At 36.1% G+C, this 69,506-nt stretch overlaps 5 protein-coding genes, 1 long non-coding RNA gene and 2 pseudogenes across 22 annotated transcripts; 6 read left to right on the top strand and 2 right to left on the bottom strand.

Annotated features, from left to right (window-relative positions):
- Nucleotides 1–22,542: 22,542 nt before the first annotated feature.
- LOC136236001 (uncharacterized) lies at nucleotides 22,543–27,892 on the bottom strand (annotated as a pseudogene).
- Nucleotides 27,893–33,775: 5,883 nt separating this feature from the next.
- Nucleotides 33,776–34,334, top strand: LOC136235334 (kiwellin-1-like). Its single transcript, XM_066024954.1, has one exon. It carries the CDS (start codon nucleotides 33,783–33,785, stop codon nucleotides 34,332–34,334), a length of 552 nt encoding a protein of 183 aa, XP_065881026.1. The 5' UTR covers nucleotides 33,776–33,782.
- On the bottom strand, nucleotides 34,156–61,615 carry LOC136235332 (disease resistance protein RPV1-like). 17 transcript variants are annotated; one of them, XM_066024939.1, is made up of 16 exons: nucleotides 60,452–61,615; nucleotides 59,285–60,362; nucleotides 58,871–59,209; nucleotides 58,036–58,785; nucleotides 57,315–57,853; nucleotides 57,040–57,186; nucleotides 53,548–54,214; nucleotides 53,145–53,453; nucleotides 52,981–53,060; nucleotides 47,966–48,556; nucleotides 47,246–47,783; nucleotides 47,002–47,081; nucleotides 39,546–39,855; nucleotides 37,660–39,454; nucleotides 34,941–37,553; nucleotides 34,156–34,290 (listed from the first exon to the last, which is right to left on the bottom strand). In XM_066024939.1, the coding sequence occupies exons 1-5, from the start codon at nucleotides 60,928–60,930 to the stop codon at nucleotides 57,389–57,391; spliced, it is 3,111 nt and encodes a 1,036-aa protein (XP_065881011.1). In that variant the 5' UTR covers nucleotides 60,931–61,615; the 3' UTR covers nucleotides 34,156–34,290; nucleotides 34,941–37,553; nucleotides 37,660–39,454; nucleotides 39,546–39,855; nucleotides 47,002–47,081; nucleotides 47,246–47,783; nucleotides 47,966–48,556; nucleotides 52,981–53,060; nucleotides 53,145–53,453; nucleotides 53,548–54,214; nucleotides 57,040–57,186; nucleotides 57,315–57,388. The 17 variants fall into 17 exon arrangements, with proteins under 17 accessions (XP_065881011.1, XP_065881012.1, XP_065881010.1 ...); XM_066024940.1 differs by lacking the exon at nucleotides 34,156–34,290 and having other exon boundaries at nucleotides 34,377–35,073; nucleotides 35,139–37,553; XM_066024938.1 differs by lacking the exon at nucleotides 34,156–34,290 and having other exon boundaries at nucleotides 34,377–35,069; nucleotides 35,139–37,553.
- Nucleotides 37,489–38,040, top strand: LOC136235335 (kiwellin-1-like). Its single transcript, XM_066024955.1, has one exon. The coding sequence runs from the start codon at nucleotides 37,489–37,491 to the stop codon at nucleotides 38,038–38,040; it is 552 nt and encodes a 183-aa protein (XP_065881027.1).
- On the top strand, nucleotides 45,392–45,987 carry LOC136201290 (putative ripening-related protein 1). Its single transcript, XM_065991922.1, has one exon. It carries the CDS (start codon nucleotides 45,392–45,394, stop codon nucleotides 45,941–45,943), a length of 552 nt encoding a protein of 183 aa, XP_065847994.1. The 3' UTR covers nucleotides 45,944–45,987.
- Nucleotides 51,150–51,704, top strand: LOC136235333 (kiwellin-1-like). Its single transcript, XM_066024953.1, has one exon. The coding sequence runs from the start codon at nucleotides 51,150–51,152 to the stop codon at nucleotides 51,702–51,704; it is 555 nt and encodes a 184-aa protein (XP_065881025.1).
- LOC136235336 (kiwellin-1-like) lies at nucleotides 55,430–56,314 on the top strand (annotated as a pseudogene).
- Nucleotides 61,616–62,114: 499 nt separating the features above from the next.
- Nucleotides 62,115–69,161, top strand: LOC136235035 (uncharacterized). The gene is made up of 3 exons (XR_010691622.1): nucleotides 62,115–62,529; nucleotides 62,610–62,681; nucleotides 69,046–69,161. It is a non-coding gene; the product is annotated as an uncharacterized lncRNA (long non-coding RNA).
- The last annotated feature ends 345 nt before the right edge of the window (nucleotides 69,162–69,506 follow it).

The following is a 69,506-nucleotide window of genomic DNA, read 5'->3' as shown; positions in this document are numbered from 1 at the left end:
AAGAAAATGCAAGACCACCCGCGGGATATCAAAGAAATCCTAGAAGTGTTGATCAAATATGGCCTCAAATTGAACCCAGAGAAATGCACATTCGGAGCAAGAGCGGGAAAGTTCCTGGGTTTCATTGTTAGCGGCAAAGGGGTTGAGGCGAATCCTGAGAAGGTTAAAGCAGTAATGGAGATGAAGACCCTAAGAAACATAAGGGAAGTACAGAGACTGAACGGGCGGTTGGTGGCATTAGGGCGATTCATATCATGCTCAGCTAGGCGATGTCTACCTTTCTACAATGCCATCAAAAAATCCAAGTCCTTTGAATGGACACCGGATTGTCAAGAAGCATTTGAGGGGATAAAGCGATTACTATGTTATCCGCCCTTAATGAGCAGGCCGGAAGACGGAGAAGATTTGTTTCTTTATGTATCCGTCACCAGCATGGCGATATGCACTGTGATGGTGCGAGAAGAAGAAGGGCAACAATATCCAGTGTACTACGTGAGCAAAGTCCTGAAGGATGCAGAACTCCGGTATTCGAGGTTGGACAAAATGGCCCTCGCAGTGATAACCACGGCGGCTAGATTGAAACCATACTTTCAGGCGCATACTATCATTGTGAGAACTGGCATCCCAATGCGAAAGGTACTGCAGAAACCTGACGCATCCGGCCGGTTGATGGAATGGTCAATTCGCCTGGGCAAATTCGATATCCGCTATGAAGGAAGACCAGCGCTAAAGAGCCAAGTGCTCGCCGACTTCGTGAACGAATTCACCTGGGATGATGATGAATGTCCAAAGACACAAAAAGAAGAGTGGAGCATGTACACAGATGGAGCCTTATCTGCAGACGGAGCTGGGCTAGGAGTCGTCATCAAGGGCCCGGAGGTTATTCGCCTGTGCTATGCAGCAAAATTAACTTTCAAAACTACCAATAATGCCGCAGAGTATGAAGCAATGATATGCGGATTGAAGTTGCTCAATAAACTCACCCCAGAAAGAGTGGTAATCTACAGCGATTCCAAACTCATGATAAACCAGATCACAAAAAATTATCTGGTGAAACAGGAGGAGCTCGTAAAATACCATCAGATAGTCGGCCGATTGACACAAGAGTTAACGCACAAGGGAGTCGTTTGGGAGATGGTGCATGTTCCACGAGGCCAAAATGCAAAAGCTGACGAATTGGCAAAAGCAGCGGCAAGTAGAGAACCATGGAGTCAAAAAGCATGCAGCTTGGAAATAAAATCGGCACCAGCATTCGAGGTTGATCAGATTATGATCATCGAGGAACTGGAAGACGATGAAGATTGGCGGATACCAATCCGTCAGTATCTGGAGCAGGGAGATTTGCCGGTTGATAAGAGCTTAGCCAGAAAAATAATTGGGCAGTCGGCACGATACTCAATGCGGGATGGAACTTTGTATCGGAGATCATACACATGTCCATGGTTGAAATGCGTTAGTCGCAATGAAGGAGACTATGTGCTGCGAGAACTACACGAAGGAATTTGTGGCGCGCACGAAGCTTCGGCGGCATTGGCAAGAAAGGTCAAACTGCTGGGATACTACTGGCCCAAGGTGGTGGAAGATTCCCAGAAGATGGTTGCGGAATGTCACAACTGTCAAATCCATGCGAATGAAAAGCATGTTCCTGGAGCTGAACAAATCACTATAATGACGGCGTGGCCATTCGCAACATGGGGAATTGATATAGTGGGTCCATTCCCAGAAACAACAAAGAAAAGGAAGTATTTGATAGTCGCAGTAGACCACTTCAGCAAATGGGTAGAAGCGGAGGCAGTAACCGCACAAACACCTGAGCGAATGATCGAGTGCTTACGAGAGAACATTATCATGCGATTTGGGATCCCGTAGAAGCTTATAATCGACAATGGCACCCAGTTCAACTGTGCCAAGTTCAAAACATACTGCGAAAGCATGGGAATCAAGAATCATTTTTCTTTTGTAAACCATCCCCAATCAAATGGTATGACAGAAGTTACCAACAGGGCCATGGTTCAAGGCATCAAGAAGCGGCTAGGTGACAAAAAAGCAGGTTGGGCGGATGAGATACCCCATATGTTGTGGGCATACAGAACCTCTGTAAAGGCAGCAACAGGCGAAACACCTTTCTCGCTAGTTTATGGAGCCGAAGCAGTCCTACCTGTTGAAATCAAGTCGCCCACAGATCAGACAATTTATTATTGCGACACACAAAATCCTATCAACATCAGAGATGCTTTGGATTCTGTGGAGGAACGAAGAGAGAAAGCTTACATGCGAATGGCAATGTACCGCAATAGAATCAAGAAATACAATGACAGAAGAATGCGAAAAGTAATAATCAACGAAAACGACTTGGTCTTGAAAAAAGCAGATAAAATACAATCCAGAGATGGCAAAGGCAAGCTGGGCGTCAACTGGATCAGACCATACAAAGTATCCAAGAAGCTGGGACCAACCACTTTTGAAATAGAAGAAATGAGCGGAAAGAAGCTCCCGCACACCTGGAATCTAGAGAATCTACGCCTATATAGAAAGGCCGAGTAGTTCGAGGAAATGACGAGTACTCTTTTTCCTTTTATGAGTTTTTCCCACTGGGTTTTCTGATAAAAGGTTTTAATGAGGCTTCGATCCCGCACAATTGGTGTACATATGTAATAAACTTTTTCTCGTCATCAATAAAAGTTATTACATTCACTCAGTATGTTACAACAAAATGCGGATTCTTTACAAAAAACACATAAATGTGTTGCCTCTAAAAGAAAGACGGATGCATGATTACGCATCACTCGCAAAAAACCTTAGGGTTAAAATCAATAACACATAAATGTGTTGCCTCTTAAAGAAAGGCGGATGCATGATTACGCATCACTCGCAAAAAACCTTAGGGTTAAAATAAAAAACACATAAACGTGTTGCCTGTTAAAGAAAGGCGGATGCATGATTACCAATCACTCGCAAAACCTTATGATCAAAACTTATGATTACTTTCGAAAGAAGAATTATAAGTTAAGGCATAAAATTAAGCGGATAAACGAGTACTCAAAATTGCAAAAAGGGTCTGGCCACCCTAGCTATGAAGAAACACAAATATGGAGTCGGCAAAAAGACAAAGGGCACATATAAAGGGCAAAAAAGTGACAATCACACACATATGAAAACCAACAACCGAAAGAAAATATATATATCAGAGCGGTTTGTTACATGGTTTTTACATACAAATATAAGTTAAGCTATGCTACAGCTTCCTCTCCTTCGCCCCTAATGCCCTCCTGGACTGCAGCGACTCCCTCATCTCCTCCGGTAGGAGGATCTACTTCAAGCGAATCCTCAACCCTTGAATCGGTAACCGCTTCAGTAACCTCTTCGGTGAGAGGTACCTCTTGCACAGGTTGAGAAACGGCTTGGGGTGCCTCTCCTTCCGCGGGCTGAATAGGGAACTCGCAGCTAATTGGAGGATCCTGAAGACTCTTCCAATCTAAGAAGAGTACCTCATCCATATCAGCATCCTCGGCTTCTAGCTTATCCCACTCCCCAGTTAAATCCTTTTCAGGGATGGGAACTTTGGGGCGGTTAAGTACTAGACCCTGATGCCCGTGCTCATAAGCCGTATGAATCCGCTCCCCATACCAGTAGATGCGGGCGCCATCTTCAGCCAAAATCTCCTCAACCCTCTTCTTTTGGGCCTCCTTGAAAGCAGCTAGGTCGTCGAGGGCTTTTTGCAGTTCATCGGACTTGGCCTGAAGGGATTTAAGGGCCTCCTCCTTCTCGCCCACGGCCTTCTGACAGGTGCCCTCTAGGACCTTCACCTTCCCTTGGACATCATCATAAAGCGACTTCTGAGTCGCCAATTCCGTACCAAGACTTTCCAACTCCTTGGCTGGCTCTGCATCCCTTCGGAGAATGCCCTCAGCAAAATTGATAATCTGCATATAACACGTCTCATAAATAAAAATGGGCGAATAGAAATATGCGGTTACAATGAACACAAGATATTTGAAAGCGAAAGGACAAAGCAATAATATACCTCTACAGAACGCTTCTCGATCCCTTCCACAGCAGTAGGGAGCGATACTTGCTCGCGCACATGGGAGGCAGAGGGAAGTCGCCCGAGGACATTGCATATGGAAGATACAATATCCTTGCAAGAGAAGTTCACGGCCAGACCGAAAGTCCTAGTCCACCATCCGCTAATATCGGGGATTGGCTGCAAAAGCATAAAGAAAAATATCAAGAGAACGGCAGATAGCTCCCGAGGAAAAAGTAGCAATACAAGAGGGAGTAGATCAAGATACCTCGTGAATGGGGGTACTGCTCTTTCCTTTAGACGAGGCGGATACAGGTGCGCCGCCAACAGTAAGGGACACAGAAGTGTTCTTCTTTTTAGAACGAGAAGACTCTGTATCCGCACTTATCTTCCGCTTCCTGGTTAAAGGAAGATCCTCGGAGGCAGAAGCGGGACCTTGTGAAGCGGAAGCCCTAATCGGGGAAGCCGCCCCAATAGAAGGAATCGTCCCTCCAGAAGGATCCGCCCCTACAACGGAAGCGGTTTCCGTCATCCGCTTCTTTCTTCTCGCCAGGGCTTTAGCCTCCCGATCTGCAGCGATTTGAGATAAAGGATCACCCCTGCAAAGGGTTAAAAGAAACCATCAACTTGGAAATAAAAAGTACCTTGCACAAAAACGCGGTAAGGAATATAGACAACGCGATCCCCCTCGCAGTACGCAATCGCTACTCGGCTCCTTAGCATATGAAAGGCCTGATCGTATGTCCATACAAAAGGAGGAGTGCTCTTCAGGAACTTGATAACGGTGGATTCTTCCTTACTGGGATACCCGAAGTTCAAACTCTTTACGTTGGGTCGGCTCCAGCAACGAAGGAAGTTCAGGTTTTCCTCATTAAACTTGATAAAAAAGTAAGATCGATCCCACTCACGGATCTTGTTCAGCTTCTCGTCAAAACCATAGTATCCGCTCTGGCGGATGAAAGTGAAATACCCCGCCGAGCTTTTGAAATGGTGGAGCTTGGAGAAGATTTTGAGCGAAAAGGGAACCTCCAAACAATCCGCCAAGAATTTGTCCAGAGTCAAATCGGCCCAGCCGTTAGGATGCAATTCCCCGGGCGCGATTCCGTAACCGCCTAAGACGGAAGCAATCTCATCCGCCAGCGGATAAGTGAAGCCGCAGATAATCTGGGCCACGAAAATAGTGAAGTACCCCTTTGGGTAATCGCCCGGTCCCCTATCCTCCCCAGGAATGATAGTCTCGAGACCTCGGAGCCAGGGATAATGCTCCCGCAAATCATCGATTGTCTCTTGACAAACCAGACTTCCCGACCTGTCCTTCTTTGGTAACAAACGAGGGGTTGGGACAGGTGGCGGAATCAACTTTTTGGGGTCAAAACCTAAACCCTCGTCGGTTGTATTCGCCAGATGAAGGAAGTCGGCGGGATGAGAATTACACCCAGGAGAGCTGGTTGAAGCTTCCTCAACCATCTCTTCGACCTCGTTAGAAACCTCACGGACATAATCGTCGTCAAACGGCGGGAAGTCGAGGTCTGACATGATCGATAAAAGGAAAACAGAAGCAAAAAGCCGAACAAGCAACAAATGTGAAAAGAAAAACTTACATGAAAAAGACAACACAGTGAAGTGACGGGATTAAGAGGTTAACGCCGGAAAAGAAGTAACGGAATTAAAAGGTCGATGCCGGAGAAAACGAAAGAAGGGAAATGCACAAATTCAAAACTTTGAAATAATCGGACAAAGACGAAGCGTCCCCTATAAAAAGACCCTAAAAGGGCTCTTGCTAGACCAAGGGGGAGGCATGTGATAACCCGCGAAGCCCAAAACGGGTTATATTCATTTCGCAAGCCCAGCCCATATTAAAGCCCCATGGGCTAAGATTGGACGGGACCCGAATGAAGGAAGCGGGCGCAGAGAGTAAACCGCCCCGAATTTCTAAACGGAGCATCAAGGCTCCCACTAAAAACCACGTTCGCCACGAAAGGGACATGGCCTAAAAAGGGGTAACCGCCCTCAGAACGTGGCCCACTAAGGAGTAACCGCCCTCGGCGGTTACCCCAAAAAACACCTATAAAAGGCCTTAAGAATAAGGGGGGAGGTACGTACACATTTTTTCCCACAAAGCTATTGCTAAATTATAGACTCATCCTTACAAAAACTGACTTGATCGTCGGAGTGTTTTCCCGGAGATCCTGTCTCCGGTTTTGTTTTGCAGGTAACTCCGGCAAAGGATATCAAAGCGGATCCAGCAAGTTATCAAGGTGTATAACACGTCCGAGAGAACTAGATTGAAGTTGTCTGAGCTTCATTTTTATTTATTTCAACAACTTATAATTCATGAGTCTAACATGTTAAGGCTAGACATGGATCCTAAAGATATTATATTAGATCGAATATCCGAGGAAAAGAATACAAAATCTGACCAAACTGCTGACTTTTTTTTGACCGAACTGGTTAATTTGACTCAAACTCTCAATCCAATTCTAGATTTTTTCCTCAACTATTCAGTACAATCTAGTATCTGTGCCCAACCCTATAACATGTATAGAGTATTTAATGATTGAATTGATTGAACTATTACTTTATGAGCTTAATTAATTGATGTTGATGGTTGATTTAGTCGTTATTAGTTGGTTTAGAATGATTGGGTTGTTACTCAAATAAAGTTAATAACATCAATCAAATCAAGATACATCAATCAAATCAAGATACATCAATCAAACAAGTTTTACGTAAAACCTTTGAACTTTATATAAACCCTCTATTTTTAGCCATAATTTATATAAAGTTTGACTAAATTCACGCAAAGTTGTTATTTTATTAGAACAAATACACAAACTTTGTGAACCATAGAATTTTACGTAAAACCTTTGAACTTTTATGTAAATATTTAATTTACATAAAGTTTGACTAAATTTATGTAAATTTTTACTTTTCCAAAACAAAATCAATAACTTTGCAAAAAAAAATGAGTTTTACGTAAAACCTTTAAACTTACATAAATCCTTAAAGATAATATATTAAATCGAATATCCGAGGAAAAGAATACAAAATCAGACCAAACTATTGACTTTTTTTAACCGAACATGTCAAATTTGGTCACACTTTCAATCTAATTCTGGATTTTTTTTTTCAAATATTCGGTACCAGTGGCGGAACTCCGGTAATTCTCCTTTTTACTCATCCTAATTTCTTGAGTTTGTGGCATACTAATAAAATGTTAAAGGTATAATGTACTTCCCATATTGACATACAATGACTTCTTCATCAATTCTTAACAGCGTTAGGAACCAAATAGAAGTTTCTTCAATCCTTACATCCTTGGCCAACCGTTTCGATTAGATTTCATAACTCGCATAGCATATGAACATAACTTTTTAAATTAATTTAGTATATGGAGGAACTATAGTATTAATTTAATGAATTTAAACTTTATGCTTGAATTGAAGAGTGTAAATATTCATTTTAATCTGTTTTTTCTCTCGATCGATTATTACTTAAGTTCAGTGATTAACCTCCATCCAAGTTTATACCCATTAATATGATACTCGTGATCTTTATTCAAGTAACTTAAAACCTATAATATTAAATATAAACTTCATCTCTGACTTGATGCACTTAACATACATGATAACTTTTAGATGTTATTTTTATGATTGAGTTGTTGAACAAAATGAGATGGACTAAATGGATGATTTAAACTCACCCTTACCCTTACCCTTTATATATATACACACTTAAACATTGATTCAAAAAGTATCTCAAACTTAATATAATCAAGAAATTTGGCAGTAAATGGCCTCGATTTTTATCGCATCAACGATGTCACTAATTGTCCTTTTGATCGAAAATTCGTCTAAGTTTTTTGATGCACTTCCTTAATATTTTCTCGAAGCAATTTCTTCAAATGGATTACACATTCCGATCCAGACACCTGGTGGATTCTTTTCCCTGGTACTTCTCAAGAAGACTGATGGTGTTTCAAGATATTGCATCGTTAAAAAAACTTGGGATGAGGTTCTTCATGGAGCTCAATTTAAAAAAAGGCCTGGAAATTGAATGTTGGGCAGCATTTGATGGTGTAGGGCTATCCTTAATCATGCAAGAGGTAATTAGTTACGTTATTAATTATTCAGTTTCCATTTACTTATTTACATGTATTTTATTTGTTATTTGTTCGTTTTTAATAAATAGGTTTAGGTGGGAGGTCGAGGTGGAGGTCGAGGTAGATCAGCCTCTAGAGATGGAGGTCGAGGTGTATAACGAGTCCGAGAGAACAAGATTGAAGTTGCCTGAGCTTGATTTTTATTTATTTTAACAACTCATAATTCATGAGTCTAACCTGTTAAGACTAGGCATGGATCCTAAAGATATTATATTAGATCGAATATCCGAGGAAAAGAATACAAAATCTGATCAAACTGCTGACTTTTTTTGACCGAACTGGTCAATTTGGCTCAAACTCTCAATCCAATTCTGGATTTTTTCCTAAACTATTCGGTACAATCTAGTATCTGTGCCCAACCCTATAAGATGTATAGAGTATTCAATGATTGAATTGATTGAAGTATTACTTTATGAGCTTAATTAATTGATGTTGATGGTTGATTTAGTCGTTATTAGTTGGTTTAGAATGATTGGGTTGTTACTCAAATAAAGTTAATAACATCAATCAAATCAAGATACATCAATCAAACAAGTTTTACGTAAAACCTTTGAACTTTATATAAACCCTCTATTTTTAGCCATAATTTTTGTAAAGTTTGACTAAATTTACGCAAAGTTGTTATTTTATTAGAACAAATACACAAACTTTATGAAACATAGAATTTTACGTAAAACCTTTGAACTTTTATGTAAATATTTAATTTACATAAAGTTGGACTAAATTTATGTAAATTTTTACTTTTCCAAAACAAAATCAATAATTTTGCAAAAAAAATGAGTTTTACGTAAAACCTTTAAACTTACACAAATCCTTAAAGATAATATATTAAATCGAATATCCGAGGAAAAGAATACAAAATCAGACCAAACTATTGACTTTTTTTTAACCGAACACGTCAAATTTGGTCACACTTTCAATCTAATTCTGGATTTTTTTTTTCAAATATTTGGTACCAGTGGCGGAACTCCGGTAATTCTCCTTTTTACTCATCCTAATTTCTTGAGTGTGTGGCATACTAATAAAATGTTAAAGGTATAATGCACTTCCCATATTGACATACAATGACTTCTTCATCAATTCTTAACAGCGTTAGGAACCCAATAGAAGTTTCTTCAATCATTACGTCCTTGGCCAACCGTTTCGATTAGATTTCATAACTCGCATAGCATATGAACATAACTGTTTAAATTAATTTAGTATACGGAGGAACTATAGTATTAATTTAATGAATTTAAACTTTATGCTCGATCCAAGTTTATACCCATTAATATGATACTCGTGATCTTTATTCAAGTAGCTATGTAATCTTCAAGTAACTTAAACCTACAATATTAAATATAAACTTTATTTCTGACTTGATGCACTTAACATACATGATAACTTTTAGATGTTATTTTTATGATTGAGTTGTTGAACAAAATGAGATGGACTAAATGGATGATTTAAACTCACCCTCACCCTTACCCTTTATATATATACACACTAAAACATTGATTCAAAAAGTATCTCAAACTTAATATAATCAAGAAATTTGGCAGTAAATGATCTCGATTTTTATCGCATCAACGATGTCGCTAATGGTCATTTTGATCGAAAATTCGTCTAAGATTTTTGATGCACTTCCTCAATATTTTCTCGAAGCAATTTCTTCAAATGGATTACACATTCCGATCCAGACACCTGGTGGATTCTTTTCCCTTGTACTTCTCAAGAAGATAGATGGTGTTTCAAGATATTGCATCGTTAAAAAAACTTGGGATGAGGTTCTTCATGGAGCTCAATTCAAAAAAAGGCCTGCAAATTGAATGTTGGGCAACATTTGATGGTGTAGCGCTATCCTTAATCATGCAATAGGTAATTAGTTACGTTGTTAATTATTAAATTTCCATTTACTTGTTTACATATATTTTATTTGTTATTTGTTCGTTTTTAATAAATAGGTTTAGGTGGAGGTCGAGGTGGATCGGCCTCTGGAGATGGAGGTCGAGGTGTATAACGAGTCCGAGAGAACTAGATTGAAGTTGCTTGAGCTTCATTTTTATTTATTTCAACAACTAATAATTCATGAGTCTAACCTGTTAAGACTAGGCGTGGATCCTAAAGATATTATATTAGATCGAATATCCGAGGAAAAGAATACAAAATCTGACCAAACTGCTGACTTTTTTGACCGAACTGGTCAAATTGGCTCAAACTCTCAATCCAATTCTGGATTTTTTCCTCAACTATTCGGTACAATCTAGTATCTGTGCCCAACCCTATAACATGTATAGAGTATTCAATGATTGAATTGATTGAAGTATTACTTTATGAGCTTAATTAATTGATGTTGATGGTTGATTTAGTCATTATTAGTTGGTTTAGAATGATTGGGTTGTTACTCAAATAAAGTTAATAACATCAATCAAATCAAGATACATCAATCAAACAAGTTTTACGTAAAACCTTTCAACTTTATATAAACCCTCTATTTTTAGCCATAATTTATGTAAAGTTTGACTAAATTTACGCAAAGTTGTTATTTTATTAGAACAAATACACAAACTTTGTGAAACATAGAATTTTACGTAAAACCTTTGAACTTTTATGTAAATATTTAAGTTACATAAAGTTGGACTAAATTTATGTAAATTTTTACTTTTCCAAAACAAAATCAATAACTTTGCAAAAAAACGTAAAACCTTTAAACTTACGCAAATTCTTAAAGATAATATATTAAATCGAATATCCGAGGAAAAGAATACAAAATCAGACCAAACTATTGAATTTTTTTAACCGAACACGTCAAATTTGGTCACACTTTCAATCTAATTCTGGATTTTTTTTTCAAATATTTGGTACCAGTGGCGGAACTCCGGTAATTCTCCTTTTTACTCATGCTAATTTCTTGAGTTTGTGGCATACTAATAAAATGTTAAAGGTATAATGCACTTCCCATATTGACATACAATGACTTCTTTATCAATTCTTAACAGCGTTAGGAACCCAATAGAAGTTTCTTCAATCATTACGTCATTGGCCAACCGTTTCGATTAGATTTCATAACTCGCATAGCATATGAACATAACTGTTTAAATTAATTTAGTATACAGAGGAACTATAGTATTAATTTAATGAATTTAAACTTTATGCTTGAATTGAAGAGTGTAAATATTTCATTTTAATCTGTTTTTTCTCTTGATCGATTATTACTTAAGTTCGGTGATGAGCCTCGATCCAAGTTTATACCCATTAATATGGTACTCGTGATCTTTATTCAAGTAACTATGTAATCTTCAAGTAACTTAAAACCTACAATATTAAATATAAACTTTATCGCTGACTTGATGCACTTAACATACATGATAACTTTTAGATGTTATTTTTATAATTGAGTTGTTGAACAAAATGAGATGGACTAAATGGATGATTTAAACTCACCCTCACCTTTACCCTATATATATATACACACTTAAACATTGATTCAAAAAGTATATCAAACTTAATATAATCAAGAAATTTGGCAGTAAATGGTCTCGATTTTTATCGCATCAACGATGTCGCTAATGGTCCTTTTGATCGAAAATTCGTCTAAGTTTTTTGATGCACTTCCTCAATATTTTCTCGAAGCAATTTCTTCAAATGGATTACACATTCCGATCCAGACACCTGGTGGATTCTTTTCCCTTGTACTTTTCAAGAAGACTGATGGTATTTCAAGATATTGCATCGTTAAAAAAACTTAGGATGAGGTTCTTCATGGAGCTCAATTTAAAAAAAGGCCTGCAAATTGAATGTTGGGCAGAATTTGATGGTGTAGCGCTATCCTTAATCATGCAAGAGGTAATTAGTTACGTTATTAATTATTCAGTTTCCACTTACTTGTTTACATATATTTTATTTGTTATTTGTTCGTTTTTAATAAATATGTTTAGGCGGGAGGTCGAGGTGGATCGGCCTCTGGAGATGGAGGTCGAGGTGTATAACGAGTCCGAGAGAACTAGATTGAAATTGCCTGAGCTTCATTTTTATTTATTTCAACAACTCATAATTCATGAGTCTAACCTGTTAAGACTAGGCGTGGATCCTTAAGATATTATATTAGATCGAATATCCGAGGAAAAGAATACAAAATCTGACCAAACTGCTGACTTTTTTTGACCGAACTGGTTAATTTGGCTCAAACTCTCAATCCAATTCTGGATTTTTTCCTCAACTATTTGGTACAATCTAGTATATGTGCCCAACCCTATAACATGTATAGAGTATTCAATGATTGAATTGATTGAAGTATTACTTTATGAGCTTAATTAATTGATGTTGATGGTTGATTTAGTCGTTATTAGTTGGTTTAGAATGATTGGGTTGTTACTTAAATAAAGTTAATAACATCAATCAAATCAAGATACATCAATCAAACAAGTTTTATGTAAAACCTTTGAACTTTATATAAACCCTCTATTTTTAGCCATAATTTATGTAAAGTTTGACTAAATTTACGCAAAGTTGTTATTTTATTAGAACAAATACTCAAACTTTGTGAAACATAGAATTTTACGTAAAACCTTTGAACTTTTATGTAAATATTTAATTTACATAAAGTTTGACTAAATTTCTGTAAATTTTTACTTTTCCAAAACAAAATCAATAACTTTGCAAAAATGAGATGGACTAAATGGATGATTTAAACTCACCTTCACCCTTCCCTTTATATATATACACACTTAAACATTGATTCAAAAAGTATATCAAACTTAATATAATCAAGAAATTTGGCAGTAAATGTTCTCGATTTTTATCGCATCAACGATGTCGCTAATGGTCCTTTTGATCGAAAATTCGTCTAAGTTTTTTGATGCACTTCCTCAATATTTTCTCGAAGCAATTTCTTCAAATAAATTACACATTCCGATCCAGACACCTGGTGGATTCTTTTCCCTTGTACTTCTCAAGAAGACTGATGGTGTTTCAAGATATTGCATCGTTAAAAAAACTTGGGATGAGGTTCTTCATGGAGCTCAATTTAAAAAAAGGCATGCAAATTGAATGTTGGGCATCATTTGATGGTGTAGCGTTATCCTTAATCATGCAAGAGGTAATTAGTTACGTTATTAATTATTCAGTTTCCATTTACTTGTTTACATATATTTTATTTGTTATTTGTTCGTTTTTAATAAATAGGTTTAGGTGGGAGGTGGAGGTCGAGGTGGAGGTCGAGGTGGATCGGCCTCTGGAGATGGAGGTCGATGTGTATAACGAGTCCGAGAGAACTAGATTGAAGTTGCCTGAGCTTCATTTTTATTTATTTCAACAACTCATAATTCATGAGTCTAACCTATTAAGACTAGGCGTGGATCCTAAAGATATTATATTAGATCGAATATCCGAGGAAAAGAATACAAAATCTGACCAAACTGCTGACTTTTTTTAACCGAACTGGCCAAATTGTCTCAAACTCTCAATCCAATTCTGGATTTTTTCCTCAACTATTCGATACAATCTAGTATCTCTAGGATCTGTGCCCAACCCTATAACATGTATAGAGTATTCAACGATTGAATTGATTGAAGTATTACTTTATGAGCGTAATTAATTGATGTTGATGGTTGATTTAGTCGTTATTAGTTGGTTTAGAATGATTAGGTTGTTACTCAAATAAAGTTAATAACATCAATCAAATCAAGATAAATCAGTCAAACAAGTTTTACGTAAAACCTTTGAACTTTATATAAACCCTCTATTTTTAGATATAATTTATGTAAAGTTTGACTAAATTTACGCAAACTTGTTATTTATTAGAACAAATCCACAAACTTTATGAAACACAGAATTTTACGTAAAACCTTTGAAATTTTATGTAAATATTTAATTTACATAAAGTTGGACTAAATTTATGTAAAGTTTCACTTTTACAAAATAAAATCAATAACTTTGCAAAAAAAATGAGTTTTACATAAAACCTTTGAAGTTACACAAATCCTAAAAGATAATATATTATATCGAATATCGACCTTCATCTCCAGAGGTCGATCCACCTTGGCCTCCACATCGACCTCCCACCTAAACCTATTTATTAAAAACGAACAAATAACAAATAAAATACATGTAAACAAGTAAAATGGAAACTGAATAATTAATAATGTAACTAATTACCTCTTGCATGATTAAGGATATCGCTACACCATCAAATGCTGCCAAACATTCAATTTGCTGGCCTTTTTTAAATTGAGCTCCATGAAGAACCTCATCCCAAGTTTCTTAGCGATGCAATATCTTGAAACACCATTAGTCTTCTTGAGAAGTACAAGGGAAAAGAATCCACCAGGTGTCTGGACCGGAATGTGTAATCCATTTGAAGAAATTGCTTCGAGAAAATATTGAGGAAGTGCATCAAAAAACTTAGACGAATTTTCGATCAAAAGGACCATTAGCGATATCGTTGATGCGATAAAAATCGAGAACATTTACTGCCAAATTTCTTGATTATATTAAGTTTGAGATACTTTTTGAATCAATGTTTAAGTGTGTGTATATATATACATGGTAAGGGTGAGGGTGAGTTTAAATCATCCATTTAGTCCATCTCATTTTGTTCAACAACTCAATCATAAAAATCACATCTAAAAGTTATCATGTATGTTAAGTGCATCAAGTCAGAGATGTGTCAAAGCCAATTGATATTTCATACTAAAGTTTAAATTTAATATTGTAGGTTTTAAGTTACTTGAAGATTACATAGTTACTTGAATAAAGATCACAAGCATCATACTATTGGGTATAAACTTGGATCGAGGCTAATCACCAAACTTAAGTAATAATCGATCGAGAGAAAAAAACAGATTAAAATGAAATATTTACACTACTCAATTCAAGCATAAAGTTTAAATTCATTAAATTAATACTATAGTTCCCCCATATACTAAATTAATTTAAACAGTTATGTTCATATGTTATGTGAGTTATGAAATCTAATCGAAATGGTTGGCAAAGGATGTAAGGATTGAAAAAACTTCTATTGGGTTCCTAACGCTATTAAGAATTGATGAAGAAGTCATTGTATGTCAATTTGGGAAGTGCATTATACCTTTAACATTTTATTAGTATGTCGCATACTCAAGAAATTAGGAGTAAAAAGGAGAATTACCGGAGTTCCGCCACTGGTACCGAATATTTGAGAAAAAATCCAGAATTAGATTGAAAGTGTGACCAAATTTGACGAGTTCGGTTAAAAATAGTCAATAGTTTGGTCTGATTTTGTATAACGAGTCCGAGAGAACTAGATTGAAGTTCATGAGCTTCATTTTTATTAGAATAAAGTTTTATTATCTAGACTAACAATGTGGAATTAATGCATTAAAAAGTAAAATACGTAAGAAGAAATCATACCTTTTTTAAATAGAGAGGGGTTGCTCCAACAATTTTTTGTGGCAAAGAATACACTTTATTAAACAATGGTGACGTAGTTTTTCCAAATCCATTACTGTTTAAAAAAACACTAATTCTTTCTCTTGCTTTGCAAACATCTTTGTAAGGCATTTTTTGAAGTTCCGTATCTCTTCCCATACATGATTGTGAATAGTCCTTATGGATGACTCATGCTGTAAAACCCCAAACAGTATAACACTAGAACACAAATAAAAATGATGAACAGTCTAAAATAATAGAAAGCTCAATCATACATTACTTCCTAGATATCAAAATGTTTTAATTTAAGAAGTGATATGGATTTCCTACTCTCCATTAAAGTTGCAGAATGTGTCACATATTAAGGTTGAGCTAACTTGCGTTGAAACACATTTCCACAATGATTTTGATTTGACAAAATTATTCAAATTAGAATTAAATACCCATGATAAAATATTCCAACATATTAAATTTAAATGCTTTGATTTAGTTGTTACTAATGTGTTTGTTCAAGTGTTGAGTATTTAAATTCACAATTATTAAAAGACATTAAGACCAAGGCCCAAAGCCCATGAGAAAGTGTCAAAGCCCAAGTCAACAGATCCAAGCTTATGGATCAACTCAGCTCAGCAAGAAGAAGGATCCAGAAGCTTTGCTAATTGCGTCACGATGAAGCTGCTGAGTCGAACGGATAGAAGACCAGGCAGAAGTTGACCTAAACAACTTGGACACAAAGCCAATCCATTTTGGGAAAAGGCCAGACCCACAGAAAGCTGTCAAGAAAACTTTACCATAAATGGAGAGACAACCTGACGATTACTGACCAAAAGCACTTGATCTCTGATCAAGATAGAAAAGGCAACGTTCTTATTGGCCGAAGACACTGAGCACTGACGAGTGAAAGCGACAGTGTGGTGCCGTTTCCCTCCAAGGATTATTTCAAAATTCAAAATCATCGGAGGCTCAGATATCACTATAAATAGGCCTTTCATTTGCTTCATTCCATGCAGATCTTCATCAAGTCAAAACGCTGACCAAATTGCTATCTGAAGTTCTATGCCAAAGCAAAGCAAAGAAATCTTACACTCACTCTCATTTTGTGTAAAAGACTAGATTGTAGATCATCTATAGAGTTCTATGTATTTAGAACAAAACCTTTATCACTTAAAGACTGTAAGGAGATACTGAGTTGCTCGGTTATAGCACTCAATGGTAGAATAGTGTTGCGTATAGGATATAAAGGAAGGTACTTTGTATACTCGTTGACTATTGTAAGAGGTTTGTGCTCTACCTGAAAGAGCTCAGTAATGGATTAAAGCTTGGAAGGATTCTGGGGACTGGACGTAGGCAAAGAATACACTTTCTCTTGCTTTGCAAACATCTTTGTAAGGCATTTTTTTGAAGTTCTGAATCTCTTCCCATACATGATTGTGAACATTCCTTGTGGATGCCTCATGCTGTAAAACCCCAGACAGTATAACACTAGAACACAAATAAAAATGATGAACATTCTAAAATAATAGAAAGCTCAACCATACATTACTTCCTAGATAGCAAAATGTTTTAATTTAAGAAGTGATATGGATTTCCTACTCTCCATTAAAGTTGCAGAATGTGTCACATATTAAGGTTGAGCTAACTTGCGTTGAAACACATTTCCACAATGATTTTGATTTGACAAAATTATTCAAATTAGAATTAAATACCCATGATAAAATATTCCAACATATTAAATTTAAATGCTTTGATTTAGTTGTTACTAATGTGTTTGTTCAAGTGTTGAGTATTTAAATTCACAACTATTAAAAGACATTAAGACCAAGGCCCAAAGCCCATGAGAAAGTGTCAAAGCCCAAGTCAACAGATCCACTCTTATGGATCAACTCAGCTCAGCAAGAAGAAGGATCCAGAAGCTTTGCTAATTGCGTCACGATGAAGCTGCTGAGTCGAACGGATAGAAGACAATGCAGAAGTTGACCTAAACAACTTGGACACAAAGCCAATCCATTTTGGGAAAAGGCCATGATAAAATATCCCAACATATTAAATTTAAATGCTTTGATTTAGTTGTTACTAATGTGTTTGTTCAAGTGTTGAGTATTTAAATTCACAAGTATTAAAAGACATTAAGACCAAGGCTCAAAGCCCATGAGAAAGTGTCAAAGCCCAAGTCAACAGATCCAAGCTTATAGATCAACTCAGCTCAGCAAGAAGAATGATCCAGAAGCCCTGCTAATTGCTTCACGATGAAGCTGCTGAGTCGAAAGGATAGAAGACAAGGCAGAAGTTGACCTAAACAACTTGGAGACAAAGCCAATCCATTTTGGGAAAGGGCCAGACCCACAGAAAGCTGTCAAAAAAACTTTACCATAAATGGAGAGACAACCTGACGCTTACTGACCAAAAGCACTTGATCTCTGATCAAGATAGAAAAGGCAACGTTCTTATTGGCCGAAGACACTGAGCACTGACGAGCAAAATCGACAAAGGTGCCGTTTCCCTCTAACGATTATTTTAAAATTCAGACTAGGAAGGAAGGAAGGCTGGTTACTTTACTTTTACTCTCCTCTAAAAAGCTAATCGTTTTTTTAGTTCTAAATAATTTTAATTCTTTCGTAAAAAAATAATTTTAGTTCTTGAACTTTCTTATTTGATATCGTCATCATGTTAAATTACTCAACCATAAAAAAAGGTTATTATATTAATAAAATGTAAAACTACAATCATTTTTAGAATTGAAACAATTCTACAAGTGAAAGAGGTCTTAAGTCAAGATATTGTTGTGGTTAAATTAAGGGCCTTTGCAAAAGAGAATTGGGAATTGTTTTTACCTTTTTGATAAATCATGCATATTTTAGTTTTACTCATACCCATTTTCATGTGAAAATAATGTGCAATCAGATATATACATAATGTTAATTACATTACATCCCCTCGAAGGTGTTGTAGAAAATAATTGAAATGGTAAAGTTATATACATAAAAAAAATTGGGGGAAAAACATGGCCACATCTGAAGGGTTAACATGGCTATATACATCAGTTATGAAACTCAGAATTAGTTAATCGAGCTGTTTAGTCCAATCAAAAGGTTCCCAATCTCGTGCGAAATTTAGTATAGCCCGTTTTTTTGCCTGTACTGACTCTTGTGTTCGGCGATGGTACATGTATTTCTCAGGGAACTCTAGCATGCCTCTTATCACATTAACACCAAGGCTATTTTTGAATCGATGCTCATCATCGGTCAATGTACAAACCCCTTGTTCAAACCAAACTCAACATGGAAATAAGGGAAGTCCTTAGGAATTGAATCTCGCAACCCCTTTTCACTTGTATCGATCAGCTTCTTTGCATTGTGCTGGCTCCACTCATCTCCAGCTTCATCGATTGCCTAAAAATGTATGAATATTCATAATTCTAGAATCATATATAACTACACCAAATGAATTCTCCACAAGACTAACAATGCTGAATTAATGCATCAAAAAGTAAAATACGTAAGAAGAAATCATACCTTTTTTAAATAGAGAGGGGTTGCTCTAACAATTTTTTTGTGGCAAAGAATACACTTTATTAAACAATGGTGATGTAGTTTTTCCAAATCAATTACTGTTTAAAAAAACACTAATTCTTTCTCTTGCTTTGCAAACATCTTTGTAAGGCATTTTTTTGAAGTTCCGAATCTCTTCCCATACATGATTGTGAACATTCCTTGTGGATGCCTCATGCTGTAAAACCCCAGACAGTATAACACTAGAACACAAATAAAAATGATGAACATTCTAAAATAATAGAAAGCTCAACCATACATTACTTCCTAGATAGCAAAATGTTTTAATTTAAGAAGTGATATGGATTTCCTACTCTCCATTAAAGTTGCAGAATGTGTCACATATTAAGGTTGAGCTAACTTGCGTTGAAACACATTTCCACAATGATTTTGATTTGACAAAATTATTCAAATTAGAATTAAATACCCATGATAAAATATTCCAACATATTAAATTTAAATGCTTTGATTTAGTTGTTACTAATGTGTTTGTTCAAGTGTTGAGTATTTAAATTCACAAGTATTAAAAGACATTAAGACCAAGGCTCAAAGCCCATGAGAAAGTGTCAAAGCCCAAGTCAACAGATCCAAGCTTATAGATCAACTCCGCTCAGCAAGAAGAAGGATCCAGAAGCCCTGCTAATTGCTTCACGATGAAGCTGCTGAGTCGAAAGGATAGAAGACAAGGCAAAAGTTGACCTAAACAACTTGGAGACAAAGCCAATCCATTTTGGGAAAGGGCCAGACCCGCAGAAAGCTGTCAAAAAAACTTTACCATAAATGGAGAGACAACCTGACGCTTACTGACCAAAAGCACTTGATCTCTGATCAAGATAGAAAAGGCAACGTTCTTATTGGCCGAAGACACTGAGCACTGACGAGCAAAATCGACAAAGGTGCCGTTTCCCTCCAACGATTATTTTAAAATTCAGACTAGGAAGGAAGGAAGGCTGGTTACTTTACTTTTACTCTCCTCTAAAAAGCTAATCGTTTTTTTAGTTCTAAATAATTTTAATTCTTTCGTAAAAAAATAATTTTAGTTCTTGAACTTTCTTATTTGATATCGTCATCATGTTAAATTACTCAACCATAAAAAAAGGTTATTATATTAATAAAATGTAAAACTACAATCATTTTTAGAATTGAAACAATTCTACAAGTGAAAGAGGTCTTAAGTCAAGATATTGTTGTGGTTAAATTAAGGGCCTTTGCAAAAGAGAATTGGGAATTGTTTTTACCTTTTTGATAAATCATGCATATTTTAGTTTTACTCATACCCATTTTCATGTGAAAATAATGTGCAATCAGATATATACATAATGTTAATTACATTACATCCCCTCGAAGGTGTTGTAGAAAATAATTGAAATGGTAAAGTTATATACATAAAAAAAATTGGGGGAAAAACATGGCCACATCTGAAGGGTTAACATGGCTATATACATCAGTTATGAAACTCAGAATTAGTTAATCGAGCTGTTTAGTCCAATCAAAAGGTTCCCAATCTCGTGCGAAATTTAGTATAGCCCGTTTTTTTGCCTGTACTGACTCTTGTGTTCGGCGATGGTACATGTATTTCTCAGGGAACTCTAGCATGCCTCTTATCACATTAACACCAAGGCTATTTTTGAATCGATGCTCATCATCGGTCAATGTACAAACCCCTTGTTCAAACCAAACTCAACATGGAAATAAGGGAAGTCCTTAGGAATTGAATCTCGCAACCCCTTTTCACTTGTATCGATCAGCTTCTTTGCATTGTGCTGGCTCCACTCATCTCCAGCTTCATCGATTGCCTAAAAATGTATGAATATTCATAATTCTAGAATCATATATAACTACACCAAATGAATTCTCCACAAGACTAACAATGCTGAATTAATGCATCAAAAAGTAAAATACGTAAGAAGAAATCATACCTTTTTTAAATAGAGAGGGGTTGCTCCAACAATTTTTTTGTGGCAAAGAATACACTTTATTAAACAATGGTGATGTAGTTTTTCCAAATCAATTACTGTTTAAAAAAACACTAATTCTTTCTCTTGCTTTGCAAACATCTTTGTAAGGCATTTTTTTGAAGTTCCGAATCTCTTCCCATACATGATTGTGAACATTCCTTGTGGATGCCTCATGCTGTAAAACCCCAGACAGTATAACACTAGAACACAAATAAAAATGATGAACATTCTAAAATAATAGAAAGCTCAACCATACATTACTTCCTAGATAGCAAAATGTTTTAATTTAAGAAGTGATATGGATTTCCTACTCTCCATTAAAGTTGCAGAATGTGTCACATATTAAGGTTGAGCTAACTTGCGTTGAAACACAGTTCCACAATGATTTTGATTTGACAAAATTATTCAAATTAGAATTAAATACCCATGATAAAATATTCCAACATATTAAATTTAAATGCTTTGATTTAGTTGTTACTAATGTGTTTGTTCAAGTGTTGAGTATTTAAATTCACAAGTATTAAAAGACATTAAGACCAAGGCTCAAAGCCCATGAGAAAGTGTCAAAGCCCAAGTCAACAGATCCAAGCTTATAGATCAACTCAGCTCAGCAAGAAGAAGGATCCAGAAGCCCTGCTAAATGCTTCACGATGAAGCTGCTGAGTCGAAAGGATAGAAGACAAGGAAAAAGTTGACCTAAACAACTTGGAGACAAAGCCAATCCATTTTGGGAAAGGGCCAGACCCGCAGAAAGCTGTCAAAAAAACTTTACCATAAATGGAGAGACAACCTGACGCTTACTGACCAAAAGCACTTGATCTCTGATCAAGATAGAAAAGGCAACGTTCTTATTGGCCGAAGACACTGAGCACTGATGAGCAAAATCGACAAAGGTGCCGTTTCCCTCCAACGATTATTTTAAAATTCAGACTAGGAAGGAAGGAAGGCTGGTTACTTTACTTTTACTCTCCTCTAAAAAGCTAATCGTTTTTTTAGTTCTAAATAATTTTAATTCTTTCGTAAAAAAATAATTTTAGTTCTTGAACTTTCTTATTTGATATCGTCATCATGTTAAATTACTCAACCATAAAAAAAGGTTATTATATTAATAAAATGTAAAACTACAATCACTTTTAGAATTGAAACAATTCTACAAGTGAAAGAGGTCTTAAGTCAAGATATTGTTGTGGTTAAATTAAGGGCCTTTGCAAAAGAGAATTGGGAATTGTTTTTACCTTTTTAATAAATCATGCATATTTTAGTTTTACTCATACCCATTTTCATGTGAAAATAATGTGCAATCAGATATATACATAATGTTAATTACATTACATCCCCTCGAAGGTGTTGTAGAAAATAATTGAAATGGTAAAGTTATATACATAAAAAAAATTAGGGGAAAAACATGGCCACATCTGAAGGGTTAACATGGCTATATACATCAGTTATGAAACTCAGAATTAGTTAATCGAGCTGTTTAGTCCAATCAAAAGGTTCCCAATCTCGTGCGAAATTTAGTATCGCCCGTTTTTGTGCCTGTACTGACTCTTGTGTTCGGCGATGGTACATGTATTTCTCAGGGAACTCTAGCATGCCTCTTATCACATTAAGACCAAGGCTATTTTTGAATCGATGCTCATCATCGGTCAATGTACAAACCCCTTGTTCAAACCAAACTCAACATGGAAATAAGGGAAGTCCTTAGGAATTGAATCTCGCAACCCCTTTTCACTTGTATCGATCAGCTTCTTTGCATTGTGCTGGCTCCACTCATCTCCAGCTTCATCGATTGCCTAAAAATGTATGAATATTCATGATTCTAGAATCATATATAACTACACCAAATGAATTCTCCACAAGACTAACAATGCTGAATTAATGCATCAAAAAGTAAAATACGTAAGAAGAAATCATACCTTTTTTAAATAGAGAGGGGTTGCTCCAACAATTTTTTTTGTGGCAAAGAATACACTTTATTAAACAATGGTGATGTAGTTTTTCCAAATCAATTACTGTTTAAAAAAACACTAATTCTTTCTCTTGCTTTGCAAACATCTTTGTAAGGCATTTTTTTGAAGTTCTGAATCTCTTCCCATACATGATTGTGAACATTCCTTGTGGATGCCTCATGCTGTAAAACCCCAGACAGTATAACACTAGAACACAAATAAAAATGATGAACATTCTAAAATAATAGAAAGCTCAACCATACATTACTTCCTAGATAGCAAAATGTTTTAATTTAAGAAGTGATATGGATTTCCTACTCTCCATTAAAGTTGCAGAATGTGTCACATATTAAGGTTGAGCTAACTTGCGTTGAAACACATTTCCACAATGATTTTGATTTGACAAAATTATTCAAATTAGAATTAAATACCCATGATAAAATATTCCAACATATTAAATTTAAATGCTTTGATTTAGTTGTTACTAATGTGTTTGTTCAAGTGTTGAGTATTTAAATTCACAAGTATTAAAAGACATTAAGACCAAGGCCCAAATCCCATGAGAAAGTATCAAAGCCCAAGTCAACAGATCCACTCTTATGGATCAACTCAACTCAGCAAGAAGAAGGATCCAGAAGCTTTGCTAATTGCGTCACGATGAAGCTGCTGAGTCGAACGGATAGAAGACAATGCAGAAGTTGACCTAAACAACTTGGACACAAAGCCAATCCATTTTGGGAAAAGGCCAAACCCGCAAAAAGCTGTCAAGAAAACTTTACCATAAATGGAGAGACAACCTGACGATTACTGACCAAAAACACTTGATCTCTGATCAAGATAGAAAAGGCAACGTTCTTATTGGCCGAAGACACTGAGCACTGACGAGCGAAAGCGACAGTGATGCCGTTTCCCTCCAAGGATTATTTTAAAATTCAAAATCATCGGAGGCTCAGATATCACTATAAATAGGCCTTTCATTTGCTTCATTCCATGCAGATCTTCATAAAGTCAAAACGCTAACCAAATTACTATCTGAAGTTTTGTGCCAAAGCAAAGGAAAGAAATCTTACACTCACTCACATTTTGTGTAAAAGACTAGATTGTAGATCATCTAAAGTGTTCTATGTATTTAGAACAAAACCTTTATCACTTCTAAAGACTGTAAGGAGATACTGAGTTGCTCGGTTATAGCACTCTGTGGTAGAATAGTGTTGCGTATAGGATATAAAGGAAGGTACTTTGTATACTCGCTGACTATTGTAAGAGGTTTGTGCTCTACCTGAAAGAGCTCAGTATTGGATTAAAGCTTGAAAGGATTCTAGGGACTAGACGTAGGCAAAGAATACACTTTATTAAACAATGCTGACGTAGTTTTTCCAAATCCATTACTGTTTCAAGAAACACTAATTCTTTCTCTTGCTTTGCAAACATCTTTGTAAGGCATTTTTTGAAGTTCTGAATCTCTTCCCATACATGATTGTGAACAGTCCTTGTGGATGACTCATACTGTAAAACCCCAAACAGTATAACACTAGAACACAAATAAAAATGATGAACAATCTAAAATAATAGAAAGCTCAACCATACATTACTTCTTAGATAGCAAAATGTTTTAATTTAAGAAGTGATATGGATTTCCTACTCTCCATTAAAGTTGCAGAATGTGTCACATATTAAGGTTGAGCTAACTTGCGTTGAAACACATTTCCACAATGATTTTGATTTGACAAAATTATTCAAATTAGAATTAAATACCCATGATAAAATATTCCAACATATTAAATTTAAATGCTTTGATTTAGTTGTTACTAATGTGTTTGTTCAAGTGTTGAGTATTTAAATTCACAACTATTAAAAGACATTAAGACCAAGGCCCAAAGCCCAAAGCCCATGAGAAAGTGTCAAAGCCCAAGTCAACAGATCCACGCTTATGGATCAACTCAGCTCAGCAAGAAGAAGGATCCAGAAGCTTTGCTAATTGCATCACGATGAAGCTGCTGAGTCGAACGGATAGAAGACAATACAGAAGTTGACCTAAACAACTTGGACACAAAGCCAATCCATTTTGGGAAAAGGCCAGACCCGCAGAAAGCTGTCAAGAAAACTTTACCGTAAATGGAGAGACAACCTGACGCTTACTGACCAAAAGCACTTGATCTCTGATCAAGATAGAAAAGGCAACGTTCTTATTGGCCGAAGACACTGAGCACTGGCGAGCGAAAGCGACAGTGGTGCCATTTCCCTCCAAGGATTATTTCAAAATTCAAAATCATCGGAGGCTCAGATATCACTATAAATAGGTCTTTCATTTGCTTCATTCCATGCAGATCTTCATAAAGTCAAAACGCTGACCAAATTGCTATCTGAAGTTCTGTGCCAAAGCAAAGCAAAGAAATCTTACACTCACTCTCATTTTGTGTAAAAGACTAGATTGTAGATCATCTAAAGTGTTCTGTGTATTTAGAACAAAACCTTTATCACTTCTAAATACTGTAAGGAGATACTGAGTTGCTCGGTTATAGCACTCAGTGGTAGAATAGTGTTGCGTATAGGATATAAAGGAAGGTACTTTGTATACTCGCTGACTATTGTAAGAGGTTTGTGCTCTACCTGAAAGAGCTCAGTATTGGATTACAGCTCGGAAGGATACTGGGGACTAGACGTAGGCAGAAAGCCGAACCAGGATAAATCTACTGAGTAACATTCTCTAACTCTTAACTTCTTATCTGTTTGCTTTGTACTGTGCCTAGTAAAACGGTAAAACTGATATATATATATACTGAGTTGTGTGTTTTTAAGTACTGAGTTCAGGAATAGACTCTAGCGCTATTTCCTGACTCAATGTTAGAAGCAGTCTTAGTCTTGGATTAACTAAAGCTGCCTCTGACCTTACTCAGCATCACTGTGCTAAACAACTAAGTGAGAAATCTTAAGTATAAAAAGAAAGTCAACCTTAAAAGGGAAAAATTTTAAATAGTTCCTTAACCCTCCTTGGAACTAATTCTCATATTAGAAGCGACCAACAACCTGCATAGTTAAGATGCAACAATGACCAGGCACAACAGGCTGCGACTGAGGTAACATGAGATAGGCGAAGTTTGCAATTGACACAACAAGATGTTTTGGCCGGTTTGGGTTCTCAAAGTAGAACACGCAGCATTCTTGCTGAGTCAAGATGCACTACCCAAGAATATTAGTGTCCGAGGACTTATGATCATTGTCTGCCCCCTTCTTAGATTTTAATAAGAAACAACGGATTTGTTCGTACCTCAATAATACATCATAGTGCACAAATCAACCAAGAAACAATTGTTAACCTAAGGGAAAACTCATGATTTTAAACATTATACCATCAAAAGCAAAACAAAATGAAGTTTTCACATTTAGTTTTATACATCCATAGTTCAAAGTTAAAGATTGTACATCTCCCTTTTAAAAAAACTCGGATATATTAAGAGACAACCAACATAAATAGTAAAGAGATGTTCATCAATGTGTGGCTTTCATAGTGATAGTTAGCAATCCAAAAAATAAGATAAAAAATGTAAAATTGTGATTAGTTTTACCATAAGTTTGTCAGCTTCTTCATGAAGCCCTTTCATTCGAAGTTGCAAGGCCTTAGCTACCAACTGGTTTGCACTTGATGTTTCATTAACTGTTGAAATGCCTTCAGAAGGTTTGTACATTTCAGAAGTGATGACTTTTGACTCCACATTTTCATCTTGGTTAGTTGAACCAGCAGGATCATTATTATGCTCTGCACAATTTTGCTAGACACTGCAGCATAGATGATGTCTGCATTCTTAGGACTAAAATCTGGCCTTTTTGGTCTTCCCCATGATAAAGAATCGTGTACTTTCAGAGCTCTCATCTGAGGATGTCGGACAGAAACATCTTTGAAGTAGCTCGATCAGCATTCTGATGAAAAAAAATCATATTATATTAAGATCTACAATCTCTTTCTGAAAGCTAAGTACCTTTTTCACATTTCTTTCACTTTGACCATTAGCACCACTTTCTTGTCCCTGCCCTCTAACTGCCCTCTCTTTGTATTGTTTATGGCATATAGATGAGCTCGCGCTAGGGCAACTGTATGAGATACTGCAGAGATAGCTAACTGGCCAAGAGAACCGCATCTTTCTTCTACAACCTGAAAGTTACAATGTTAAAAGTAAGATAAGAACAACCATAATCATGTCTTGCTAGATATAGAAACAAGAAAAGAACCTGTTCCAGATTTCTTCCTTCTCGAGCTGCTTGCTCTTGGGCATGTTTCAGTGCTTTCATTCTCCAGTTGGCACCTCCATTATCTTTGTTTATCTACTGCAAAAAGATTATATTACTTATTAGGGCCCGTCCTCATAATTTACAGGCTTAGAGGCCGCTCCTAAGACTCGAACCCGTGACCTCTTCGTCACACGACAACAACGGTTACCATTGGGCGAAGGCTCGTCCTCAAAATATATTTTAATACATGACAAACAAAAAAGTATTTCATTAATTCCTTATTTATCAACATATTAAATCTATTTGGTAAAAAATTAAATCAATCGCCACATGTATATATCTTGTATCCAAAATTGTGTCATGTGGGAAAAAAATTTAACAAATAGAATATTTTCCATTTAAAATCGGTTAAATGTCACTTATAGAAGTACGTCAAGAGGAAAATATTACCAAATGATATGACAAAATTTTGTATGACCAAATATGAGTTTAATTCCTATATTCAAAAAATCAATTGAACCTCTTTTAAATTTAAAACCTAAATAATCTTTAAGGCTTTTTACATGAATATCACAATTGGGCCCCTTTACAGCCTCCCTAGGCCAGCGCACTCCTGGCCTAGACCCAGAGCCGGCCATGTTACTTATGTATAATACTTGTATATTTTCTGTTAAATAACGTTCCTATAAGGTTTGTGATTCTGTTAAATCTTTACTAACATCACGAAATCAATTCATTAAATTAAAAACAACAACCCTAACATGCAATTCCCAAAATTGTTCAAAACCCTAACAAAATCAATTCATCGAATTAAAAAACAAAAACCTGTTGTGCAACACAGCTCTGTCGTCAGAGTCACTAGAGATACCAATGGAAGTGTACCGAGGAGCAAAAGGGTCGGGGAAAGGGAAACGGAAACGGAAATGGATTTTCAATTTCAGAATTTCTGTCTTAGTGAATTTCTTAGGCCATCTCCAACCCATTACGCTATCTCTATTTCTATTTTCTATTTTCTAAACATCAAATCTTATTTTTTCTCCAACCCACTACACCATTTATTACACTAAAAATAATATTCTCTACTTTATTCCATTTTACATAACACTTTAATTAATATCTTATTATATTTTACATATATTATTATTATTATCATCAATAATCTATAATAAAAAAAATTAATTCAAAAATAAGAAAACAATGTTATTTAATTTTAAATAATTAATAATATATTTAACTAAAAAATATAAAAAGAAAAAATATTTATTTATGAAATATAATTTAAATTAAAATAATAAATATATATAATTAAATTAAAACAATATATATATATATATATATATATATATATTAAAGTATTGATTTCCACCAAAATAAATTTTGGTGGAAATCAAAATCAATTTTGGTTGAATTATCAGCTATTTTGGCGTAGAAATTTGGTGGTGGTTGGAGAAGCCAACCACCACCATTTTGGCATTTCCAACCCTTATTTGTTGAGGGTTGGAGATGCTCTTAGAATTTGTTTTGGGGAGTTGTTTCCGCTTATAATTTTGGGACCAATTAACGTACAGTTTTTTTTATTTATAAAATTAAATTTTTAGACCTATTTCAATGGGTTAAATGCACAATTGGTCACTCAACTTAGATGGTTGTCTCAAAATGATCGCTCAACTTTAATTTGTCTCAATAAAATTACTCAACTTTGAGTTTTGTCTCAATTGGGTTACTCTTGGGATTTCAGTGATTAAAATGCATCATAATGACATGGGGGACACTTCAACATGAGTTAACTCAGATCTCTGACCGAAACGAAATGTGACAGCCACCTGTCATATATTTTTATGAAAAACACTAAATTTTATTTATTTTTTCGTAAAAATATCGACACGTGATAGCCATACGTTGAAGTGTCCCCCATGTCATTATGATGTGTTTTAACCACTAAAATCGGCTGAGTGACCTAATTGAGACAAAACTCAATGTTGGATAATTTTATTAAGACAAATTGAAGTTGAGTGATCATTTTGAGACAACTTTGTAAGTTTAGTGACGAATGATGCATTTAACCCCTATTTCAATATATGCTATTAAATTAGACAATTTCAATTCTTATACCCAAAATACTCTTAGACTCTTCAACTTTCTATCTCCTTAATTTCCCAAATCGTTGAATTCTACAATAATTTCTTCAACTTTCAACCCGCATACCTACATGTTAAGCTAATTATGGTGGACAGTAACTTCGACTTTAGTCATCTGTAACTTAGATAATGAAGTTGAGGTAGAGAAAGTAATGATTTTTTTATTATTCACAAATTATCATTTTGGTTCACAATTTAATAAATAAGAACCCATTTGAAGTTCTCATTTTATGATATGGGTTCTTATTTCATAAAATATGTACCCATATCATATTTGCGAACCATTAAATTTACTTTAAACATTCAAAATTATGTAGAAGATGAGTTAAAGAAGAAGATGATGTTCAAAAAATTTACTTTAAACATTCAAAATTTACTTTTACTTGTTCTTCATTGTTCTTAGTTTTTGTTTTCTTCATTGTTCTTAGATTGAAACGTGGTACTTAAGAGTGTTGTTTGCTCTTCTTTACTTTAACAGATAGAAAAATTACTTATGCAAAATACTTGTATATTTTCTGTTGTTTTTTTGTCTTGGAAGTTCGGTGTATCACTAAATCACCCAAGAGAATGAGGCATTTCTTCATTGGAGATAGCTACATCGTTTAATGGAGTGGAAGAAGTGAAGGGAAGAGCATGGGCATCTTCGGGAGAGACCAATGGAGAAGGTGTCGAAGCAGCATTAGTAGTGGAGGAGGTTCCGGCAGTTAGATTCTCAAGGTTCGTTTGAACTTCTAAAGTTATGTGCAGGTGAGTTTCTACAGGCACTACGTTGATAACTATTTCAGACGACGGTTCAAAACCGTCGTTCCAGAGAAATTGAAACTGTCACGGGACTCGCAGCCGTCTGATGGTATTACAGATGACGGTCGCATTCTTTCATCCTTAATAGCTTCACATGACACACGTTTATTTTCATTCTGTCATCTTCCTTATGTTACGATGACGGTGACGGGAAACAGGCAAACGTTTAGCAGCAGAAATATAAATTTTTTACCTATTTCCTTTTCTCAAGATCCGTTAATCGTTATTTCATATAAGGAGGGATTGAACATAAATACCTTTATGACGATCAATCTACCATTGCAAACGAAGTGCCCACAACTTCAAAAGAGATGGAAACTATCTACCAATCTTCCCCTACCCGTACAGACCTTCCAGACCTCCGAAGGACAATCCCGATGGTGAAAACGTGGAAGAATATGTCTAGAAGCTCCTGTCCAAAAATCGTGACGATCCGAAGGTTCAATCTCCGGGAATCCGCGAAATCGTGAACTGACCTGATGTAGGAGAAGCAAAACGAGTTTCTCCTTTTGTATGTCTTTTCTACGTTCATGAACATAACAAAACATATAAGTAAACGATTCGAACTCAACCAAGAAATAGCAATCAAGATAGATTGCCTCTAATTAATCAACACAAGATCAAGGAGAAAAAGAAAGAGATGAAATCAATTGATTCAGAAGCAAGCGGTGAATTCCATCCTCTACTGTAGGGTCGAAATTCTCAGTCTGCAGGGAGACTATGTTAGCCGAAATTTACAGTTAAAGGGGGTTTATATAGCCTCTTCCATCTAAACCCTAGTCAGATAGAATTAGGTTACTGAATAAGAATTTAATTCGGAATAAAACTCTTATTGTTATTATCTGTAATTATATCTAAATATAAAGATAATAATAACTTATTAATAGGATAATAATAGAAGCAATTTAATCTCATTAAACCTCCTAACTTATTTATCCTATAATTAATTTAATTCACAATCATAATCTGATTATAATTGTTTAAAAATAAATTAATTCCTTTATGTATTTAATACATAAATTCGCCCCCCTCATGTTACTGGGCCTTAGTGGACTCAGTTGGGCTTCCTTCAATTAATTAACATCTGTTTCTCTTTTGGGTTCCAAGTTTTATGTGTGACCCATTAGGTTCTTATTGCTTCTAGCCGTATACAACTATTAAATTAATTTTCTTAGAATTATATTTAATCTTTGTATAACGAAATGAGTACGCGAACTGTGATTGGCAGATCCGAAACATTCCCCCAGAGCTATAAGAAGACAGGTTGATTCTGTCATTGACCTTTCCATATTAGTTACAGTATAATTCGATCCTTCATCAATTACATCCTTGAACTGAATCTTATGACTATGGGTAATGTCAAGTCATATATAGCGAGACGTTCGTTTTACTTGTACAGGCCGAGTTAACTCCAATTAGATAGGTTAAGTGAAATCTGCATTTCAAGTCTTAAGCTATCACCTTGCAAGGATTTAGAGTTAAGTCTTCCACAAGCGATCCTTGGACGTATCTCCCATTTATCAGGAGTGACAAATGCTCAATCCAATGTTAACTATCCTATAATTACTTCCTGTGATACCCAACGTCTGCCGTACAGACCCCAGAGTCATCCCTGTTATGGATCGTGTTACAACAGGATCAAAGCATCACATTCCATAATCCAGAATCACTAATTAACATTCCTTTGAGTCTGAGGATTACTTATACCTATTAATACCAATGAGATGAGCATGTGACAAGGATAAATCTCTGCATCCTGTTATCTCAAGTCGGGTCCCCAATCCTAATGAACCCCTTTCATTGGATCCATGTAACTATCTAGATATCTGCATATCTGAAGCTTGTGAGATCAGCTCTGTCTCGACAGAAAGCATTGTTACATGCAAGTCTCAACAGTGTTATGTCAATCCCTATTCAAAACATATCACTTGACTTGGGGTGGTTTTAAGTTTATTAGTTTATTATAATGTTTCGTCTCACTTCATGCTTGTATGAACACTTTATAATCACTTTAAATAAACTTAGGGATTTCCTTTTATTAGACTTATTTAGTTCTTTAAAGGAGGTTGCCTTTATATGGTTATGAAACCATATCTTATTAAAACAAATGACATAAAGAACAATTCATTTACATTAAGTTTATATCATGGAACAATTGTCTATAGGACACTAAACCCCAACAGACGAAAGTATTAATAGCAGCCGTCACATTATTGTTGGCAGCATGACGATGTTTGTATGCGATATGTCAAGTTTACCACACAAATTTAACGACGCTTTGAAAAGTGTGGCTAAGCGTTTAAGGACGCAAAAAAACATCGTTAAACCTTAAATTTTAGCGTCATAATAGACCTTTTTGTAGTGTCTATTTATAGATTTAATCAATTGTGGAGGCACTGTTACAAGGTTACGACTAGCTATCGAAAAAGGGTTTGATTGCATTTGGTAATCATCCTGTTGTCTCAAAATTATTCAAATTCTAATAGGTGTAGTGAGGAAACACAAATTTACCCACATAGAGTCCTTATTATGACTAATATGCAACTCAAAGGAAGAACGAATGTGAATTTCCAACATAGCTACCGTGAGGAGAATAGATATGCGGATTGTTGTGAATTTACCTCGCCAGGCTCCCCGAGGAGTCACTATCATGTTGGAAGCTCCTTTGGATATCCACATGGCAGACTAAAGAGTATTTTGACACATTGAAAAGTATACAATTTTATGCAAGTTTATAGACGAATATATCACTCTAACTTTGTGAGACCAATAAACCAGAGGTACAAACTAAAATGTAAACACTTGTGGATTGCAATCAACTGTGATGATACAACCTCTAAAGACAGTAGTTCAACATTGTGAATAGAGTAAAATAAAGAGCTCCTAAATTTAAGGGATAAGATGCAAAAATATAGCGAGGAGCAATTTTTTTCCTAACGTCTACAATGGTGCAACTTTGCCCCTAATGTTGGCGAGCAATTTTATCCCCAACATTGGCAAGTTGGGTCAATTTGAGAAATAATTCATCAAATTGTCTTCTCGATCGTGAATCTTATCATCTACACATTTTATCACTTATTAGTAAGAGATCACAAACATATGTTGACCTGAAAAAAAAAATAGTCTTTTGTACAAGTTGGACAAAAAAAAATTCAAATATTTCGCCCAATTTATAAATATGAATTTCCAATTCTATTATTAAATCACAAAAAAATATGACATCTTTTTTTAGAACAAAGTACAGAATAATGAATAAAATATCTGTGTTTTAAGCCTCCTATTAAGCCTGCTTTCTTAATCAAAGTGACAAATGATGTGTAAAGGCCAATGAATAAACTTAAACTAATAAAAAGCTCTCTTAATAAAAACAAATTACAGCAAAAATACAGAAAATGGTTCTTCAGTAACAAATTTACATTCAGTTATCTATTTAACTGAGAAAATTATTTTGTCAGCTAGCAGTTTTTGATAACTTCAAAAGATCTTAAATCTGTCCTAATCTGAGCAATTTTCCTATATAATACAACCCCATGTAATTATCTTCTTCACATCCAACAAATTCACATCAAGAAAAAAAAAAGTAAAGAAAATGAAGCAAGTTTGTTCGATCATCCTTCTCTTTCTTCTCATAATTTCAAGCGCAAAATCTCAAACCTGCAACCCAAGCGGCAAGATAAGAGGGATTAAACCTCCACCAAATCAATGCAACCAAGAACACGACTCCGACTGCTGTGTAGAGGGAAAAATGTACACTACTTACAAGTGTTCCCCACGGGTGACCGGCCGCACAAAAGCAACTCTCACAATCAACAGTTTTGCAGCTGGCGGTGACGGCGGTGGTCCATCAGAATGTGATCATCAGTATCATCCAGATAGTGAGGCAGTGGTAGCACTTTCAACAGGATGGTTCAATAACGAACGTAGATGCTTGAAGTATATAAATATATATGGAAATGGAAGGAGTACTAAAGCAAAAGTAGTAGATGAATGTGATTCAACAATGGGTTGTGACAAAGAACATGATTATCAACCACCTTGTCCTAACAACATTGTTGATGCCTCTGAAGCTGTTTGGAAAGCTTTAGGAATCTCTGATCCTGATAATGTCGGAGCATTGGATATTTATTGGTCTGATGCTTGAGATTTTAGCATTCAAGATGTATACGTTTTTATTTGCTCATGCACTTTATTGCTCATTTGAAGGTCCGTATGCATATATATTATGTGGTATGTATTAAATTCCTATGTTGGCTTAATATATATATATAAACTTAATACTCTTATAGTTTTATCTATCTCCGAGCTCTGAAGTCGTCCGGGAAATTTATAAGAAAACTAAACAATATATGATCAACCCATGAAGCCAAAGCATAAAATATGAAATAACAAACAGTTTTGAAACTTTAAACTCATGAATTTGATCATATAAACACAATTCTCAGAATTTCCCAACTAGAGCGCATCAACTTAGCTTCTATATTTCACTCACCTATGTTGATTCGACTAAACAATCAGGGTATGCCAACTGATATGAACTTGATCTTTTTCAAACAAAACAATTAAACTGATATATGGTGGTTCATAACCATATAAATTGAAGGAACAGTTTAAGCTAAAAATATTAAGAGATGAAAGCTATCACATATATGTTTACGACTCACAGAATAATTAATGGCAAGGGAAAAATAAACCAGCAAGGGGAACATACAATTGATAAAGAAAATTCAATCAGAAAAAAAAGGCTTACATTCTCCGCAGGTGGTTCGTCTTTCTGGTCATCAGAACAGTACCATTACTTCTTTTCCGCAGACTTTTCTTCAATATCCCAAGATCATCATCTGAACTCTCCCTCGTCCTGCGCTTTTCCCTTCTACACCTGACTTTTATCACCAACATGTCATGAATTCCAAGCATATAGAAGAACAGATATATTTTAATCTCTCACCATTTGATTTCTCTTTCTCTGTGTATGGGTTGAATATTCCACTGGGTCCAGACTCAACGTTCTTGTCATAGCCTTTAAAAAGCGAGTAGTGTCGGATTTCCTTCATCAACGCCCATATACATTAGTTTGGCCACCATTTTCTTCACTTGGTAACAAGTCTTGGCAGATGAATGCTCAATAATGGCTTCAAAACAAGCCTCATTGCCCATGTACATAAGAAAGTTGCCACTCTTTAAGTAGGTAGGTGGGAGATATTGATACAAGGCAGATGCAACCCGAATTTCACCACATTCAGATTTGAATAGGCATGTCCATTATCTAACACCAAGATCATTATCAATCTCCTTTCTATTTTTGTCTTCCACAGTGCTCGGAACACTCCTAATATTCTTACAGTTGTAAAATCACATGATTAAGGTTCTTCAGATACCGAATAGTTGGAGTTACCTCTCTTAAATTTACAAGTTACAAAAGAAAGATTGAAGTATAAGCTAGGATATATATCTAGTTTACAATTCCTTTTCGACTGAAAGATGAAGTTGTGACGGGTGTCTATGCCTCGAAAACTGAGAAATACATCGAACCTCTTTCGACCAACAGGAGAAGCTGCAGCAGCCATGCTCAGATTATATCTTGCAGAACCTAGCTAGAGACTATTTTGGGATAAAATGAAGGATAAACTAAACATGCTTAGTTTTCTTCATCAGATATCTGTTCACCTAGGTTGTTACAACATGCCATCTCCTTGGAAATTCCAGACAAAAGAGTACAACAACTATAACAAATAAGTTGTTCAAATGAAATTATTTATTTATTTATTCTTATGCAAACATATGGTTCTGAATCTCCCCTAGTATTAAAACAAATATTATATCCTCTATCTTTTTTAAATGAAAGATTGGGACGCGATTAAGAGGTTAGACATCCCAACTAGGTTGGCACCCCTAACGCACTTAACCAACCCTGAATATTATTAATAAAAAAAATGAAAATTACAAAAGGGTGAGAAAATTAAAGGAAACGAATATGAGCAACATTACAAAGGTCATCGAAAACATGAAATTGGCAAAAATAAGGCGCAGAGTGCCACCAGTGCTGATGCAGATTTGCCAAAACAGGCAAGACGATCCGCAGCTTGATTACCTTCACTGAAGATATGAGTGATTTTACAGTTCATAGACGAACAACGTGATAAGCAGCTTAACCATTCTTGCTTAACCCTCCATGGAACCGCAGTAGATTTTTCACTGAGCAACTTAACCGCATATGCCGAGTCAGATTCAATCCACAAATTGTGCCAGCCTCTTTCCCAGGAAGCTTCAATAGCAAAGACGATCGCCATCAGCTCAGCCGTATGAGCATAAGAATCGGCAATGGGAAAGGCGAAACATTATATCCTCTATCAATTTGGAGAATAAAATGAAAAACTTCTACAATAAACAAATATTATATCATCTCTCAAACTCCACTCAGTATATTCTTCATCCCCCTCAACACTTAAACATTAAAATAACAATAGATAATCCTATCCTGAAACCAGAGGTACAAACTAAAATGCAAACACTTGTGAATTGCAATCAACTGTGATGATACAACCTCTAAAGACAGTAGTTCAACATTGTGAATAGAGTAAAATAAAGAGCTCCTAAATTTAAGGGATAAGATGCAAAAATACAGCTAGGAGCAATTTTTTTCCTAACGTCTACAATGGTGCAACTTTACCCCTAATGTTGGCGAGCAATTTTATCCCCAATATTGGCAAGTTGGGTCAATTTGAGAAATAATTCATCAAATTGCCTTCTCGATCGTGAATCTTATCATCTACACATTTTATCACTTATTAGTAAGAGATCATAAACATATGTTGACCTGAAAAAAAAAATAGTCTTTTGTACAAGTTGGACAAAAAAAATTCAAATATTTCGCCCAATTTATAAATATGAATTTCCAATTCTATTATTAAATCACAAAAAATATGACATCTTCTTTTAGAACAAAGTACAGAATATGGAATAAAATATTTGTGTTTTAAGCCTCCTATTAAGCCTGCTTTCTTAATCAAAGTGACAAATGATGTGTAAAGGCCAATCGATAAACTTAACCTAATAAAAAGCTCTCTTAATAAAAACAAATTACAGCAAAAATACAGAAAATGGTTCTTCAGTAACAAATTTACATTCAGTTATCTATTTAACTGAGAAAATTATTTTGTCAGCTAGCAGTTTTTGATAACTTCAAAAGATCTTAAATCTGTCCTAATCTAAGCAATTTTCCTATATAATACACCCTCATGTAATCATCTTCTTCACATCCAACAAATTCACATCAAGAAAAAAAAAAAGTAAAGAAAATGAAGCAAGTTTGTTCGATCATCCTTCTCTTTCTTCTCATAATTTCAAGCGCAAAATCTCAAACCTGCAACCCAAGCGGCAAGATAAGAGGGATTAAACCTCCACCAAATCAATGCAACCAAGAACATGACTCCGACTGCTGTGTAGAGGGAAAACTGTACACTACTTACAAGTGTTCGCCACGGTTGACCGGCCGCACAAAAGCAACTCTCACAATCAACAGTTTCGCGGCTGGTGGTGACGGCGGTGGTCCATCAGAATGTGATCATCAATACCATCCAGATAGTGAGGCAGTGGTAGCACTTTCAACAGGATGGTTCAATAACGAGAGTAGATGCTTGAAGTATATAACTATATATGGAAATGGAAGGAGTACTAAAGCAAAAGTAGTAGACGAATGTGATTCAACAATGGGTTGTGACAAAGAACATGATTATCAACCACCTTGTCCTAACAACATTGTTGATGCCTCTGAAGCTGTTTGGAAAGCTTTAGGAATCTCTGATCCCGATGATGTCGGAGCATTGGATATTTATTGGTCTGATGCTTGAGATGCTTGCATTCAATATGTATACGTTTTTATTTGCTCATGCACTTTATTACTCATTTGAAGGTCCGTATGCATATATATTATGTGGTATGTATTAAGTTGTGTACATTGTGTATTGAATTCCTACGTTGGCTTAATATATATACATTCAATACTCTTATAGTTTTATCTATCTCCGGGCTCCGAATTCCTCCGGGAAATTTATAAGAAAACTAAACAATAAATGATCAACCCATGAAGCCAAAGCATAAAAGACAAAATAACAAACCGGTTTGAAACTTTAAACTCATGAAATTGATCATATAAACACAATTCTCATAACTTCCCAACTAAAACGCATCAAATTGAATAGACAAGTGAAATAATATGAAAACTTGACAAGTAGGAACGCATATGATCTTAAAGCCATAGATGAAAGTGGCTAAATAGCATGGCTTCATTGTCTTGGTGTTCAAAATTTACTCCTGATTCTATCTTTATCCTCTAATCTATCATTGATTTGGTTTAATTGTCTACTTATCTGCTGTTCTTTTCTCACCACATGTGCTAATTTGATGCTCACTTTCCTACTCAATGTTATAAGTATCATCAGTTTCTCTACAAAATAGATTAATGTTGTTCTTCTGTGTTAGTTTATTGATTCATACGATTTCCTGCGAATTTTGATTGACACTGATTGTCTATTACATATCTGATGTGTTTATGCTACCAAAATTCGTTAATCATCAGTATCCTTGTCTTAGACAGCTTCTTTTATTGATCCTATACCATGTTTTTCACAACTAAAATGGTCTATGAACATCTGATGCTATAAATTGAATATCTCAGTTTGATTATCGAGCAGTTATATGCATCTGTGACTTCTGTTTTGCATAATTTTGTAGCCTGAGTTTGAGTGGTATCAGCTTAGCTTCTATATTTCATTCACCTATGTTTATTCGACCAAGCGATCTGAACTTGTTCTTTTTCATACAAAACTAATCATTCTCAGCATCATTCATCTGAGGTTTAGTAGTCGATAGCTACTCATATGTACAAGTAGATGTTATTTTTATTTTGAGTGCAAATCCGATATATGTTCTCTGCAGAATTGGTACCGTGAAGAATTTTTTTGTTTCTGATGTTGCCTTTTAGAAATATCTACCTCTGCTTGTTATGCGTTTCTATTCCTATTGGCTTAACTACTTTTGATGTTTTGATGTCTGCTCGGAGTTTTAATTTTTTTATATACTCTAGACTCATAATTAATGGCAGATGATAGAGAATATGATATTTAGGAAAATAAGCCAGCAAGGGAAAACCAACGATTAGTAAAGATAATTCAATTAGAAAAAAAGCTTACATGCTCGGCAGGTGGTTCGTCTGGCTGGTCATCACTGCGCATGGCAGGCAGATCTGTCCTTTTCATGTAAATTCTAGGTTCAACAAAAATTGAGATCTGATCAGCTAGAAAAAGTAAAAAACAAGTACAAAAATTTCAAAGAGAAAAATAAGGAAAACCATTACCGTCATCCTTTTCTCATTTTTCTACTTGTTTTTGACCCACATTTTCAGAGGGAGATGAAGAGTTGTAGTCAAAGAAGTAATGTTTCTCAGAATTTCTTGATTTCTTCCATGAAATATCACTATCAGGTTCCCTAGAATTATGACATTTTTTTCCTTTATATTTTTCTGTTATTCATGTGTTTCTTTTCATTCGAGCAAAACTGTATGAATGCTCATCAGAAGAGTACCATTTCAATCTCCCACGATCATCATTGGAACTCTGGCTCGTCCTGTGCTTTCCCCTGGTATCACCAGACTCTTTTATTTTTGCCTGGTGAAAAGAAGACCAATAAAAAATCAGAAAAAATTCTCTATTCCACACAGAACCAAAGCAACAAAAGGAAACTATAATGAGTAATCCTTACATAACTGATAGGTGTATAAAAACTTATCACTAACATGCCATGAATTCCAAGCATATAGAAGAACTGGTATATTTTAATCTCTCGCCATTTGGTTCCTCTTTCTCTGTGTATGGGTTGTGTAATTAATATAGTGCATACCTATGGCTGCTTAGGTGCTATTTGTCAATGTAAATGTAATTAATAAAGAGTGGCTCAAGGCTACTGTAGGGTAGAAATATTTAGGCTGCTTGTGGGTTAAGGACAGTTGACTGTCTAGCTAAGTTGTGTATATAAATATATGATATAAGATTACAGAAGTTTACATGGTATCAAAGCTTTAGGTTCTCTGTATTCTTGGGTTTGTGTGTTCTGGTAGAATTTCCAGAGTTATCAGTGAAGGGCTTGAGTCCCTTGTGTATATTTCCAGACTCCAGTTTATCTCACCACCCATCTCAGTCCTCCTCTCCACCTCCGACCGGCCTGTCTCCGAAATCCGACCGCTGTCTGACCTGCGCGTGATACCCACGCGCCTCCGTCGAAGTTCTTCTCCGCCTACACGCGCAGGCGCGTGACTGCACGTGACGTCTCCTCCTCCACTCCGACTTACCTTTCCGGCGTCGGAATCTTCTGTCCGGCCACCCTGTACGCTCGCCGCCGCCAGGACAGTTCTTCACGATTTGTCTGTCTGGTACTCTTCTCTGTATGCGCACTCGGTTTTAGGTTTTTTTTATTAAAAAGAGTTTTCTTTTACTTATTTTAATTTCAGTGTATTAGTTTTATATTTAAACAAAAAAAAAAAAGAGAAAGAAAAAAAAAAAGAGAAGACATTGATCTAAAAAAAAAAAAACTCCCGTACACAACTGTTGACTAGTGGGACACTCCCGTCTCTCGGTTGTCTCTCGGTTGTTCAGTGTTTTTTGGCAGGTTTAGGTCCTGAGTATGATGTGGCCCGTACACAACTGTTGACTAGTGGGACACTCCCGTCTCTCGCAGAAGTCTATTCTCATTTACTTAATGTCTGTAAGGATGATGTAATAGTTTCTGGTACGCTGTCTTCTGACACAGTAGCCTTGGTAAGCAATGTTGGTCCCGGTCGGAGAGGTGGAAACAATACTCTTCACAGTGGCAACCGTAGCTCCCCTCGTACCTGTTATCACTGTGGGGGAGAAGGGCATGTTAAGAAACATTGTTGGAAACTGCATGGTAAACCACCCCAATACTCGGGACAACATCCTCTCCGGAGATCTACAAATATGGCAACCCAAGGTGGCATCATACCTACCCCATCCTCTGTCACCATTTCTGCAGATGAGTATACTCGGTTTCAACAACTTTCTGCGACTTATGATGCAGAACAACCATCCACCTCCACCTCCGCACTGGCTGATACAGGTAATCATGTTGCATGTCTCTCCACCTCCTCTCGTAGTTGGGTGATTGACTCTGGTGATACAGACCATATGAACGGCAACACATCTGGCCCATTTTCCATCTGTTATGTTCATAGTTATTAAAGGCGCGCCTATGGCGCATGGCGCACCAGGCGCAGGCCTTAGTGCCATAGCAGCCCCATGGCGAGGCGCAATCGCCATGGCGCGCGCCTGGTGCGCCATTTTGCGCCAAAGGCGCACCAAGGCGCGCCTTGGCAATTAGAGGCAGTTATGGGAAGTTTTTTGGTAGTTAATTTATATATCTGGAATGGAACACATGTTATATTAACAAAAAGTATTAAAAAGGAGAGAGATTATAGGTTTTAAACTAAGTAGAAGGTGAAGAGACTCTTTGAAGAGGAAGAGACAGAGTCATTTGAAGAGTAAGAGACAGAGTCATTAAAAGAGGAAGAAGTTTAGTAGAAAGAAAACACATCAAACGAATTCAAACAACAGAAACAAAGAAGCTAAAGGAAATTCAAACGAGGAGTGTGATAGTGATGATGAGGAGTGATCGATTTGGAGAGTTAAGATTAGGAGTAGAACTTAGGAATTAGTATTCAACTTTAAAGTTTTTCTACTATGGGGTTTATTTTGCATTTTAAAATTTATTTATGCTTAAGATATTTTCATGATTTAGTTTTATGTTAGTTTTATATTTTTATATTTTTTATTTTTTTAAGTGCGCCTTGTCTCGCTATGGCGAGCCTTGGCGCAACGGTAAAACGTTGTTGCCGTGTGACCTGAGGTCACGGGTTCGAGTCTTAGGAGCGGCCTCTTGCCAATTAAATTGGCAAGGGAAGGCTTGCCCCCAATACACCCTTGTGGTGGGACCCCTCCCCGGACCCTCGCTCAGCGGGGACGCGTAATGCGACCGGGCCGCCCTTTTTTTTTTTTTTTTTTTTAAGTGCGCCTTGTCTCGCTATGGCGCGCGCCATCGTCATGCGCCATGGCTCCAGGACCCCATGCGCCTTAGTGCGCCATGCGCCTTTAATAACTATGGTTATGTTAGCCAATGGCTCAACTGCTTCTGTAATTGGACAAGGGACAGCTCACCCAACATCTAATATTCCTTTATCCTCTGTTTTATGTTTACCCAATTTCCCTCTTAACTTATTATCTGTCAGCCAACTTACTAAGACTCTTAACTGTTCTGTTGTTTTTTATCCTACCCATTGTCTTTTTGAGGATCTTGAGACGAAGAAAATTATTGGTAGAGGGAACCTGGTAAATGGATTGCACGTACTTGATTCAACTTATCGACAGGTGTCAAAATCCATTATCTGCACAAGTGCGTCTCTTTTGCGACTTCACTGTCAATTTGGCCATCCGTCGTTTCCAGTTTTACTAAAGTTATGTCCTAGTCTTCCGCATGATTCTACTCTGGAATGTGAAGCTTGTCAATTTGCTAAGCATCACAGAGTTTCGTATCCACCACGAATCAATAAACGTGTCGAGTCTCCATTTTCTTTGGTGCACACTGATGTATGGGGTCCGTGTCCTGTTGTGTCCAAACTTGGTTTTCGTTATTTTGTAACATTTTTCGATGATTATTCTCGTGTTACTTGGCTTTATCCTATGAAAAATCGTTCAGAATTATTTACTATCTTTTGTTCTTTTCATGCTGAGATTCGCACACAATTTAACAAATCTATTTGTATTTTGCAAAGTGACAATGCTAAGGAATATGTATCTTGCACTTTCCAATCGTATCTTTCCCAGCATGGTATTATTCATCAGACTTCTTGCATTGTTACCCCTCAGCAAAACGGTGATGCCGGACGTAAGAATCGTCACTTATTAGAAGTCGCTCGAGCACTGTTGTTTCAAATGCAGGTTCCTAAAATTTTTTGGGCAGATGCGGTCTCCACTGCCTGTTTTCTCATCAACCGTATGCCTTCTTCAGTCCTTAATGGTCAGATTTCATACTCCCTTCTTTTTCCCTCGTCTTCTTTATTTCCTCTCGCACCACGTGTTTTTGGATGTACTTGTTTTGTTCAAGACATGCGACCACAAGTCTCCAAACTTGATCCTAAATCCATCAAGTGTATCTTTGTAGGTTATTCTCGGACTCAAAAAGGGTATCGTTGCTATTCTCCTTCTTTGGGTCGTTATTTGGTGTCCGCTGATGTTACCTTTTTTTAAAACACTCCTTTTTATGGTCTTGAATCAACACTTCCTATTGATCCGGCCAGTCCTTCTGACGATAATTATCTTGTTTATACTGTAAGTGAGCAGGTGGTTTCTGTTCCTTCTCGACCAGATGTCCGCCACGTTTATTCTCGGCGTGTACGTCCTTCAAGTGCTGCACCTTCTAGTGCTCCAGTTGCCAGTGTTCCCCCTCCTGTTTCGTCTCCAGATCCTTCCCCACCTTCAGATCCTAGCATTAACCTTCCTATCGCCCTCCGAAAAGGTACCCGCCAATGCACTTACCCGATTTCTTCATTTGTATGTTATGATGCGTTATCACCTTCCTCGAAGTCTTTTGTAGCTTCCTTAGATTCAGTTGTTGTTCCTTCCTCCCTCTCTGAAGCACTGAATCATCCTGGTTGGCTCCAAGCAATGAAAGAGGAAATGCATGCCCTTGAACAAAATCATACTTGGGATCTAGTGTCTCTTCCATCTCAAAAGCGTGCTATTGGTTGCAAATGGGTGTTCAATGTCAAGTTCAATCCAGATGGTTCTGTTGCTCGGTTGAAAGCTCGTTTGGTTGCAAAAGATTATGCTCAGACTTATGACATCGACTATTTAGAGACATTTTCCCCTGTTGCCAAACTTTCCTTTGTTCGATTGTTCGTTTCTTTGGTTGCTACTTACAATTGGCCGCTTTATCAACTTGATGTCATGAATGCCTTTTTGAATGGTGATCTCCGCGAGGAAGTTTACATGGAGCAACCTCCTGGTTTTGTTGCTCAGGGGGAGTCTGGGAAAGTTTGCAGGTTACGCAGGTCCTTGTATGGGTTGAAGCAATCTCCTCGTGCCTGGTTTGGACGATTCAGTGCTGCTGTCATTGAATTTGGTCTTCGTCGAAGTGCATATGATCATTCTGTGTTCTACTCATCATCTAGTTCTGGGTGCATTTTACTAGCCGTATATGTTGATGACATTGTAATTACTGGAAATAATGAAACTGGCATTATAAAACTGAAAGAATTCCTCGGTACTTGTTTTCAGACAAAGGATCTAGGACAATTGAAATATTTTTTGGGGATTGAAGTTTGCCGAAGCCGTAAAGGGATTTACCTCACTCAGAGAAAATACTGTCTAGATGTGTTAAGTGACGCTGGTTTGATTGAGGCAAAGACTTGTGATGCACCTATGATACCAAATGGGAAGCTGAAGACCGACGATGGAGATTTACTTCCGGATCCTGAAAGATATAGACGAATCGTTGGAAAATTGAACTATCTTACAATCACTCGTCCTGATATTTCCGTTGCAGTAAGTGTTGTAAGCCAGTTCATGTCATCTCCAAGAACTTCACACTGGGATGCTGTTAGTCATATTCTGAAATACCTAAAGGGGACTCCGGGGCGTGGTATACTATATCAAAATCATGGTCATCACACTGTTGAAGGTTTTACAGATGCGGATTACGCAGGAGATCTTACAGATAGGCGTTCTACTACGGGTTATTGTGTATTTGTCGGAGGCAACCTAGTATCTTGGAAAAGTAAAAAGCAGAGTGTCGTATCTAGATCCAGTGCAGAATCTGAGTACAGGGCTATGGCACAAACTACGTGTGAACTTGTATGGCTACGGAACCTTCTTAGTGAGATTGGATTTGCTCAGACGAAACCCATGAAGTTATGGTGTGATAATGAAGCAGCTATCTATATCGCCAATAATCCTGTATTCAATGAAAGAACAAAGCACATAGAAGTTGACTGCCACTTTACTCGAGAAAAGATAGAAGATGGCACAATCACAACTCCACACATCAGAACAGGGGAACAATTGGCAGACGTGTTTACAAAAGCATTACCGGGACATCGAGTTAACTATATATGTGCGTCCGCCATAAGTAAAGAAAATGAAGCAAGTTTGTTCGATCATCCTTCTCTTTCTTCTCATAATTTCAAGCGCAAAATCTCAAACCTGCAACCCAAGCGGCAAGATAAGAGGGATTAAACCTCCACCAAATCAATGCAACCAAGAACATGACTCCGACTGCTGTGTAGAGGGAAAACTATACACTACTTACAAGTGTTCGCCACGGTTGACCGGCCGCACAAAAGCAACTCTCACAATCAACAGTTTCGCGGCTGGTGGTGACGGCGGTGGTCCATCAGAATGTGATCATCAATATCATCCAGATAGTGAGGCAGTGGTAGCACTTTCAACAGGATGGTTCAGTAACGAGAGCAGATGCTTGAAGTATATAAATATATATGGAAATGGAAGGAGTACTAAAGCAAAAGTGGTAGATGAATGTGATTCAACAATGGGTTGTGACAAAGAACATGATTATCAACCACCTTGTCCTAAGAACATCGTTGATGCCTCTGAAGCTGTTTGGAAAGCTTTAGGAATCTCTGATCCTGATAATGTCGGAGCATTGGATATTTATTGGTCTGATGCTTGAGGTTCTTGCATTCAATATGTATACGTTTTTATTTGCTCATGCACTTTATTGCTCATTTGGAGGTCTGTATGCATATATATTATGTGGTATGTATTAAGTTGTGTATATTGTGTATTGAATTCCTATGTTGGCTTAATATCTATATATATTCGGTACTCTTATAGTTTTATATATCTCCGAGCTCCGAATTTGTCTGGGAAATTTATAAGAAAACTAAACAATAAATGATCAACCCATGAAGCCGAGGCATAAAAGACAAAATAACAAACTGTTTTGAAACTTTAAACTCATTAATTTGATCATATAAACACAATTGTCAGAACTTCCCAACTACAGCGCATCAAATTGACGATGAATAGCAATAAACTAATAGACAAGTGAAATAATATGAAACCTTGACAAGTAGGAAGGCGGATGATCTAAATAGCATCTTGGAGTTCAAAATTTACTCCTGATTCTTTATGCTCTAATGATTAGGGTCTAATCTATCATTGATTTGGTTTAATTGTCTACTTATCTGTTGTTCTTTTCTCACCACTTGTGCTAATTTGGTTTAGTATTACATAATCATCTCTATCCTTTGCTTAGACAGCTTCTTGTATTGATACTACACCATGTTTTTCGCAACTAAAACAGTCTGATGTTATAAATTGAATATCTCAGTTTGATTATTTAGCAATATCAAGCAGTTATATGCATCTGTCACTTCTGTTTTGCATAATTTTGTAGCCCGAGTTTGAGTGGTATCAGCTTACCTTCTATATTTCATTCACTTATCTTGATTCGACTAAACAGTCAGGATATGCCAACTGATATGAACTTGATCTTTTTCAAACAAAAAACTATTAAACTCATTCTCAGCCTCATTTATCTGAGGTTTAGCAGTCGGCAGCTATCATATAAATTGAAGAAACAGTTTAAGCTAAACATATTAAGAGATGAAAGCTATCACATTATGTTTACGACTCACAGAATAATTAATGGCAAGGGAAAATAAACCAGCAGCGGAAAACAGACGATTGATAAAGATAATTCAATCAGAAAAAAAAGAAGCTTACATTCTCCGCAGGTGGTTCGTCTTTCTGGTCATCTTGCGCTTTTCTCTTCTATCACCTGACTTTTTTTTTTCTGAATCTTCCTGGTGAAAAGAAAGACCAATATAAAGTTCAGAAAAATATCTCTATTCCAGATAGAACCAAAGCAAGAAAAGGAAACTATAACGAGTAATCCTTACAAAAACTTATCACTAACATGTCATGAATTCCAAGCATATAGCAGGACTGATATATTTTAATCTCTCACCATTTGATTCCTCTTTCTCTGAGTATAGGTTGAATACTCCACTGGGTCCAGACTCACCGCTCTTGTCATAGTATTTAGAAAGCCCGACGTGTCTGATTTCCTTCATCATCACCCATGTACATTAGTTTGGCCACCATTTCTTCACTTGGTAACAAGTCTAGGCAGATGAATGCTCAATAATGGCTTCAAAACAAGCCTCATTGCAACAATTTTCTTGCAACCAACTTTGATCAAATATCAATCCAAGATTTGTAGGCCAACCATACATAAGAAAGTTGCCACTCTTTATGTAGGTAGGTGGGAGATATTGATACAAGGCAGATGCAACCCGAATTTCACCACATTCGGATTTGAATCGGCATGTCCATCTAACACCAAGATCATTATCAATCTCCTTTTTATTTTTGTCTTCCAACGTAAGGAACACATTCACACTGAAACCCATGAAGTTACTGCTAAACCAATTTGGAGGTAGTTGAATTGTAACTGAAGATCCTATACTTTCATAATCATCAATAACATCTCCACTCGGAAATCCCTGCACCATGAGTAACACCACAAGTAATTAATATGAACTAATTATGTTAGGATCAATAACATATTTAATATGCGAACATGTGTTCTCAATTTTATACAATTCTGCTACATATTTAATATCAAAAGGTAGTCTTTATCTAGGTGAATGTGTGCTTGTGTGTGAGAGAGAGGGAATGCTATAACCTCTGTAAGTAGAAGTACTGCGCCTGCAAAAAGCTTCACTGTCTGTAGAAAATCGTCTGAAATGTCTTTTTCTGTTTTCTGATCCAATTTTGCACGGTTAACAAATGAAAATGTCTTCAAAGTTGCTCGACACCTTCCACTTGCTGCTTTCTGCTCTATGACCTGTTCATATTCAAGTATTTCTAGTGGAATTTCTACCGAAGATGGAATTTTTCCAGGAATATCTGCATGGATCTGCTTTACGACTGGAATAGTCTCAAAACAATTTTCACCAAATTGATACAAGGCAGATGCAACCTGAATTTCACCAAATTCGGATTTGAATAGGCATGTTCATCTAACACAAAGATCATTATCAATCTCCTTTCTATTTTTGACTTCCAGAGTGCTCGGAACACTCCTAATATTCTTACAGAGTTGCAAAATCACATGCTTAAGGTTCTTCAGATACCGAATAGATGGAGTTGCCTCTCTTAAATTTATACAGCCTCGATAATCTATAGTCGAAAGGTTTTAAGCCCTTGACAGGTCAGGCATTTCAGTTAGACGTCTACAATGACAGAGTTCGATGACTGATAGATTCGAGAGACTCTATACAAAAGAAAGATTGAAGTATAAGTTAGGATAAATCTAGTTTACAATTCCTTTAAGATTGAAAGATGAAGTTGTGACGGGTGTCTATGCCTCGAAAACTGAGAAATACGTCGAACCTCTTTCGACCAACAGGAGAAGCTGCAGCAGCCATGCTCAAATTATATGTATTATATGCTTAGTTTTCTTCGTCAGATATATGTTCACCTAGGTTGTTACAACATGCCATCTCCTTGGAAATTCCAGGCAAAAGAGTACAACAACAACTAAAACAAATAAGTTGTTCAAATGAAATTATTTACTTATTCTTATGCAAACATATGGTTCTGAATCTCCCCTAGCATTAAACAATATTATATCCTCTATCAATTTGGAGAATAAATTGAAAAACTTCTACAATAAACAAATATTATATCATCTCTCAAACTCCCCTCAGTATATTCTTTATCTCCCTCAACACTTCAACATTAAAATAACAATAGATGATCAAACACTTGTGGATTGCCATCAACTGTAATGATACAACCTCTAAAGACAGTAGTTCAACATTGTGAATAGTAAAATAAAGAGCTCCTAAATTTAAGGGATAAGATGCAAAAATACAGCTAGGAGCAATTTTTTCCCTAACGTCTAAAATAGTGCAATTTAACCCCTAACGTTGGCGAGCAATTTTATCCCTAACATTGGCAAGTTGGATCAATTTGAGAAATAATTGATCAAATTGTCTACTCGATCGTGAATCTTGTCATCTACACTTCACATTTGCGTAATTTTATCACATATTAGTAACAGAAGAAGCTGCAGCAGCCATAGCTAGAGACTATTTCGAGATCTGGTTTCTCTCTTGCTAGGAAAAACACAACTTTTAAATTGATAAAATGAAACTAAACATGCTTAGTTTTCTTCTTCAGATATCTCTTATCCTAGGTTGTTAACAACATGCCATTTCTTTGGAAATTTCGAACAAGAGAGTACAACAACTAAAACAAATAAGACAAACATCCCTTAGTATATTCTCCATCTCTGTCAACACTTCAACATTAAAATAATAATAGATGATCCTGTCATGAAACCAGAGGTACAAACTAAAAATGTAAATAATTGTGAATTGCAATCAATTAGGACGCTACAATCTCTAAAGACATATTCTTTGAATAAAATTATAAGTTGAACAAGAACAGAAAATAAAAATAAAAAGTAGACATTAGTTCAACATTGTGGCTAGTGAAATAAAGAGCTCCTGAATTCAACAACAGTGGTTGTCTAGAATTAAAAACATTAACCTAATTGGATCTTTTCCCTCTACTTCGTTCCTCTTTTCTATGGCATCATCAACAGAACAGTAGCTTCAGCATTCTTTGGAAAACTGAGGAAATCAGAGCTGATACAACCGATGGTTTCGTGATGAACAACTATGCTTCAATGTAGCTTTTGAAAGATCTCCAACCGCTCCCATTCCCCGCTTAATGCTTCTGATGATTTAGGACTTAGGGTGTAAAGTTTAGGTAATATTGTGACAAAAGTTTATTTATTAATTGTTTATTTTGTGGAGCAAAAACAATACTTTTGGCCCCTAAACTAATTACGATGTAGTTGTGGTCTCTAATTTTTTATTTGGTGACATTTAACCTTAAGGTAAATTACACCCATGACCAAAACGTAATATAAAGTCACTTAACTTTACACTAAATTATATCGATGGCCATGATCCACCCTTTTTACCTCTGTTTCTCTCCCTATGGATGTAATTTAGTGTAAATTTCTATGGTTTTTATGTTACGTTTTAAAGTTTCATGGTCATATCATGAAAATGAGCAAAGTTCAGTGACAATGAGTGTAATTTACCCTTTAACCATACAAATCCAAATTTTATTTTTTTATATATATAATTTATCTAATTATTGAGTTCGAGTTGCCGTGTGACCAAGAGGTCTTGTCAAATAAATTGGCAAGGAAAGGCTTGCCCCCAGTACACCCTTGTGGTGGGACCCCTCCCCAGACCCTCGCTCAGCGGAGACGCGTAGTGCACCGGGCCGCCCTATTGAGTTTGAGACTAGTTAGATACCAAAATTCTCCTCAAGTAAAATCTTTTTTGCGCATATATAACATTTAGGTAAAAATACAAAAAAATAAACCCTGTGGTTTCACCGATTTATAAAAACCGTCCTCGTAATTTAAAAGTATGCAAACAAAATTAACTCACATATCCTTTTAAACCATGAGTACTGTTTTTTGCAAATCGGATAAACTACAAAATTTATTTTTGTACTTTTCGCTGACATGTATATATATATAAATATAAATATATATATATATATATATGTTAGCATCATTCTCGGCCCCAAAAAAACAAATTGTAGAAAAATTACAGAAAATGATTCTTCACTTACAAATTTTTAATCAATCATCTATTTAAATTATAAATTTATTTTGTCTCCACTATTCATTCATAAGTTACAATACTAGTCAGCTCTAACAATTATTCTTGAAGATACTAAACTTGTCCTAATCTGAGCAATTTGCCTATTTAAAACAGTCTCGGATAACATCTTTCTCACATCCAACAAATTCACATAAAAAAAAAGTAAAGAAAATGAAGAATCAAGTTTGTTCAATCATCCTTCTCTTTCTTATCATAATTTCAAGTGCAGAATCTCAAACCTGCAACCCAAGCGGCAAGATAAGAGGGATTAAACCTCCACCAAATCAATGCAACCAAGAACACGACTCCGACTGCTGTGAAGAGGGAAAAATGTACACTACTTACAAGTGTTCGCCACGAGTGACTGGCCGCACTAAAGCAACTCTCACAATCAACAGTTTTGCGGCTGGCGGGGATGGCGGTGGTCCATCGGAATGTGATCATCAGTATCATCCAGATAGTGAGGCAGTGGTAGCACTTTCAACAGGATGGTTCAATAACGAGAGTAGATGCTTGAAGTATATAACTATATATGGAAATGGAAGGAGTACTAAAGCAAAAGTAGTAGACGAATGTGATTCAACAATGGGTTGTGACAAAGAACATGATTATCAACCACCTTGTCCTAACAACATTGTTGATGCCTCTGAAGCTGTTTGGAAAGCTTTAGGAATCTCTGATCCTGATGATGTCGGAGCATTGGATATTTATTGGTCTGATGCTTGAGATGCTTGCATTCAATATGTATACGTTTTTATTTGCTCATGCACTTTATTACTCATTTGAAGGTCCGTATGCATATATATCATGTGGTATGTATTAAGTTGTGTACATTGTGTATTGAATTCCTACGTTGGCTTAATATATATACATTCAATACTCTTATAGTTTTATCTATCTCCGGGCTCCGAATTCATCCGGGAAATTTATAAGAAAACTAAACAATAAATGATCAATCCATGAAGCCAAAGCATAAAAGACAAAATAACAAACCGGTTTGAAACTTTAAACTCATGAAATTGATCATATAAACACAATTCACAGAACTTCCCAACTAAAACGCACCAAATTGAATAGACAAGTAGGAACGCATATGATCTTAAAGCCATAGATGAAAGTGGCTAAATAGCATGGCTTCATTTGTTGGTGTTCAAATTTTACTCCTGATTCTATCTTTATCCTCTTATCTATCATTGATTTGGTTTAATTGTCTACTTATCTGCTGTCCTTTTCTCATCACATGTGCTAATTTGATGCTCACTTTCCTACTCAATGTTGTTCTTCTGTGTTAGTTTATTGATTCATACGATTTCCTGCGAATTTTGATTGACACTGATTATCTATTACATATCTGACGTGTTTATGCTACCAAAATTCGTTAATCATCTGTATCCTTGTCTTAGACAGCTTCTTTTATTGATCCTATACCATGTTTTTCACAACTAAAATGGTCTATGAACATCTGATGCTATAAATTGAATATCTCAGTTTGATTATCGAGCAGTTATATGCATCTGTGACTTCTGTTTTGCATAAATTTGTAGCCTGAGTTTGAGTGGTATCAGCTTAGCTTCTATATTTCATTCACCTATGTTTATTCGACCAAGCGATCTGAACTTGTTCTTTTTCATACAAAACTAATCATTTTCGGCATCATTCATCTGAGGTTTAGCAGTCGATAGCTACTCATATGTACAAGTAGATGTTATTTTTATTTTGAGTGCAAATCTGATATATGTTCTCTGCAGAATTGGTACCGTGAAGAATTTTTTTGTTTCTGATGTTGCCTTTTAGAAATATCTACCTCTGCTTATTATGCGTTTCTATTCCTATTGGCTTAACTACATTTGATGTTTTGATGTCTGCTCGGAGTTTTAATTTTTTTATATACTCTAGACTCATAATTAATGGCAGATGATAGAGAATATAATATTTAGGAAAATAAGCCAGCAAGGAAAAACCAACGGTTAGTAAAGATAATTCAATCAGAAAAAAAGCTTACATGCTCAGCAGGTGGTTCGTCTGGCTGGTCATCACTGCGCATGGCAGGCAGATCTGTCCTTTTCATGTAAATTCTAGGTTCTACAAAAATTGAGATCTGATCAGCTAGAAAAAGTAAAAAACAAGTACAAAAATTTCAAAGAGAAAAATAAGGAAAACCATTACCGTCATCCTTTTCTCATTTTTCTACTTGTTTTTGACCCTCATTTTCAGAGGGAGATGGAGAGTTGTAGTCAAAGAAGTAATGTTTCTCAGAATTTCTTGATTTCTTCCATGAAATATCACTATCAGGTTACCTAGAATTATGACATTTTTTTCCTTTATTTTTTCTTTTATTCATGTGTTGCTTTTCATTCGAGCAAAACTGCATGAATGCTCATCAGAAGAGTACCATTTCAATCTCCCAAGATCATCATTGGAACTCTGGCTCGTCCTGTGCTTTCCCCTTGTATCACCAGACTTTTTTATTTTTGCCTGGTGAAAAGAAGACCAATAAAAAATCAGAAAAAATTCTCTATTCCGCACGGAACCAAAGCAACAAAAGGAAACTATAATGAGTAATCCTTACATAACTGATAGGTGTATAAAAACTTATCACTAACATGCCATGAATTCCAAGCATATAGAAGAACTGATATATTTTAATCTCTCGCCATTTGGTTCCTCTTTCTATGTGTATGGGTTGAATATTCCACTGGGTCCAGACTCACCGTTCTTGTCATAGTCTTTAGAAAGCCAGTTGTGTCGGATTTCCTTCATTGTCACCATTTTCTTCACTTGGTAACAAGTCTTGGCAGATGAATGCTCAATAATGGCTTCAAAACAAGCCTCATAAGAAAGTTGATCAAATACCAATCCAAGCTTTGCAGGGCAACCATACATAAGAAAGTTCCCACTCTTTATGTAGGTAGGTGAGAGATAATGATACAAGGTAGATGCAACCTGATTTTCACCACATTCGGATTTGAATAGGCATGTCCATCTAACACCAAGATCATTATCAATCTCCTTTCTATTTTTGACTTCCAGAGTGCTCGGAACACTCCTAATATTCTTACAGAGTTGCAAAATCACATGCTTCAGGTTCTTCAGATACCGAATAGATGGAGTTACCTCTCATAAATTTATACAGCCTCGATAATCTATAGTCGAAAGGTTTGAGCCCTTGACAAGTCCAGCATTTCAGTTAGTCGTCTACAATGACAGAGTTCGATGACTGATAGATTCGCGAGACTCTGTACAAAAGAAAGAGTGAAATATAAGTTAGGACGGGTGTCTATGCCTCGAAAACTGAGAAATACATCGAACCTCTTTCGACCAACAGGAGAAGCTACAGCAGCCATGCTATCTTATAGAACCTAGCTAGAGACTATTTTGGGATAAAATGAAGGATAAACTAAGCATGCTTAGTTTTCTTCGTCAGATATCTGTTCACCTAGGTTGTTACAACATGCGATCTCCTTGGAAAATCCAGACAAAATAAGTTGTTCAAATGAAATTATTTATTTATTCTTATGCAAAAATATGGTTCTGAATCTCCCCTAGTATTAAACAAATATTATATCCTCTCTCAAACTCCCCTCAAAATATTCTTCATCTCCCTCAACACCTTAACATTAAAATAACAATAGATGATCGTATCCTGAAACCAGAGGTACAAACTAAAATGCAAACACTTGTGGATTGCAATCAACTGTGATGATACAACCTCTAAAGACAGTAGTTCAAAATTGTGAATAGTAAAATAAAGAGCTCCTAAAGTCGAGGGATAAGATGCAAAAATACATCTAGGAGCAATTTTTTCCCTAACGTCTACAATGGTCCAATTTTACCCCTAACATTGGCGACTAATTTTATCCCTAACATTGGCAAGTTGGGTCAATTTGAGAAATAATTGATCAAATTGTCTACTTGATCGTGAATCTTGTCATCTACACTTCACATGTGCATCATTTTATCACATATTAGTAACAGATCACAAACATACGATGACGTGAAAAAAAATACTGTCTTGGACAAAAAAAGTTCAAATATTTCGCCGAATTTATAAATATGAATTTCCAATACTATTATTAAATCACAAAAAATATGGCATCTACTTTTAGAACCAAGTACAGAATAAGGAATAAAATATCTGTGTTTTAAGCCTGCTTTCTTAATCAAAGTGACAAATGATGTGTAAAGCCCAATGAATAAACTTAACCTAATAAAAAGCTTTCTTAATAAAAACAAATTACAGCAAAAATACAGAAAATGGTTCTTCACTAACAAATTTACATTCAATTATCTATTTAACTGAGAAAATTATTTTGTCAGCTAGCAGTTTTTTATAACTTCAAAAGACCATAAATCTGTCCTAATCTGAGCAATTTTCCTATATAATACAGCCTCATGTACTCATGTTCTTCACATCCAACAAATTCACATCAAGAAAAAAGAAAGCAAAGAAAATGAAACAAGTTTGTTCGATCATCCTTCTCTTTCTTCTCATAATTTCAAGCGCAAAATCTCAAACCTGCAAGCCAAGCGGCAAGATAAGGGGGATTAAACCTCCACCAAATCAATGCAACCAAGAACACGACTCCGACTGCTGTGTTGAGGGAAAACTTTACACACTACTTACAAGTGTTCGCCACGGTTAACTGGCCGAACAAAAGCAACTCTCACAATCAACAGTTTTGCGGCTGGCGGGGATGGGGGTGGTCCATCGGAATGTGATCATCAGTATCATCCAGATAGCGAGGCAGTGGTAGCACTTTCAACAGGATGGTTCAATAACGAGAGTAGATGCTTGAAGTATATAACTATATATGGAAATGGAAGGAGTACAAAAGCAAAAGTAGTAGATGAATGTGATTCAACAATGGGTTGTGACAAAGAACATGATTATCAACCACCTTGTCCTAACAACATTGTTGTTGCTTCTGAAGCTGTCTGGAAAGCTTTAGGAATCTCCGATCCTGACAATGTCGGAGCGTTGGATATTTATTGGTCTGATGCTTGAGATGGTACCATTCAATATGTATACATTTTTATTTGCTCATGCACTTTACTGCTCATCTGAAGGTCTGTATGCATATATATCATGTGGTATGTATTAAGTTGTGTATATTGTGTATTGAATTCCTATGATGGCTTAATATATATATATATACATTCAATACTCTTATAGTTTTATCTATCTCCAAGCTCCGAATTGGTCCGGGAAATTTATAAGAAAACTAAACAATAAATGATCAACCCATGAAGCCAAAGCATAAAAGATAAAAATTACAAACCGTTTTGAAACTTTAAACTCATGAAATTGATCATATAAACAGAATTCTCAGAACTTCCCAACTAAAACGCATCAAATTGAATAGACAAGTGAAATAATATGAAAACTTAACACGTAGGAAGGCATAGGATCTTAAAGCCATTGATGAAAGTGGCTAAATAGCATGGCTTCATTGTCTTGGAGTTCAAAATTTACTCCTGATTCTATCTTTATGCTCTAATCTATCATTGATTTGGTTTAATTGTCTACTTATCTGCTGTTCCTTTCTCGTCATATGTGCTAATTTGATGCTCACTTTCCTGCTCAATGTGAGGCTTACCAACTCTACAAAATTGATTAATGTTGTTCTTCTGTGTTAGTTTATTTTGAATATATTAGTTTAATTATTTATCAATATCAAGAAGTTATATGTATCTGTGACTTCTGTTTTGCATAATTTTGTAGCGTGAGTTTGAGTGGTATCAGCTTACCTTCTATATTTCATTCACCTATCTGATGCTATAGATTTCGTTTTCATACAAAACTATTAAACTGGTATATGGTGGTTCCTTTAACTCATTCATCTGAGGTTTAGCAGTCGGCAGCTACTCATATAAATTGAAGAAACAGTTTAAGCTAAAAATGTTAACAGATGAAAGCTACCACATCATGTTTACTGCTTTACAACTCATAGAATAATTAATGGCAGATGATAGAGAAAATAATATTTAGGAAATTAAATAAGCCAGCAAGGGAAAACAGAGATTGACAAAAGATAATTCAATCAGAAAAAATAAAGCTTACATTCTCCATAGGTGGTTCGTCTTTCTGGTCATCAGAAGAGTAAAATTTCTTCTTTTTCCCAAACCTTTTCTTCAATATCCCAAGATTATCATCTTAACTCTCACTCGTCCTGCGCTTTTCCTGACTTTTTCTCTTTTCTGAATCTTCCTGGTGAAAGGTAGACCAATATAAAGTTCAGAAAAGAAAAGTATAACGAGTAATCCTTACAAAAACTTATCACTAGCATGTCTTGAATTCCAAACATATGGAAGAACTGATATATTTTAATCTCTCACCGTTTGATTCATCTTTCTCTGTGTATGGGTTGAATATTCCACTGGGTCCAGACTCACCGTTCTTGTCATAGTCTTTAGAAAGCCAGCTGTGTCGGATTTCCTTCATTGTCACCCATGTACATTAGTTTGGCCACCATTTTCTTCACTTGGTAACACGTCTTGGCAGATGAATGCTCAATAGTGGCTTCAAAACAAGCCTCATTGCACCAATTTTCTTGCAACCAATTTTGATCAAATATCAATCCAAGATTTGTAGGCCAACCATACATAAGAAAGTTGCCACTCTTTATGTAGGTAGGTGGGAGATATTGATACAAGGCAGATGCAACCCGAATTTCACCACATTCGGATTTGTATCGGCATGTCCATCTAACACCAAGATCATTATCAATCTCCTTTTTATTTTTGTCTTCCAACGTAAGGAACACATTCACACTGAAACCCATGAAGTTACTGCTAAACCAATTTGGAGGTAGTTGAATTGTAACTGAAGATCCTATACTTTCATAATCATCAATAACCTCTCCACCCGGAAATCCCTGCACCATGAGTAACACCACAATTAATTAATATGAACTAATTATGTTAGGATCAATAACATATTTAATATGCGAACATGTGTTCTCAATTTTATACAATTCTGCTACATATTTAATATCAAAAGTTAGTCTTTATCTAGGTGAATGTGTGCTTGTGTGTGAGAGAGAGAGAATGCTATAACCTCTGTAAGTAGAAGTACTGCGCCTGCAAAAAGCTTGACTGTCTTTAGAAAATCGTCTGAAATGTCTTTTTCTGTTTTCTGATCCAACTTTGCACGGTTAACAAATGAAAAGGTCTTCAAAGTTGCTCGACACCTTCCACTTGCTGCTTTCTGCTCTATGACCTGTTCATATTCAAATATTTCTAGTGGAATATCTACTGAAGATGGAATTATTCCAGGAATATCTGCATCAGTCTGATTCACGACTGGAATAGTCTCAAAACAATCCTCATTTTGATTCATGTTTTTTGGCAAGGATGGGCAGAGGAGACAATCTGACATTGTCGACACATAGAAGTATTTTCCAGAAATTTTATATTCCATATCTAAGCTTTTTCCATCAAACTGACTACCAAGTCTAGAAAGAAATTTGATCGATTCAGATGTTTTTCCAATTGATGTTCCCCCACAATATAAATATATTATATTGCTTGAAACTTCAGGAAACTTTTCAAGGTTTGAGCAACCGTTGAGATCAAGCAATGTCAAAGATTTCATAGCTTTGGTGCTCGGAACACTCCTAATATTCTTACAGAGTTGCAAAATCAAATGCTTAAGGTTCTTCAGATACCGAATAGATGGAGTTACCTCTCTTAAATTTATACAGCTTCGACAATCCATAGTCGAAAGGTTTTGAGCCCTTGACAAGTCAGGCATTTCAGTTAGATGTCTACAATGACAGAGTTCAATGACCGATAGATTTGCGAGATTCTATACAAAAAGCAAGATTGAAGTATAAGTTAGGATATATATCTAGTTTACATGAAAAATCATAACTTGTTAATGAAGAGTATACCTGTACTCCATCCCAAAGTCGTTCAACAGGACTGCTTAATATGCTGAGGAATACAAGGTTATCGGGTTGAAAATTTGATGGCAAAGATTTCAGAGGGAAGAAATCCCATTGGAGAAACCTTAATTGGTTTGGAAGTGATTCAAGTCCTTGTGGAAACTGCATATCATGTCCACAGTTCGTGTTGGAGAGATTGAGCCATTTAATTCCATTAGTCCAAGAGTTGTTACTATAGAAATTGAGCCATTTGAGCCTTTTGGTCCTATTAAACACTTTACTATCTACTCTGCACCCGGATATCTTACATTGATCCAGGAACATCCCCTCAATTTCTTCTGTTCCCTGCACAAAACAATGAATTAGTACAGAAAATCTAGAGACGAAGAACTAAAAAACCAGAGAAGAGGAAATTATTACCACATTTTCTTCCAATACATATTGAATGTCTTCAGGATCCCACAATCTACTCCGTTTTCCTGGATCCTTAATTGATTCTTGGCGAACAATTTGTCGACCCATTTCTTGAAGCAAATCATGCATCTCCACTTTTGAGTCCCTCAGGATTATTAAGGTCTTGTCAGCAAGCACTCTTAAGGAAATCAATGAATAGTAACCACATGACTCGAATAATTTCGTCATGAAGAATAAAGACCATCCTTTGAAAAAACAGGCAATGTCTAGAAACATCTCCTGCTCATCATGATCGAGTCCATCATAACTTATCCTCAACACCTTTTGTACTTGCATGTTTGGTGTTTTTCCAAGTCTATCCAATGCACTTTTCCATTCTTGTTTGCTCCTACCATATAAAAATGAACCCAAAACTTTAAGAGCTAATGGAATTCCGTTAACATAGCTCACAACCCTTTTTGAGAGCTCAATGTACTCTGCCTTGGGTTGCTCTTCTTTAAAGGCAAACAAACTGAACAGTTGCAGAGATTCTTGTGGAGATAGGACTTGAACCTCATATATCTTATCAACTTTATTTTGCAACACTTGTTTATCTCTACTTGTCACAATGATTCTACTCCCCGCACCAAACCAACAATGTTTTCCAACTAAAAGTTCTAATTGCTCGAAGTTATCTACATCATCAACGACAATCAAAACTTTTGTACAGTGAAGACGGCTCATCAAAATACTTGAATCTGAATTCAAGATCCCAATATTCAACAATTTCTTAACAAGCTCGTCCCATTTGTTAACCAATCCATGTCTTGTTGATGAAGCTTCCCTGATGTTTTCAAGAAAACAACTAGCTTGAAAATGAGAAGCAAATTTTTCAAATACGAGTTTGGCAATTGCAGTCTTCCCTATACCACCCATTCCCCATATTCCAATCACACGAACATCTTCTGCTCCGATGCATAATAATGACTCAATTTGCTCGACTTGTGATTCTATTCCCACCAAATCCCCAAAATGACAAGACGATAAATGCCTTATTATCTTCAAAATATCCTTCACAATCTCTTCAATAAGTTCAGAATCAGAGCTGATAAATATTAACAAAATGATCACAAGTACAAAGAATATTGCATAACCGCAAGAGTGATAATAATGTTTTACAAGGAAGATTATTACCTTGTGTTCCTCGAATCCCATCCTGAAATATATGCAGCTTCTGTCAATGCAGTCCTCCACCTTTGAACTTTGCCCATGTCACCCTTGAATGCTTCTTCATAGTCAGCAAATACATCTCCAAAACCCGCAGTTTGTTTTCCTACATCTGCAGGGTCTACCTCATAAAAAACAGGCAATACTTTCTGTCCATGTGTTCTCATGCATTCAATTATCTTCACAAGTTCATCCAAGCAACAAGGTGAAGATGCATAGTTTTTAGAGAAGATAATCACAGAAACATTTGATTCTTCAATTGCTTTCAAGATTGTGGGAGTAATCTTTTCCCCTCTATCAAGAGCACTATCCATGAAGGTAACAATTCCTTTTCGATTGAAAGCTGAATAGAGATGGCTAGTGAAGGTGCGACGGGTGTCAATGCCTCGAAAACTGAGAAATACATCGAACCTCTTTCGACCAACAGAAGAAGCTGCAGCAGCCATAGCTAGAGACTATTTTGAGATTCTGAATTCTCTCTTGCGCCAGGGGGTATAAGCTTTAAATTGACAAAATGAAGATTAAACTAAACATGCTTAGTTTTCTTCTTCAGATATCTCTTACCCTAGGTTGTTCACAAAATGCCATCTCCTTGGAAATTCCGGACAAAAGAGTACAAACAACTAAAATAAATAAGACAAACATATGGTTCTCATCCAGGGAAATGACATGAAAAACTTTTACATTCAATCCAACAAATATTATATCGTCCCTCAGATTCCCCCCTTAGTATATTCTCCATCTTCCTCAACGCCTTTACATTAAAATAATAATTGATGATCCCATCATGAAACCAGAGGTACAAACTAAACTGCAAATATTTGTGAATTGGAATCAACTGTGATGCTAAAACCTCTAAAGAAATGTTGTTTGAATAAATCACAAGTTGAACAAGAACAGAAAAAGTAGAAAGTAGACAGTAGTTCAACATTGTGTATAGAATTAAAAAGAATAACCTAATTGGATCGATGCGCTTCATCGTGAACACATCAGTATCTCTCGCATCCTTTGGAGGAGATGAACATTCGATGGTTTTCTGCGACAAAAGATGAACCAGAGCAACTGTGCTTCAATTAGCTTTTGAAACATCTCTGACCGCTGCTTCTGATGATTCAGGACTTGGGGCGTAATGTTTAGGCAATACTGTGCCCAAAAAATACATTATGTGTTTTAGGGAAAAGTATAAAAATAACCGTCGTGGCTTGGTCCATTTTCGAACCGTACCCTATGGTTTAAAAGTTTATAAATTGGTACCATGAACTTCGTTCCGTTAGCAAACATATACCAAATTGACTAACGGTATTAAAAGTCAAAGGAAAAAGAGTTAATTTAATCCTTATATTTATTTATTTTATAAATTAACCCCCTTATTATCTAACTATCACAAATAAACCCCAAAATAAAAATTAAAAATCAAATATACCATCTTCTCCATCTCTTTAATTTCTTATTTTTGTTCTTCTTTCTCTTCTCTTTCTCCTCTTTGTTAATTTCTCTCTCTAAAATCAATTGAATTTCTTTCTCTAGAAAAAAAAACAATCTTTCCAAATCAATATCAAGTCTTCTAATATTTCAAGCTTGAGTAACATTAACATTTCCAAAAGAAAACAGTCCAAGGTCTGCTAAATTTTTGTCTGTAGTCATTCACATCTCCAAAAGAATTCATTTTTACTTTCTTCTTCCTCTCTCTCTCTCTTTCTATGTGATCAATTGAAGAAAACGTCGAGGAAGTTGGAGGGGAAAGCTGGGTTATCATTTACTTCACATGAATCTTTCCTCTGTTTCTACTTCTTCTACTTCCTTGTTTCCATCTCCTAATCTTACTCTAATTCCACCCAATTCTTTTCACTTCCCCTCTCACTCTAAATTCCCACAAGGCAAGCAAACACCTTCTAATTCTATTTCTGTTATTGATTAGAGTTCGTTATGATTTTTCCGGATTGAATCTAGGTTTTTGTTTGTTTTCAGAACATAAAATCTCTTAGGTCCAAAAGCTTCCCGAAATTGCTACTTCCACCATTAAATGCTCAACTAAAATTGAAAATGTAAGTGCTTTTCTTTTCTGTGTATTTGCATTTTGCCTGAGGTTAATTGTTTATAAATCTGTGTTTTGTTCATGTGTCAGAGCTCTGAAACTGTTAAAGAGAAGAGTGTTTCAATCGTTTTGTTGGCTGGAGGGAAGGGAAAAAGAATGGGGGTAAGTACTTTAATTTTATTTCAAACTTTGTCTATGAATTTTAATTTACGGAGTTATGATCTGTGTACTTGATCTCTAAAATTATGCCAACAGTAAGGAAATGCTAATGTTACTCATGTTTCAAAGCTTAGAAGACTTGATATTGATTTGGAGAGATTGTTTCTTTTTTTAGAGGGAGAAATTCAATTGCTTTTAGAGAGAGAAATTAACAAAGAGGAGAGAGAAGAGAGAGAAAGAAGAATAAAAATAAAAAATGAAAGAGATGGAGAAGATGGTGTATTTGATTTTTAATTTTTATTTTGGGGTTTATTTGTGATAATTAGATAATAAGGGGGGTTAATTTATAAAATAAATAAATAAAAGGACCAAATTAACTCTTTTTCCTTTGACTTTTAACACCATTAATCAATTTGGTATGTGTTTGCTAACGGAATGAAGTTCATGGTACCAATTTGCAAACTTTTAAACTACAGAGGTGCAGTTCGAAAATGGGTCAAACCACAAGGTTTATTTTTATACTTTTCCCTTTGTTTTATTGTGTTGAATTTAAAATAATACGTTTGGCCCCTAACTTGTCAAAATATTGAGTTTTGGTCTCTATTCTTTTATTTCATGAGATTTAAGGCCTTGTTGGGAGCACTTAAAATTAATACCTTAACATTACGTGTTTATTCGTCAAAATATTGAGTTTTGGTCTCTATTCTTTTGTCAAAATATTTAAGGCCTTGTTGAATTTAAGTGTTTATTCGTTTTAAACTTTTTAATAACACAATTTATATTTTTAAGTTAAGTTACAAAATTACTTATAATATTCACGAGCTCTAAATTATATTCGTAAACTGCTCACGAGCTTATTAACGAGCTTTTTCATGAGTTTTGCTCGCAAACTGCTCGTTAATTCAGTTCATGAATTTCGCTTGCGAATAACTCATTAATTATATTCATTAATTATATTGATTTAAAATTTAAAACTATATAGTTTTGAAACCTCTAAAACTAAATTTTATACAAAACTAAGGCTCTATTCTTTTTTACTTAATTTCACTATAAGTAAGTTAAGTTAAGTTCAATTCAACATCATTTAATTAAGTTAATTTAATTTAATTTGATTTAATTTCAGTAATTTATTATTTTTTTTTTTTTTTTTTTTGGTAGAAACAGGAAAAGAAAAAAAAACAAACAACGAAACAAAAAAAACTAGCCTGGGATCAGCCTAGGAAAGCTAACCCCAACTCTATCCTCTAAAAGGAGAGAAGAAAGATAGATAGCAGGATCAGATAGGGTGGTAACACCTAACATCTCCTCATGCCCAGCCGCCGCCAAGCGATCCGCAATCCGATTCTGTTCTCTGTAGATGTGGCAGAACTCTAAGGACTCAAATGAGGAGCCAAGACTTCTTATAGCTTTGATAAGGTTCTGGCTACTAAGACAAATAACATGATTATTAGAGATCATACTAATTGCCTCCTTATTGTCAGACTCCACAGCAAGCCTTTTAATACCCAGATTTCTGGCAAGCTTGACTCTAGAAAGAATACCCCAAAGCTCCGCTGAAAAGGATGAGCCCAAACCCAGGTTATGGGTGAACCCAGACAACCAGGCACCTCCCGCGTCTCTGAGCACGCCTCCAGCCGCGACTCTTCCATTGTTGAGGCAGGAGCCATCCGTGTTCAACTTCACCAACCCATCCTTCGGCCTACACCAACGAACGAGGTGAACCTCTTTATTCTAGGAAGAATTGGCAAGGGGGTCCCCTTTGAAGCTCCCCGTAATGGTAAGGAGCTTTTTAGAGAAGAACCCGGGTAAGTTCTGAATAAAAACAGTCTTCTCACCAAAGATCTCCTCGTTCCTCCATTTCCAGAGGTGGTGGCAGATAATAGCAAATAAAATGTCTCCCTGCTCCATGCTAGCCAGTAACCTACCTTTAACCCCATTAGAGAACCAGTCATTCTCAGAGTGGGCAAAGAAGGAGGGGAGAATGTGGTGCGGAAGAACTTTCTGCCAAACCTCCTTACTCTTAGAGCAGTCCCTAAGGGTGTGGCACAAAGATTCAACTTGGCCTCTACATCTACTGTAAGCACCTGAATCCGCCAAATGCCGTCTATGTCTATTCGAAATAGTCAGCAACATGTCCTTGACTCCTAGCCACAGGAAGCTCCTCATTCGATAAGGGATTTTCAGAGCCCAAATGGATTTCCAAGTATCCGAGAGAGGGTCGGATCTGTCAAGAGTAAAGGCTTCAAAGGCAGATTTGCAAGAGTAAGCTCCATTGTTCGTCAGGGCCCAGCAATGCCTATCCTTGTCCTCCTCAAGGTTGCTAATCTTAACTCCCCTGATTCTGAGGAGAGTATCCAGGCTCAAGAAGGTATCAAACATAAACCAAATCCAGTCCCCATCAGAGTCCACCACATCAGCAATCCTCTAGTTGCGGATATTGTTAGGCGGGGGAGAGCAACAAACCTCTATAAGCGGTTTATCTCCGATCCAGGTGTCATACCAGAAGCTTATGGACTTACCATTACCCACCTCCAGGCCAACCCCCATGCAGAATTCAGCAAACACAGCACTGAGCCCTTTCCAAAGGAAAGAACAATTGACAATTCTCTCCTTAGGGCCCCCAAAGATTTTGTCCTTTCGATACTTGCCACAAAGCAAACGAACCCAAATAGAAGAAGGGTTCTGCCACATTCTCCAGAGGAGCTTCATCAATAAAACTTTGTTGTTGTCCTTAGCTTGTCTAATGCCAAGACCCCCCCTGCTTTTAGGCTGGCAGACCTCCTTCCAAGGGACAAGGTGAATCTTCCTTCCCTCTCCAGACTCTCCCCAAAGGAAACGCCGGTTGATTTTATCAAGCTCATTGAGAACCGGCTCAGGCAACTTACAGGCTTGCATGATATGATTGGGAGCCGCGCAGTTGACAGACTGAATTAAGGTTGGACGGCCAGCCAATGAGAGAGAATTGGCCTTCCAACTAGCACACAACCCATTAGTTTTATCCAGAGTCTCTTTAAAGGAGGCTTTGGAAACTCTGTCACTGTGAAGGGGGATCCCAAGATACTTACCCAATGAGTGGGTAAGAGGGATACCCGAGAGATCGCTAAACTTATTACAAAGGCTTCTATCCATGTTCTTAGAGCAAAGCATCCGAGACTTGTGGACATTGATCTTCTGGCCAGAAGCAACGCAAAAGCAATCAAGGATATTCATAACCACACCTACTTGCTCCTCATTCCCTTCCACAAAGATCATCACATCGTCAGCGAAGAACAAGTGGGAAATAGGAGGGCAAAATCTGTTAATGGACACAGGATGGAGACTCCCCTTACTCACAGCTTCTTGAATTAGGTGAGCTAGCCTTTCCATAGCTATCACAAAAAGGAAAGGGCTCATAGGATCTCCTTGACGGATACCCCTAGAAGGAGAGAACTCATGAGACATATCTCCATTGATCAGAACCTGGAAAATTATTTATTATTATTTATAATTTAGTATTATTTATTATAATTTATATATAATTATTTATTATAATTTATATATAATTATTTAGGGTAATTAATTTATTAGTCCCTATATTTTGACAAAACATACTATTTAGTCCCTGTATTTTCATAAACACATGGTAAGGTCCCTAACCTTTTTCTCAATGAACTGTTTAGTCCTTCCTTCTGTTTGTTAGATTTTTTTTACCGTTTATGACTTCGGAAATGACTAAATTACATTTTACTATTTACCTTCAAACTTTAGAAGAGGAAATCCAATTTAAAAGAAGAAGCTATTTGTATGGAGAACAAGAAAAAGAAAAGACCCAATGCTTACGAATTTGAACGATTAAGAAGAAAATAAAAAAGAAGAACACTGAAAGTTGATTTCAGATGCATTAGAGTTTAAAGGAAAGGAAAAAAAGAACGCAAATCCAAATTAACTAACAAAATCTTCATGAGAGTCTAACGACAGGGACTAAACAGTTCACCAAGAAAAACGTTAGGGACTAAACAGTTCATCGTGAAAAAGGTTAGGGACTTTATCATGTGTTTTTGAAAATACAGGGACTAAACAGTGTGTTTTGTCAAAATATAGGGACTAATAAATTAATTACCCAATTATTTATTATAATTATAATTATTTATTACAATTTATAATTTAGTATTATTTATATATAATTCATCATTATTTATTATAATTACTTATATATAATTTATCATTATTTATTACTGATCCGACCCTCTCTCGGATACTTGGAGATCCATTTGGGTCCTGAAAATCCCTTACCGTATTAGGAGCTTCCTCTGGCTGGGAGTTAAGGACAGGTTGCTTACTAATTCGAATAGACACAGATGGCATTTGGCGGATTCTGGAGCTTGCAGTAGATGCAGAGGCCATGTTGAAACTTTGTGCCATGCCCTTAGGGATTGCTCTAGAAGTAAGGAGGTGTGGAAGAAAGTCCTCCCACACCACATTCTCCCTCCCTTCCTTGCGCACTTTGAGAATGACTAGTTCTCTGATGGGGTTTGTGGTAAGTTACTAGCTAACATGGAACATGGTGACATTTTCTTTGCTATTATTTGTCACCAAATCTGGAAGTGGAGAAACAAGAAGATTTTTAGTGAGAAGACTGTTTTTATTCAGAACTTACCTGAATTCTTCTCGAAAAAGCTTCTTACTATTACTAAGAGCTTCAAAGGGGACCCCCTTGCCAGGTCTACCCAGAATAAAGAGGTTCTCCTTGTAGGTTGGAGCAGGCCGAAGGATGGGGTGGTGAAGTTGAATACGGATGGCTCCTGCCTCAACAATGGAAGAGTCGCGGCCGGAGGTGTTCTTAGAGACGCGGAGGGTGCCTGGATGTCTGGGTTCACCCATAACCTGGGGTTGGGCTCGTCATTTTCAGCGGAGCTTTGGGGTATTCTCTCTGGTGTCAAGCTTGCCAGGAATCTGGGTATTAAGAGGCTTTCTGTGGAGTCTGATAATAAAGAGGCCATTAATATGATTTCTAATAATCATGCTATTTGTCTTAATAGCCTAAATCTTATCAAAGCTATTAAAAGACTTGGTTCTTCCTTTGAGTTCTTAGAGTTCAGCCACATCTTCAGAGAACAGAACCGGATTGCGGATCGCTTGGCGGCGGCTGGGCATGAGGGGATGTTAGGTGTTACCACCCTTTCGGATCCTCCTATATTTCTTTCTTCTCTTCTTTTAGAGGATAGGGTTGGGGTTAGCTTTCCCAGGCTGATCCCAGGCTAGTTTGTTCCTTGCTTGTTTTTCCTTTCCTGTTTCTACCAAAAAAAAAATTATAATTATAATTATTTATATATAATTTAGTATTTAGTATTATTTATAATGAACTAGTTAGGATACCCCGATATCTTTGGATAACGGCTTCCAACCTCTTCAATTAAAAAAAAACTAATAAAACTAATAAACAAAAGAAGGATATCAATTATTTCATAAAATTTTTATTAAAATAGGTTGTTTTATTTTTCAACATCTAAAGCTAGTCCTACATTTATAAGAATTAAAATTGAATTTCCAGTAAACACATATATAATCCTCTAATTTGCAAATGCTCATCTATATGAGTTGTCACATATGATTGTGTTTATATGAAAAGAAGCATGAGATTTCAGATTAGTAGCCCCATCAATTGAAGCAACATTTTACCTAATCATGCTAATATCACAAGTATAAGCAAAATGAAGATCATTATGTGATTATGTTTATATGATAAACTTACCTATCAACTGTAGCTAATATCTTATGGTTCTTAATAAAGGTGGTGGGAGACATATATTTAAGTCCCACCATCTCTTTGCCATGTCCAATGTGAGGATGAATAGATTTTGTCAAGCTTATTTCACTATAAGCGTAAATGAACTTTGAGAAAGAAGTCTGTTCTTTCAATATATGAACCATTTGAAAAATGTGATATGTATGTGAATAAAGGGCTATTTGTCCAAATAAACAAATATAGGTGCAGAATGATGAACATGACATGCTTAAAGAAAATTCAAATTGATGGCTAGTAATAAATTAAGAATATAGCAAAGGAGATTAATTCTAATAATGACATAGCAATATAAGTTATACTGAAATAGAGTAAAAGCAAACCTCAAATTGCTCTGGAGTTGAAGATAGTTTTGTATAGGTTCATGACTATCACTGGATGGTACTGTGTTGGAGTTACATTATGCAACCCTAATTGCAATCGCATCCAATCATTAGCACATCAAAATAGCATCTCATCATCAGTTTCAATCTTGATATTTACACAGATCGGTGCTTCGTTGTTCTTCGGCAAGAAGAGTCGCCCCTTAAAACCTATAACTCATATTTATACAAACTTTAAGATATCAATGTCTTGAATTTGTAGGTGTAAGCCGTTCGGTATCAAGTAAGAAAACAGTGACAGGTCACCTTCATGTAGTCGTGTAAGTGGCAGCATACTGTGAGTTTAAGAAAATGACCCATCCTTTTTATTTAACTATTATGCTTATAGCATTATTTGTGCTTTGACTTATCAAAATTTTGTCATTTTGTATCTGACTTATTATTTGGTCACATTTGCCTGTTGCAATTTATATGAATATTTAACGGAACCGTTATCTCATTCAAAAATAACGATATTTTGATATTTGAATTTACACGTGATATCTTTGTAAGTTTTTTTGTCATATTATATAAAAATAATTAATTAGATTAAAAAAATAAAGAATAAATCCTAAATTAAAATCTATTAAGTTCAAATATCAAAATATCGTTACATATTAAATAACAGATAAGAAGCAAATGACAAAATTTTAGATAGGTGAAAAGCAAATAGTATTTTAAGCC

This window comes from Euphorbia lathyris, chromosome 7 (assembly GCF_963576675.1).
Source record: "Euphorbia lathyris chromosome 7, ddEupLath1.1, whole genome shotgun sequence".
NCBI classification, from domain to species: domain Eukaryota; kingdom Viridiplantae; phylum Streptophyta; class Magnoliopsida; order Malpighiales; family Euphorbiaceae; genus Euphorbia; species Euphorbia lathyris.
This window is presented reverse-complemented; position numbering and strand designations above follow the sequence as displayed.

Bases quoted from the DNA above. Each gene is read 5' to 3' on its own strand.
- LOC136235334 (XM_066024954.1), top strand. From the start codon at position 33,783: ATGAAGCAAGTTTGTTCGATCATCCTTCTCTTTCTTCTCATAATTTCA.
- LOC136235335 (XM_066024955.1), top strand. From the start codon at position 37,489: ATGAAGCAAGTTTGTTCGATCATCCTTCTCTTTCTTCTCATAATTTCA.
- LOC136201290 (XM_065991922.1), top strand. From the start codon at position 45,392: ATGAAGCAAGTTTGTTCGATCATCCTTCTCTTTCTTCTCATAATTTCA.
- LOC136235333 (XM_066024953.1), top strand. From the start codon at position 51,150: ATGAAGAATCAAGTTTGTTCAATCATCCTTCTCTTTCTTATCATAATT.
- LOC136235332 (XM_066024939.1), bottom strand. From the start codon at position 60,930: ATGGCTGCTGCAGCTTCTTCTGTTGGTCGAAAGAGGTTCGATGTATTT. The intron at 60,363-60,451 runs GTAATAATCTTC...AATATTTATCAG, and splicing joins TGGGATTCGAGGAACACAAG to CTCTGATTCTGAACTTATTG. The intron at 57,854-58,035 runs GTTATAGCATTC...CTCATGGTGCAG, and splicing joins CAGTACTTCTACTTACAGAG to GGATTTCCGGGTGGAGAGGT.